This window comes from Pelophylax lessonae, assembly GCF_965119305.1.
Source record: "Pelophylax lessonae genome assembly, chromosome: 7".
Lineage (NCBI taxonomy): Eukaryota > Metazoa > Chordata > Amphibia > Anura > Ranidae > Pelophylax > Pelophylax lessonae.
In genome coordinates this window covers 167,660,852-167,732,940 of record NC_138774.1, presented here as the reverse complement: position 1 = coordinate 167,732,940, position 72,089 = coordinate 167,660,852, and the positions used below count along the sequence as shown (strand labels likewise).

Genomic DNA, 72,089 nt, shown 5'->3' with positions numbered 1-72,089 from the left:
TCAAATTAGGTCTGCCAATCTCAGATCTGCAAGCCCATATTCATCTCAGGTGATGGATGGAAATCATGTAAAGAAAACAAAAGCTTCCATAGCATAATACTGTTGTTAAATGACACCCTGAGAAGTGCACACCACCACCAGAGCAGATAAGGATGAAAGTTATGCACCAGCACCCCTATGTTCCAAATGCTTACCAGAAGATAGGTAAAGGGACACACAAAAGCCACCAATTCAAAGATTCAAAGATCACCCCAACACCACTGCCTCTTACCAAATCGCATATGGGTAAACGCCAAATGTCCCATGGATGACCCTCGGAACCAGCAGTAGGTGGAACGATCAAAACATAAGAAGCATCAAGCGTAGATACAGGGATTGAGATGAGTTTTTAATGCATACTGTTAGACAGGTTAATTCGGTTTGGGTAAGCAAACTGGTTGGTGAATTGAGCTAGGAATTTTTTATGATTTTGTCTCGCATGCTACCAATAGTGACACTGACCCTAGCCAAATGCAAAACTACCAAAAAATAGTCAGAAAAGAAAGGATTTCAGCAAAATGGACTAGCCTGCTGCATCATTTTTTCACTTTGATTGCATTCAGCCCTTTTGTAGGTTGATCATTTTCATTTCCAACAAACGATGTGGCATCCTTTCATTCCTAACACATTACCCAGTCCATATCAGTATAGATATCTAGCATGATATTTATTCCCATTGAGATCCAATGTGTTTTCAAAGTGTTCCTTAACTTTTTTTGAGCAGTGTGTATATATATGTATGTATGTATATATATATATATATATATATATATATATATTGTCGTGGCATACCTATCTCGCATTCAATGTTTACCTTATTGGCCTTTACAGGATGCATTGACTGGCATTTAGAATGGTTATCTTAAACAAAATGTCTTTTGAGTTAATCTCATCTTACTTTGATTTCTTTACATGTGTCACTGAGCTTGCAAAGGCTAAGAATATATCAGATGAACGAAACAGTGGAAATTCCCTATCTCTCAGAATATCAACTCTGTCTGGACAGCTGACCACAAAGCCAATAATATCTTCTAAAAGCCCCTTTGGAACTTTTATTGTGTGTCACCAAGAAATTTCCCTTTATGACAGAGAATCACGATCTAGATTGACATAATGCTTACTATAATTAGTTGTTAACTTTGATTGGACAAAAGATGTTAATAACAACCCATTTCTGAGTATATTTAAACTCCAGCAATGTTGTAATAAAGCAGGTCACTATGATTCAGCCATCTTGAGTCTTGTCTGATCTCATTATATATATAGCTATATATTGTCTGATTTGGTATCACTGACTAACAGGTAACAGGTATTTTGTACCTGAGGAAAAATTCCACAACAATTTGGCGAGCCAGCCAGGAGAGGTGACGTCATCTGCGGACGGAGTGAGACATCTGGACTGCATTGGATACACTGAAAATATCTGGCCAGGTAAGCCCATTGTCTGCTTACAATGTTTTTCAGTCCATCCAATGACGTCCAGGTAACTCTGTTTTATTTTTGACGTAATACCCTCTTAAAGAACCTAAACCCTTAGTCTGTGTATATATTGCTAATAACATTTGTTGTTTGTTGCGAAAGGTGAGGTTGGGTCAACCCTCACCACTGTGGGTGTCTTGGACACGCAGGAACGTGACCCCCAGTTGTGTTCTGGTAAAGCGGTCTCATTTCGGAGTGTCCATTTGAGACGTAGCAAGCATTGAATGTATATGACTGTTTTAGCCTGACATTTCATATACATGTAAAGGTTTCTATCTCTATGTTATAGTATATATGTAAACATATGCATATGGTAATAGGCTGATTTTAAGTTAGAAGTTATCCTGACATTGTGTATCGGCTGTGCAAGGGCCGAAGTCCAGGTCAGGGAACTTGGGAGTTATCCTGACATTGTGTATCGGCTGTTTGAGGCCGAAGTCCAGGTCAGGGAACTTGGGAGTTAGAAGTTAGCCTGACATTGTGTATCGGCTGGCAAGGGCCGAAGTCCAGGTCAGGGTACTTGGGAGTTAACCTGACATTGTGTATCGGCTGGCAAGGGCCGAAGTCCAGGTCAGGGTACTTGGGGGTTAACCTGACATTGTGTATTGGCTGAGCAAGGGCCGAAGTCCAGGTCAGGGTACTTGGGAGTTAACCTGACATTGTGTATCGGCTGGCAAGGGCCGAAGTCCAGGTCAGGGTACTTGGGGGTTAACCTGACATTGTGTATCGGCTGAGCAAGGGCCGAAGTCCAGGTCAGGGTACTTGGGAGTTATAGGTAGTTATTCTATTTCTTGGATAACAGTGAAATGGGAAACTGGGTTTCTGTAGATACCGACCAGGGGTCGATGGGAAAGGTCATTAGGACCATGGCCTTAGAGTGTATGGGTAACAGGGTTACCAGATAAATGGGGCAGACCAGGGAGTTTGCATTCGAAGATTAAATGCTCTGGGAGCATAGTCTTTGGGCTACACAGCCAATTAAAGTGTTCTGTAGTTGGACAGCTAATAATCCTAGTTGTAGGATAAGATAAGATAGGATATGGCAGATTTTTGTAAAGTGTATGAAACAGATTTGGCAAGAACAAACCTAAAATCAGTTGCAGAAATATGGAAGCAGGAGAGTATGAAGTTGAATGAGTATTGATATATTATAAATGAGTTGGTGTGTGTTGAATTGTTTCATGAGAAAACACAGCAAATCTTGTATTCATAAGAAGAATGTAAGGATGATCGTTGCCCTTTAATTCAAAAGCCTGTTGTTTATTTTGAGACAGATTGTATGAAGCTGTGTCTTTAATATAAAAAGAGGAAGTAGCCGAAGAGGTTCCTTCTCCGTGAGCTCGGAGAAAGAGGAAAAAAAAAGATTGTTTCTTTATATGATAAATGAACGGCATATGATATTTTTGGGGTTATTTTGTATTAAATTAAACTAAGATGAAAAATAATAGGTTGCCCTTTAAACCAGGAATCTTTGTTTAGACATTAAGGGTTACCGCAATTAACATGACCATTGAACCCTATTGGCACTGAGCCAAAAGTTTTAAAATAGAATAACTTTTTTATATAATTATGGTTTATTAAGTGGTATTTCAGGGGCACCCTCCGTAACCAAAGGGGAACTTCTGATAAGATTTTTGAAATTCGAGACAAAGTTTTAGAGGATATTTGTTTGAAAGATAAAAGTACATTACTTCCTGTCATTATGGGTGTATAAAAAGTGACCTACTACAAATAGTGTAAAGACAGGACATTAGAGCAAAGAATTGCAACCACCCCCTCTCCCCCAGAAGATGGACAGTAGATAAGGTATTCAGCTAACCTGTGTCCGCATGTCCCCATCAGAAGCGTCCGAAAGGTTTACAGAAGGAATAACAGTAGCAAGGGTGAGAGTGGTTTCCTGCCTGGCTTCAAAGGAAAAGGGGAAGTCATTTAAAAAAAAAAAATTTTGTGTTGAGTTAAAATTTCAGTGTTCAGTTTCAGATGAAGTGCCCATTAATCCAGTATGTAGCATATGTCTCTTGCCAGCTTGACCCAGTGATAAAAGGATCCTCAAGCTGTGTGCGGGCCACAGCCTGCAAAAGAGCTTCTGGATAAAACAGGTGCAATGTTTTTAAGCCAGTTTACTTCCAGTACAGGAGCAGGCATTAGAGGGGGAGGGGAAAAAATGTTTGTTAAATATCCCCCATGACTGTTTTTGAGCTGATGATGGCAGAATCTGAATTGTTGAGCCCTGCCAAAAAGGCTCCTCTCTGGAGCCCTGATGAGACCCTTTATGTAGATGTATCATGTTTATAAACAGAGGAGGGTAAGCCTGTAACTGGGTATGCAGTAGTAACAGCAATAAATAAACAAAAGGAATGCAAAGGCATTAAATCTAAAGTTCTAAGCACAAGCAGCTGATGGTTTTGGCAAAGGCCTGTGAATTTTAAAGAGTTAACATTCACATTGACATGATTTTGGTCATATTTTTGAAAGCTTGTAGCTTTTTGACCTCAGCTGATAAGCCAAGAAAAAGCATGTAGATATAATAGAGACTGTTCTTAGTCTTCCAGTGTTTCACCAAGGTGGCCATTTATTAAAAAACCAAGGCACATGCAAGAGAGGACACAGAAGAAGCTGCAGGAAATGCAAGGGCCGACAGAGCAGCGAAGAAGGCTGCACTGGAACAGGTCCCTATCCGGGTACTGACACTCGTAGGAAAGCAACCAACTCCTGTAAGTATGGCAATCTTGATATCATTGCAGAAAAAGCCCCCTCACAGGAGCGTGAGAAGTGGCGGAAGAAAGGTGCAACACAGGATGTAACTGGTTGCTGGAGGATGGAGGAGCATTTCTGTCTGATCTCAGGCCCTATACCCGAGGGTGGCAGCCGCAGCTCACGGATCGTGTCATATCTCAAAGACTCTAATGACCACCTTGGTAATACAACACTGGTTAGCACCAGGTTTTCCTGGAGTAGCTGCAAAATATACTGCTTCTTGTCTTACCTGTGCTAGGTACAATGTTGGTAGAGCTGTAAGCACCCCATAAAAGCACCGCCTAAGTCAGACTGTCCTTTCCAAGGAGTTCAAATAGATTACATTGATTTCCCACAGTCTGGTCCCTATGCACATGTTTTAGTTTGTATAGACATTTTTCAGGATGGCCTGAGGCCTGGCCAGTCTCTAGGGGTAAAGTACAAACCACAGGAAAAAGGCCTTTGCCCCAGGTAATGTGCAGGTATAGAATCCCAAAACCTATGGAAAGTGACAGGGGTACTCACTTTAAAGGAAGGGTTCTACAAGAGATCCTATCCGCACTAAATATTGAGAAAGCCTTTCACACTCCATATCACTCACAGAGTAGCGGAAAGGTACAAAAGGTTGTATGAAAAAAAAAAAAAAACACAAGTTGAGTAAAATAATAGCAGAAACAAGTAGATTGTTTTATGTTTTTTCCTTTGTCAGGAACACTCCCAAGAGAGGTGTGGGTACCTGAAACAGGTCTCTATTTATCACAGCAATTGCAAGCTGCACACTCAGATCTCACTAGATGTGTTGCAGCGCTTTAAAAGCAATTGACAAAAATGCATAATAGTGTGTTTTCATTCCTACCAGATCCAAATGAGGATACTAAGTCATAAAGTAAGGCTACTAAGAGTGCAATTGGTTACACCAACATCCCTCAAGGTAGAAGGGATACATAGATTCACGCCAGTCATTGAAAAAAGGTGGTACAATGATTTTCTTTTAATTTTTAATATGTATGGGAATGTTGGGTATAAAAGAGACAGACAACCTAAGGCCCAATGTACTGTTAAGTTTAAATACCAGGTAGCCAGGAAGTCAGGGTACTCAGGGTGCTAGATATGTCCACAATTACACCCAGAGTCCCAGACTATACCTGTGCTAGTAAACCCACTTGCATTAGAGGATCTAAATCAGACAGAGTTTTCAAAATCCTATAGAAACATTACCAGTGCACAAAAGGACATGTTAATTCCCCCAAAAGTCGCAGGTTTCAAGAATCCTACAGTGTGTATAGAATACTATGGAAATAAAACTGATGTGGGGAGGGTGGACTGTTCACAAGCACTGATAAACATATCCTGCCTACAGCTGACTGTGAACAGCCCATGACATGAAACTTGCATGCATTACAGAAATGAAACTGTTAAACATAAAATATGAGCCATATTGAATGACAATATGGACATTTCTCACCTAGGGGAAGCCCTCAGGTTTCTGTTGTTCAGACAGAAACTGGGGTATTATGCAGAAAAGTTATTAATACCCATTTTCACCCCAGGGTGGTCACATTCAGGGTTGGGAATCTATTGTTTCTGTGGCAATAAGGCCCATAGTTGACTTTCTCAGTGTGTCACAGGAACAGGTACTATAGCCTCTTTATTTCCAATAGTGTCCGCCCATCTTAATGAACACAGTCTTTTGGAGGTTTTGCTTTATCTCCTAAAATAATGAAAGTGGTGTATTCATATTGATGTTTATGATAATTATGTGTTTGGTTGATAAGGTTACCAAGGCCAAGGAGACAACCTATTTCAACTCTATACGGAAATAAGAAGGGATTGATGATGCTGAGTATGCTGTAATGAGAAATCTGTCACCTCAAACCCCCATGTATGAAGTAATCTCCGCCTCAGAACCTTACCAAGACTCGGACACCCCCCACTGAGGTTTGCCCTCTGGGCCAGTGTTCCAAGCGTAAGGGGCTGCTCCCTTGGAGGGATCTGATAAGCGGAATAGGAAGTTAGTTAGCCTGATCAATCAATTCTCAAGAGGGGGGAGATGTCGTGGCATACCTATCTCGCATTCAATGTTTACCTTATTGGCCTTTACAGGATGCATTGACTGGCATTTAGAATGGTTATCTTGTCAAAATGTCTTTTGAGTTAATCTCATCTTACTTTGATTTCTTTACATGTGTCACTGAGCTTGCAAAGGCTAAGAATATATCAGATGAACGAAACAGTGGAAATTCCCCATCTCTCAGAATATCAACTCTGTCTGGACAGCTGACCACAAAGCCAATAATATCTTCTAAAAGCCCCTTTGGAACTTTTATTGTGTGTCACCAAGAAATTTCCCTTTATGACAGAGAATCACGATCTAGATTGACATAATGCTTACTATAATTAGTTGTTAACTTTGATTGGACAAAAGATGTTAATAACAACCCATTTCTGAGTATATTTAAACTCCAGCAATGTTGTAATAAAGCAGGTCACTATGATTCAGCCATCTTGAGTCTTGTCTGATCTCATTATATATATAGCTATATATTGTCTGATTTGGTATCACTGACTAACAGGTAACAGGTATTTTGTACCTGAGGAAAAATTCCACAACAATATATATATACACACACACACACAGTATCTCGCAAAAGTGAGTTCACCCCTCACATTTTTGTAAATATTTTATTATAACTTTTATATCTTTTCCTGTGACCACACTGAAGGAATGACACTTTGCTACAATGTAGTGAGCGTACAGCTTGTATAGCAGTGTAAATTTGATGTCCCTGTAACTCAACACACAGCCTTTAATGTTTAAACTGCTGGCAACAAAAGTGAGTACAGCCCTAAGTGAAAATGTTCAAATTGGGCCCAATTAGCCATTTACCCTCCCTGGTGTCATGTGACTCATTAATGTTAGAAGGTCTCAGGTGTGAATGGGGAGCAGGTGTGTTAAATTTGTTGTTATCTCTCTCACTTTCCTATATTGGTCACTGGAAGTTCAACGTGGCACCTCATGGAAAAGATCCTCTCTGAGGATCTGAAAAAAGAATTGTTACTCTACATAAAGATGGCCTAGGCTATAAGAAGATTGCCAAGACCCTGAAACTGAGCTGCAGCATGGTGGCCAAGACCATACAGCGGGTTTAACAGGACAGGTTCCACCAAAGAAGTTGAGTGCACGTGCTCAGCGTCATATCCAGAGGTTGTCTTTGGGAAACAGATGTATGAGTGCTGCCAGCATTGCTGCAGAGGTTACCCAAAACAAAAAAAAGTAGAACTCCTTCTAAATCAGACTTCCTCTTTTACTTTTTGGAGGCATTTAAAGAGAATGTAAAAGGTAAAATCACATACATTTTAAATGCATCCAATTAATAGGACCTCATTTACAAAAGAACATTGTTTGATTCAAATCTGTGAGTAAAGGTAAGGCCTCCTTCTCTTCTTCATAACAGGGGTAGGTGTTTTGTAGTTCATGGGATAACAGGGAACAATGCTAACTGATAACAGTCCAGAAAGCTCATAGTCATGTAATGGCCCACACTGGAAGGATTTAGCAGGAGTGGTAACAAACTCCTGATAAATGCTTCCAGTATGGGCCATTACATGATCCATTCCCTCCCTTCCCTGGCAAGCTGGTGATGGGGGGGTTGCCAAGTTCCACTCACCTTTGTGTTCGCAGAACTGGATCGACTGGGCTGAGGGCTCCCTCCCGCTGTCTTGCTGTCCTGGCTGGCTGTCTGACCTGGTAGTGCTGTCCTGTCCAATCGGTCCATCCGGCCCGTCCTTAGCGCTGTCCTGTGTTGCACCGTAGCAGTCTAGCTAGCAGCAGTCAGAGATGATGAGAGAGACTGAGACAAAGACGTCTGGGCTCTGGGGTGAGGCTCAGGTCAGGTGGTGGGAAGCAGAGAGAGTGACGCTCGGCCCAAGCACCGACCCTACGACGTCTGACGTCCTCATTGGTCCAGGCTGGACCAATCACAGGACGGCAATCGTAAGTCAGATTGTTCGGGGCGCATCGCTCTAAAAGGCCACCAATTACCATACAAGAAAAGAGGCACATGATGCCAAAACCCTCACCCCTCCCATAGCCAGCAATGTGTCCGGCGCCCCGCTGGCAAATAAAAGGTACACTATTTTTTTTACTTATGATGATTTTACCAGTGACTAAGCTTGGGGGGGTGGTGCCCCTGCGCCCCCTACTGACCATCCACCACTGGTGGCCACACAAAATATTGACACTTTGGGCCCAATTTGGACATTTCCACTTAGGGGGTGTACTCACTTTTGTTGCTAGTGGTTTAGACATTAATGGCTGTGTTATTTTTGAGGGAACGGCAAATTCACACTGTTATACAAGCTGTACACTCACCACTTTACATTGTAGCAAAGTGTCATTTCTTCAGTGTTGTCACATGAAAAGACATAATAAAATATTTACAAAAATGTAAGGGGTGTACTCACTTTTGTGAGATACTGTGTATATGTATGTGTATATATATATATATATATATATATTAGCAGTACCGTTCCCTGTCATGGTGTTTATGCCGCCCTTAGTTACAATGAGAAGGCTGAGGTTCTTGTGTCACAGATGTAAAGTACAGCCCGGAGCAAAATAAGAAATAAATAGGCGCAGGGCGAGCATGACTGGATGACTGGGCCATCAGGGGAATAAGGCAGAGCAGGGGTTAAAAATAAGTAAGCTCCGTTAGGGTTATCCCCTATTGGCCCCTGTTAGTTGCTGTAGGAGGGGCCGTATAGGGGGGAGTTCTGCTGGACCTGCAGTTCCCGGGAATCCAGAGAAGCGTGGGTGGAGGATCGTTCCAGCCCGCCCCTACATTGGAATTGCTTATACTGCGATTGTTTTCAGATTTGACGGTTGGGGTCTTTGGAGGTGTTTTGGTAAAACCTGCTGTGCTTAGCAGTTTAGGGACCCATCTAAGGTATGGAGTCACCTGGGGAATGCCAGTTAATAGATGGGTTAACTGGTAGTTTAAATTGGGAGGTATCTGCTGTGTGGTGAGGTCCCCCCCGAGCCGGTGTGGTGCGGCTGGGGACCGTTAAGAATTACGCAGATACAAAATGGTATTTGATATTTGGGGCCTCCAAAGATCGGCAACCTTATGTTTCTCTTTGATTACTGTATATTATTTTGGTTCCTGTTCTAAGGAATGTGTTATATATTTTGTTACTGGTTAATAAATGGCCGTTTTGGCCAATTTTGCTCCAACAACGGTGTCTGTGTATTTTCTGCAGGAAGTGGAGGTAAAGGGGTTGGCTTTGGCATGACGTTTATGTTGGGGGAGATAATTACATATGGGGTGCCTTAGTCATGTACATATCAAGTTCTTACACCGAAACTTACATCAACACTGTAGAACTAAATAAAGAGGACAAATATGAAGGACAAATCATCAGATATATAGTATATTACATTTAAAATAAATATGACTTGAAACTCATACCTAGACAGAAATAAATCTACATACCACTTTTGCCTGCTTGTAAGCTAAGAGAGGGGTTTGTATCTTGAAGATTCTTAGTCAGATGGCTTACTTTACACACACAAAAAAAAAATTTAAATTTTGGAATGACAGCACTGTTAATCTCCTTTCAGTTGCAAGAAAAAACAGGAAGTGAGATGTAATAATGCATGATAGGAGAAATAAATGAACAAGTAAGCACACGTGCCATCTAGAGGAGATTAACATTATAGACACAGAAACTTCGTCCATGCAATTACAATGTTTGTTGCAAAGGATGTTCAACTAGACAGGTTGAGGTGCTCCAGAATGATTATTTAATGTGGAGAAATCTGTTTTGTCAGTTTCCTCTGTGGTTGGGAAATTCCATTTGGGGGCCTGGAGACTGGAGACTTCATATCGATCTAGGTGGGATGAAATGTCCAATCCTGGGGCCAGAATTTAGGATTAGCCAGGGCACTGATTGTGCAGATGGGTTCTGCGCTTTTTATAAGAGTCAGGATCAGGGTTTTGGGCTTCATCCTCCCGAGGAGTCCTGGTGTGCAAGGGAGAATGCACAGGAAAGTCTGAAAGAGCAGATGGGGGGGGGGGGGGGGTGGGGGGGGGGCAAGCCTGTGGGCTGGAGCAGCAGAAAAGCTGTAAAAGAGAGTACCAGCAGAGGTAGAGAGTGTGCACCAAACAGGGACACCATTTACAGGGTCAAGAGGACCAAGGTCAAATCCTGAGCAGCAGTACTGACTAGAGAGCAAGGTGGCTTGGTATTTTTCGTTACATTGTTGATATGGAAAGCTGAAACCCCTGCGAGGGAATCCTGGATGGACTGTTTATTTTCGTTTTAATAAAAGTTGGCCAACAAGCCTTTAAATGGCAGAACTCGCGTATCTCTTCACTTAAGCTAAATAACCCCCAAACATATATATATATATATATATATATATATATATATATATATTTATTACACACAGTATATGTGTATTTTTTTTATACTGTGTATATATACTGTGTCTATTCCAGTCTGATCTGTGGATTTAAGGTTTGCCAGCCCACTTTTAATGAACAAAATTAAAGTTCAATAGAAAACAATTGCCCACTCAGGGTACTTTTACCAGCAAAAAACAGGGAACATAAAAAATGCCGAACCACTTGCTCTCTCTTTAGTAGTGCCGCTGCTTAGGCGCCCCAACCTTGACCTTTCGTTTCTGGTCCCCCAGACCACTTTACACAGTACCTCTGTGTTTCTAGTTGCAGCCATTTCTCAGCTCTCCTGGCTTATCCAGATGTTTCAGTTGCAGCACTCTACTGCCTGGTCACACTCCATGGCCACTCGGTAAGGGTTCTCCTGACTCCTCAGGCTCTCCCACTCCTCTGAGACTTCCAGATTTCCTTGTTCCCTGAACTCATCTAACTCTCTTAGTCTCCCAGACTTGCTAAACTGTTTAGACTCCCTCAGCCCTTTGGATATGGAATTGCTCCTTTCCAGCATGGAGTACTGACTCTTGAGGTCATAAGGTATAGCGGGGGTAGACTGGAAAGGTGAGGAGTGAGGAGGAGCAGAATTTCATCCCTTTTGTGTGGCTTTCAGGTGCTCCTGCCAACAGGCTGAGTGGTGGGAGGTTAAATGCCTTGTCAAGCATGTGGTACCAAAATGGCTGTTTTTTTTGCCACGCTTGATGTGCTTGAGGCCAAGTTTGCAAATTGCAACGGCTGTGGACCATGTTGCAATATGCTGTGGCTGGATGGCACGGGCAACATCATTAAACAGAGGAAATGTTGCCCTGCCTGAGGATGGGCCGCGTCCACCTTGGCCTTTGGACACATACGCTTCTGGCCCCCTCACAGTGCCATGGGAAGGTCCGCCTCTCCTTGTTGGCCTCACAGACGTGATAGGGGGTGCTTATTTACAAAATGTAAAATAAAGATGTGGATATGTGTACGTGGATGCACTTTAATCAATGAAAAGTTGTGTTTGGTGCGCTTTAATTTGAATACTCTCTACACAGACACACTCCACTCACACACTACAATATGCTGCAGTAAAACTGCATTGAAACGCACTCAAATATACTGCGGTAAATGTACAGTAATGCACTCAAATATACTGCCTTAAAAGTGCGCTAATGCACTCAAATATACTGCGTTAAATGTGCAGTAACGCACTGATATATACTGCGTGGAACCTGCAGTAACGCACTGATACATACTGCCTAAAATGTGCAGTAGCGCGCGGATATATACTGTGTTAAACGCGCAGTACTGCACAGATATATTCTGCGTTAAACGTACAGTAACGCACTAATATATACTGTGTTAAATGTCCAGTATTGCACAGATATATACTGCGTTAAATGTGCAGTAATGCACTGATATATACTGCGTTAAAGGTGCAGTAACACACTAATATATACTGAGTTAAACGTGCAGTACAGCACGAATACATACTGCTTTAAACGTACAGTAAAGCACTGATATAGACTGCGTTAAACATGCAGTAATGCACTGATATATACTGCGTTAAACGTGCAGTTATGTACAAATATATACTGCGTTCAACATGCAGTAACGCATGGATATATACTGCATTAAACATACAGTAACGCACTGATATATACTTATGATCTGTGCTAAATGTGCACAGATATATACTGCGTTAAACGTGCAGTAACGCACGGATATATACTGCATTAAACGTGCAGTAATGCACTGATATATACTGCGTTAAACGTGCAGTTATGCACAAATATATACTGCTTTCAACATGCAGTAAGGTACGGACATATACTGCAATAAACATACAGTAACGCACTGATATATACTTATGTATTGTGTTAAATGTGCACAGATATATACTGCATTAAACGTGCAGTAATGCACTGATATATACTGCCTTAAACGTGCAGTAACGCATGGATATATACTGCGTTAAACGTGCAGTAACACACGGATATGTACTGCGTTAAACGTGCAGTAATGCACTGAAACCTGCCCTGACAAATTAAACTGACACTAAAGTAAAAATTAATGGTCACACTACACTCACTAAACTGACACTAAAGGAAAAAATGAATGGTCACACTAAACTCACAAAAACTGACACTAAAGTAACAATGAATGATCACACTAAACTCACAAAAACTGACACTAAAGTAAAAATTAATGGTCACACTTCACCAGAGGCGTAACTAGAATCTTCAGGGCCCCGGTGCAAAAAACCATGAAGGGCCCCCGGACCCCTGGCCGGGGGCCCTTCCCTTCAAGCCTGGGGCTCGTCCCACTGATCCTGGGGCCCTTTACTCTCGTTGAGGGGCCCTTTTTCACAGTCTGCAGTGGGCCTCCTTCCTGCCATCTTGGGGCCTCCCCACGGTGGTGGAATGCCAGGGCCTGGTTGCAAGTGTGACCTTTGCGATCCTGGAAGTTCACCCACTGGTGTCAGTAGTTTTTATTTTTTGGTATTTTAATTTATTCATTTTATATTATTTTATTTTTTACATTGTCACTGACTATGACACATCCCCTGCAGCAGCCAACAGGAGAGGGGAGGGAGCACAGTGGGGGGAGCACACAGGGGCCCAGAGACAGCTGAATACAAGTGAACTGGATAGGAGGACTGGCGGGGGCAGCATACAGAGGAACCAATCTCTTCCATTTTCCTCCTGCAACTACAGGAGGAAAAAGGAGGACAGTGATTTCTCTACATGCTGCCCCCCCTCCTATCCAGGTGTACAGGGGAGCCACACGGGCCCCCTGGAGCATGGGGCCCGGTTGCAATCGCAACCCCTGCAACCCCTGTAGTTACGCCCCTGGACTACACTCACACTGAACTATCACTAGATTTACAATAAACTGATATTCTACACTGATAATAGAAGCAAAATAGCACACTATAGCACACTAACTCGCTAGCAGCACTAAACAGAGCCCTGTTCTATCTCTTTCAATGCCATTATCACACTGCAGATGGGTATAATATTTTTATAGTGTGGAACGGGACTAATGAGCCATGATTGGATAGCATCATCATTACTTTCTCTAAACATGGCTCTTACAGTGCTCTGTGCCTTGATTGGGCAACAATTTCATTGCTTCATCCAATCAGGACTTCCAATGCACTGTGTGGCGACGCAGTGCATTGTGGTAATTCGGAGGGCCGAACAAACGGTTGAACGCTGCGATAATTCAGGTGTTCGTCGAACGGACAAACAGCCAGTGTTCAGCTTGACTTCATGCTCGGGCCAAACTGTTAGCCCAACCCTACTTACAGTATCCTCGTTGATTTCTACTATTTTTAGAAATTTTTAGAATGGAGTGGAGTGAATGTACCTTTTTTACTGCTAGATTTACTTCAGTAAAACCAGTCCAACATTAATAAACAAAGAAGTCCCCGATCACCGTGATCTTGTAGAATCAAATATAAAGTGACAAATTCTTATACATAAAAAGTGCTCCCCTACGTGCTCAGATGAAATTTTGAGGCACTTGCTGTAAGAAAAAAATTTAGAATGCAGTAAATGCAGCTCTTTTACTGCCAGTTGTATTTAAATGCAGCATCAGAGCAGTTTGTGTATGTTTGGGTATCTCATGCACAGCTGTGTTAATTACAGCTTTGCCCTTTATACATGACCACTGTGCAAGGATAAAAGTACGGGTATATGATCCCTGTGCACATCCACCAATACAGAAAACACAGCATGCATTTTCCCTGTATTTTCTGGATAAGATGTGTCCAAATAAGAGATTTAATACAACAATATAATATTATAAAGGTTGTATCACTAGGATCCTGTAGATGGTAGCAAAAACCAACGAAACCAATGTCGTTTGCACAACAGCAAATATTTTCCTGAGGCATTATGTTTAAGGTGATTGTAGCCACATTAGTGCACTTGCAACAAATGTTAATGCCAGTGCAAATAAAAACTAATATAACTTAATTGTTTTTCCTGATGCATTAGAGATTTTTGAGATGCAGTTTAGTTCTCCATACTTCGCTTGTAAGCAGGTGTTGACAGAGATGTATAGTAACGAAGTAGAACTACTTAAGTACTGTACTTAAGTACCGAAATGCGGTATCTGTACTTTCCTAGAGTAGAATTTTTTTCTCCTACTTCTACTTTTACTTCACTACATTTTTTCGATGATTTCGATACTTCTACTCAAGTATTTTTTTTTTGTGCTGCATAGTTACTCGTTACTTTTAAAAAAATTACGACTGCCAGAACAGTAGATGGCAGGTTGCATAAAGCTCAAAAAAATGTGTATAATGTCATTTGTAAATCAGCGCATAGGAAAATAAAGGCTGTGTATAATAAAAGCTGCTATACCAAATCTTTCCAATAAAAAGAAAATATGAAACAAACAAATAAATGGTGCTACAGCGCTTAAAGTGCATCAAGAAACTACTAACAAACACAGGTTAATCATTTGAATAAATCATTTGAAATAATAAAAACAATATGATGTTCAAACTTTTGACTTATTTCTTTAATAACTACATAACACAGTACTTGTACTTCTACTTTCAGTACTTGAGTAGAATTTTTTTTTCAAAACTACTGGTACTTTTTACTTTTAGTACTTAAGTAGCAAATTTTTTGAAAAAACTACTTGCAATACTTAAGTAAAAAAAATGTTGAATACTTTAGTACTTCTACTTAAGTAACTTTTTCTGCGAGCACTTCCACTTCTACTCAAGTAATTTTTTGATCGAGCACTTGTACTTTTACTCAAGTAGAAATTTCGAGTACTTTATACAAGTCTGGGTGTTGACAGGGTACCTGTGAATATTTCAGCCCTGTCTGCACTGCATTGTTATTTATGCAGTTACGATCTGCCCAGGATGTGAAGAGGTTAACTGTGTCTAAACTTTTTCCCAGGCTTTTTAAGTTTTGCCCCCTGCTGCAAGCCTCATAAATACCAGGGGAGGGCTTCAAGCTCTTTCTTTCTCTCTCTCACATGGGATTTCAGAAGGAGGACTACTACAACATGTAGTCCTGCTGGAGCACGTGCCCCTCCCCTCCTTCTGGGTCACCCTGCCGGGATTCTCCCTGGACTGGGAACCTGCCATTACTGGACTTTTGCTTCTTTGGAAGGTATGAATCTGGGCAGCCTGCATTAGTTAGTTAGGGCTGGACTCTGTTTCATGTTCTGTTGAACTGTGCTGCTGAATGTTCTGTAAAGTTTCATTAACGGTTTCAAGCCTGGTCTGAAGTTATTCAAGGGGGTGCATGGTGGTACATGGCATATCAGAAAACAAGGGCCTGTATAACACCCATGGGGTATATAAGTAAGGCCACTACAAAGGGTTAACTCAGCAAAAAAGTCTGAGCAGCAGAGTAGTTGCCATGGGTAACCATGAACTGGTGGGGATGCACAGCAGCTGGGTAATAAGTGTGGTACCTGGTGAAGGTGACAGGTTCTCCGGTAGCAAGAGGGTCAGTGAACTGGCTCCCTCCTAAGTGGTCTGTTTCCCAAAAGCAACTGGGACTGAACCCATGGTACAGAGATGCCACAAAACCTAGTCGCATGGTACGGTCAATAAGTGTGCTACCTAGAGAAGGTGGCAGATTCTCCGGTGGCAAGGGTTTCAGCAAACTGGTTCCCTCCCTAGCGGTCTGTTTCCCAAAAGCTACTGGGATTGAACCCATGGAACAGAGAAGCCACAAACCTAGCCCCATGGTACAGAAGAGTGAAGGAGTAAAAGCATGGATGAGGTCAATGTTAGGTGCTTGGCGGGAGACCCGTGATGGGGCAGAGGTACGCTGGATTGGTGGAGAATGCATGGGCTCAGCAGTGTCCACCCTGTACATTTAACTACTGCACACAGTGTGCGGCTCATCTCTAAACTGGGGTACCACCATAATGTAGACTTTTCACATGAACGCGCAGGGGCGTAACTACAGGGGTTGCAGGGGTTGCAATCGCAACCGGGCCCCATGCTCCAGGGGGCCCGTGTGGCTCCCCTGTATACCTGGATAGGAGGGGCGGCGGGGGCAGCATGTAGAGAAATCACTGTCCTCCTTTTTCCTCTTGTAGCTGCAGGAGGAAAATGGAGGAGATTGGTTCCTCTGTATGCTGCCCCCGCCACTCCTCCTATCCAGTTCACTTGTGTTCTGCTGTCTCTGGGCCCCTGTGTGCTCCCCTGCCCCCCCCCACTGTGCTCCCTCCCCTCTCCTGATGGCTGTGTCATAATAGAGAACCAGGAAGGGGTCGGTAAATATGTAATTTACCAGCTCCTTCCTTTTCTGAATGGACAGAGTCATAGTCAGTGACATTGTAAAAAAATAAAATAAAATTATAAAAAAATAATACAATTAAAATACCAAAAAATAAAAACTACTGACACCAGTGGGTGAACTTCCAGGATCGCAAAGGTCACACTTGCGACCGGGCCCTGGCATTCCACCACCGTAGGGAGGCCCCAAGATGGCAGGAAGGGGGCCCACTGCAGAACTTGTGAAAGGGTCCCACTGCGGGACCATAATAAAGGGCCCTCGCAACGAGAGTAAAGGGCCCCAGGATCAGTGGGAAGAGTCCCAGGCTTGAAGGAAAGGGCCCCGGCCAGGGGTCCCGGGGGGGCCCTTCATGGTTTCTTGCACCGGGGCCCTGAAGGTTCTAGTTACGCCTCTGTGAACGCGGCATTGCCTGGTCCTGGGCATTGCTGAGAGACCACACACAACAGAAAAGGTACCCCCACGTGTAGGGAGAGTAGGTCCTGCTCACAAACATATGGCTTTTGTAGCTATCTGTAAGGGCTTTAAAGCATTATTGAATCGGGGTTGATTTACTTAAGGTGGAAACTGTGTGCTTACTTTAATTATCTAATCATGTGCTCTGGAAATTTTTGTTTATTTAATATTCCCCTGAACCTGATGTGATATTTGATGCAAACGCAAGATTGTGAATTAAGTGACAACTAACTGAACTTTAGTAAATTAATGCCATCTAGTATATTTATGGAACTTTATGCCCTCTGTGATTCGTTTACTGTGTGTTTTTCATTTTCCTATTCTCTTTTTGTGATTGGTACAGCTGAACACCAGGCAGACATACAAGCTGCAAATGAATTTAACTACAGTATCTCACAAAAGTGAGTACTCCCCTCACATTTTTGTAAATATTTCACATCTTTTCATTTGACAACACTTAAGAAATTACACTTTGCTATAATGTAGAGTATACAGCTTAAGACACAGTGTAAATTTGCTGTAAATTTGCTGTCCCCTCAAAATAACTCAACACACATGTCTAAATGGCTGGCAACAAAAGTTAATACACCCCTAATTGAAAATGTCTAAATTGGGCCCCATTAGCCATTTTCCCTCCCCGGTTTCATGTGACTCGTTAGTGTTACAAGGTCTCAGATGTGAATGGGGAGCAGGTGTGGTAAATTTGGTGTTATCGCTCTCACTCTGTCATACTGGTCACTGGAAGTTCAACATGGCACCTCATGGAAATGAACTCTTTGAGTTTTTGAAAAAAAATAATTGTTTCTCTACATAAAGATGGCCCGGGCTATAAGAACATTGCCAAGACCCTGAAACTGAGCTGTAACACAGTGGCCAAGACCATACAGCAGATTAACAGGACAGGTTTCACTCAGAACAGGCCTCGCCATAGACGACTAAAGAAGTTGATTGCATGTGCTCAGCATCATATCCAGAGGTTGTCTTTGGGAAATGGACGTATGAGTGCTACCTGCAGAGGTTGAAGGGGTGGGGTCAGCTTTTCACTGCTCAGACCAAATGCCGTACACTGCATCAAATTGGTCTGCATGGCTGTCGTCCTAGAAGAAAACCTCTTCTAAAGATGATGCACATGAAAGCCCGCAAACAGTTTGCTGAAGACAAGCAGACTAAGGACATGGATTACTGGAACCAAGTCCTGTGGTCTGATGAGACCAAGATAAACTTATTTGGTTTAGATGGTGTCAAGCGTGTGTGGCGACAACTAGGTGAGCAGTACAAAGACAAGTGTGTCTTGCCTACAGTCAAGCATGGTGGTGGGAGTGTCATGGTCTGGGGCTGCATGAGTGCTGCCAGCACTGGGGTGCTACAGTTCATTGAAGGAACCATGAATGCCAACATGTACTGTGACAGACTGAAGCAGAGCATGATCCCCTCCCTTTGGAGAGTGGGCCGCAGGGCAGTATTCCAACTTGATAACGACCCCAAACACACCTCCAAGACAACCACTGCCTTGCTAAAGAAGCTGAGGGTAAAGGTAATGGACTGACCAAGCATGTTTCCAGACCTAAACCCTATTGAGCATCTGTGGGGCATCCTTAAACGAGGGGGGGGGGGGGAGTTAAAGGTCTTTAACATCCACCAGCTCCGTGATGTCATAATAAAGGAATAGAAGAGGACTCCAGTGTCAACCTGCTTAACTGCAGACAGGAAACAGGAGCTTTTAATATACAAGAAAAGACATAGAGCTTACCGTAGAGCTGCTAAACACTTATAAACACTGCCATCTACTGGTTGAAGAATATATCTCTACTGAATATTAATATTGATGTAGTTGTCACATAAAATACAAATGAACATAATATTCCAACACCCCCATTCAACAACTATTTCTTATATTAGTCCCATTTCGGATCTCAGCTTTATAAATCTGTGTCTTGTAAGTGTTTTTGTCAAAGCATCTGCAATCTTCATCAGCAGCTCTGATCCACTTTTGTTTCTCATGAGTTGGAAGTCTTTCATCTCATCCTTTGAATCTGGCTCAGGATTTAATGCTATGTGAGCAACATAGGACAGGCGTTTGGCTGGTATGCCTTTATTGCTTCTGGTGGATTTCCTGATTTAAGCCACTTGTGGCCTAGTTTCCTCTTTTACAGCATTTGGATTGTCTGCATTAGTTTCTGTGTCACTTTGTTGCTTTTCTTCATTTGACACTGATGTGGAATTTGATGTGTTTGTGTTAGTTAATGAAATTTTGAACACACTGAAGTTTCATCGATAATTACACTTCTACTGATGGTTATATTGTTTGTGTCTTGGTGTAAAATTCTGTATCCCTTTTGAGATTCACTGTACTCCACAAGTATACCTTCTTTTAAGTAAGCATCCCATTTTGTATGATTTCCTGTAAAATGTGCACATAGGCTTTGCTTTACAAAATGTATAGATGGTTTGAATTCGGGGGCCCTTCAATTTCACAGTTCATATGGAGTTTTTTCCATGATTTTCCAAGTAGTCAATTTTGGAGATAGAATGCAATCATAATTGCCTCCCTAAATATGTGGTTGGCACATCTGCATCAAACAGCATGGTTCTTCCACTCTCACATAGAGTACATTTCATTCCTCAGAGTTCAGGGGTCAGAATTAAATAATGTACAGAAATCAGGGGTCAAGATTAACCGGTTTCCGACTGCGCACAGTATATTTACTGCGGCAGTCAGCCCCGGCCAGGCAGAGTGACGTAGATCTACGTCACTCGCCTGTCACTGCTTTTAGAGCCAATAGCGGGCGGGCGCGCGCCCGCCTCGGCTCGTTCAGGGAGGAGTGCGGGCGTGTGACCGGCGGACCCAATGTCCGCCGGTCACTCGCCGATCGTCGGTACAGCGGGAGAAAGGCAGAGCGGCTTATGTAAACAAGCCGCCTGTCATTCTCCCCTGTGTAAAAATGAAGATCAGACGGTTCTACTATGTAGAACCGTTGATCTTTGTTTTTACACCAATAGCCATGTCCCTATACAGTTAGAAGCACGCCCCTAGGACACACTTAACCCCTCCCTGTCCAATACAGTTAACCCCTTCCCTGCCAGTGTCATTTTTGCAGTAACAGTGCATATATATAGCACTGATTACTGCAGTAATGTCACTGGTACCCCCAAAAGTGTCAAAAATGTCAGTCAAGGGTCCGATCTGTCCGCCGCAATGTCACAGTACCGCAAAAAAAATCGCAGATCGCCGCCATTACCACCAAAAATGACAAAAATCTTTCCCTTTGTTAGTAAACGCGATAACTTTTGCGCAAACCAATCAAAATACGCTTTTTGCAATTTTTTTTACCAAACATATGTAACATAAAACAATTTGGCCGAAAATGTTAAAAAATTTTGATTTTTACATTTTTTTTGGGGGGAATTTCATATAAAAAAAGTGAAAAATATTGTTATTTTTGCAAAAATTACTCTCTTTTTTTGTTTATAGCGCATGATCAAAAAATCGCACAGGTGATCAAATACCACCAAAAGAAAGCTCTGTTTGTTTAGGTACAGTGTCGCACGACCGCGCAATTGTCTGTTAAAGTCACGCAGTAAAAAAAATCGCAAAAAACCCCCTGGTCAGGAAGGGGGTAAAATCTTCCGGGGCTTAAGTGGTTAAGTAATGTACAGAGTTTAGGGGTCAGGATTAAGTAATGTACAGAGTTCAGGGATCAGAATTAAGTAATGTTCAGAGTTCAAGGGTCAGGATTAGGTAATGTACAGAGTTCAGGGATTAGGATTAAGTAATGTACAGAGTTCAGGGGTCAGGATCTAGAAATGTACAGAGTTCAGGGGGTCAGGATTAAGTACAGAGTTCAGGGGTCAGGATTAAGTAATGTACAGAGTTCAGGATTAAGTAATGTACATAGTTCATGGGTCAGGATTAAATAATGTATAGAGTTCAGGGATCAGGATTAAGTAATGTACAGAGTGCAGAGGTCAGGATTAAGTAATGTACATAGCTCAGAGGTCAGAATTAGGTAATGTACATAGTTCAGGGTTCAGGTTTAAGTAATACACAAAGCTCAGGAGTCAGGAATAAATAACACACAGAGCTTGTCCCAGGGGACAAATCCAGGAATGCTAGTTTCACACAACAGGAAGAGTCTATGGTAAACAGAGATGAATGGCAACCTTACTAGAGATCGACCGATTATCGGCAACACCGGTATATCGGGGGCCAATATGCACTTTCCCCGATATATCAGAATCGAGCTGTTGATTTGCCAATATTTTTGTGACGTCATTGCGTATGTTGCGCCACGCGCCTCTGCGCACTGGACAGCTCTTAGGCCTCCTCCCTCTGCCTCCTTATTCCTTACAGTGTCTTTTACTTGCCGCTGCCACACTGGAGTCTGCATGTGGCACGGGCGGGCGGTCGGGAGAGTCGGGAGTTCTTCTACATCTAGTGAGTGCAGTGACCAACAGTCTGACACACGTTCTGTATTCTGTTCTGTGATTGATTACAGTGACCAACAAAAAACACTCTCTCTGACACATGTTCTGTATCTGTTCTGTTCTGTAACACAGCCGCCGCGGCCACCCACCCACCACCCACAGCTGCCCGGTGCCAGCCAGCCACCCACCCACCACACGGTGCCTGCCAGCCAGACAGCCACCCACAACAGGGTGCCAGCCACCACAGGGTGTCAGGCAGCCAGCCAGCCATCACAGGGTGCCAGCCAGCCACCACAGGGTGCCAGCCAGCCAAACCACCCACCCACCCACCACACGGTGCCTGCCCGCCAGCCAGACAGCCACCCACAACAGGGTGCCAGGCAGCCACTACAGGGTGCCAGGCAGCCAGCCACCACAGGGTGCCAGCCAGCCACCCACCACAGGGTAGAGTTCCAGCCACCACAGGGTGCCAGCCAGCCAAAACAGGGTGCCAGGCAGCCAGCCAGCCACCACAGGGTGCCAGCCAGTCACCTACCACAGGGTGCCAGCCAGCCACCCACCCACCCACCACACGGTGCCTGCCAGCCAGCCAGACAGCCACCCACAACAGGGTGCCAGCCACCACAGGGTGCCAGCCAGCCAGCCAGCCACCACAGGGTGCCAGCCAGCCACCCACCACAGGGTGCCAGCCAGCCACCCACCCACCACACAGTGCCTGCCAGCCAGCCAGCCAGACAGCCACCCACAACAGGGTGCCAGCCAGCCACCACAGGGTGCCAGTCAGCCATTTTGTGTAAGCCTAAAATAGTGTCTGACTCTTTCTTGTTTCAATGGAGATGGATGGCGATAGAAAAATTAAAAGTGTGGTCTGGGAGTATTTCTCTTCTCCATCGCCAGGAAAATCAGTAGCACTGTGCAACACATGCAAAAACAATGTGAGCATGGGATCAATAACTGCAAAAACCAAAAATACGTCTAATCTTTGGGCCCATCTAAGAGTTCATCATCTTGAATTGTATGATGCAGCACAGAAACAACAAAATGAATCACAAGGTGAATTATCCCTATCCCAGGCAACAATAACAGATATGTTTCAGAAAAAAAACAGGTGGCAAAAATCAGATGGACAGAGTAATCACAGAGATGATGGTAACTGATAACCAGCCATTTACGATAGTGTCTGACTCTGGATTTAAGTGGTTAATGTTCATAGTTGAGCCAAGGTACACACTGAAGAGTGACAAGTTTTATCGAACTGAAATGCTGCAAAAGATTCACCAAAAGGTCATTGGCAACTCACTCTCATTCACGACGGACTGCTGGTCAGGACAAACAGAATCACTAATGAGTCTTACATGCCACTACATTGACAGCGGATGGACAAGAAGGCATTTGGTGTTGAATACAAAAGTGATGCAAGGATCCCACACTGGGGAGTACATTAAAGAAAAGTTTCTAGGCATGTTAGAAGAATGGGGAATCAGCAAAGACAGAGCGATGCTTGTGCTGCGAGACAGTGGAGCGAACATGGTTAAAGGTATGAGACTTGCTGAAGTGTCAGACCTCAGTTGCATGGCACACACCCTCCAACTGGTGGTAAATGATGGTCTGTCACGCCAGAAAGCTTTGCTGGACATTATTGCCATGCTGAAGAAGTACGCAGGCCATTTCCACCATTCTGTTCTTGCCAAGCAGCGACTGAAGTGCATTCAGGAAGACCTTGGCCTACCCAAAAACAACCTGATACAGGCTGTTCAAACACGATGGAACTCAATGCTACGCATGTTACAGAGGATGCTGGAGCAGAAGCGAGCTCTCACCATATATTCTGGGGAATTATCACGTACCTGGATATGAGCCTGACACTGTGAGGAAGGCCTCCCTTGCGCCTCCGACTCGGGACCCCTGATAGTGCAAACAGGGGACACCGGAGTGTAGAGTAGCACGAGCGCCTGGAGACTTGCTTGAAGCGGACGATGGCTACTGGTGAAGTTTGCCAGAGAAGTCCGATGAGCCGGGTCTTGTGCAGGCAGCAGGTGCTGGAAGCAGGGTTTCCTGGATAACAGGAAGAGCTTCCCAGGCAGGATGGACGGATCTGGGAATGACAGAAGCGTAGTAAGACAAGCCGGGTCAGGAGCCAATTGGTAACGTATAAGCCAGTAGGAGCAGACAGGAAGAGTGGTCACGGGACAAGCCAAGGTCGGTGCAGGTGGAGATCAGAGAATCGTCAGGACAAGCCGGGTCTGGAACTAGGAACAAGTGCAGGTAAACAGGTAACAGGTATCCAAGGCTGAAGACAAAGCAGCACTGAACCTGTGTGCTGATCCAGCTTAAATAGTGCTCTTCCTTGATGAGAAGGGTGGAGCCAGGATTAGGCTGTGGATTTAACTCATCCTCTGCCAGAACCTTCCTGACATGGCCCCCCCCCAATGGGCAGCCTCCGGATGCCCAACTGGGCCATTCTTGCCGGGTGGGCCCGGTTGAAAGCCTGTATGAGTCTTTTGGCATGGATGTTTTCTTCAGGTTCCCAGGAATTGTCTTCAGGACCATACCCCTTCCATTTAATCAGGTACTGTACCTGATTCCTCCTTTTCCTGCAACCCACAATTGCTTCGACCTCAAATTCCTCTTCACTGTCCACAATTACTGGCTCGGGGGGACCTGTATTTCGCTGCGGAAAAGGATCAGGGATGGCAGGTTTTAGCAGGGTAACATGGAAAACCGGGTGGATTTTAAAGGAAGCTGGTAGTTCCAATTCATAAGAGACGTCATTGATTCTTCTTTTAATAGGAAAGGGACCCAAAAATTTAGGTCCAAGTTTTCTTGAGGGACAGGTAAGCTTCAAATTGGTTGTGGCCAACCATACCTGATCACCAGGTTCCAATATCAGCTCTCCCCTTCTTTTCCTGTCAAAGAATTTTTTATTATTTTCCTGAGCCTTGGCCATGGTTTCCTGAAGTAACTCAGTGTTGGATGCAAAAAAGTTTATTGTGTCCTGGACAGCAGGGACAGGACATTCAGGTACTGTGGTGATCAGAAAAGAAGGATGGTAACCATAATTGGCAAAGAATGGAGTCTGCTTGGTAGCCGAATGTTCAGAGTTGTTGTATGCGAACTCCGCTAGTGGCAATAGCGTCACCCAATCATCCTGGGAAAAGGACGAAAAACAGCGTAGATACTGTTCCAGTGTCTGATTGGTCCTTTCCGTTTGACCGTTGGTCTGTGGGTGATATGCTGAAGAAAAGGACAGTTCAATATCCAATTTCTCACAAAGGGATTTCCAAAATCTGGAGGTGAACTGGACTCCGCGGTCGGATACTATGTTGGCAGGAACTCCATGCAGTCTCACAATCTCTTTGATGAACAACTTGGCTGTATCCATGGCCGAGGGAGTGCCCTTCATGGGTAAGAAATGCGCCATCTTGGATAGCCGGTCTACCACCACGAAGATGGTAGTGTAGCCTTCAGATGGCGGGAGTTCAACGATAAAGTCCATTGAAATCATTTTCCATGCTCTGTCAGGGACTGGTAAGGGTTTGAGCAAGCCCCAAGATTTAGACCTGGGGGTCTTGTTTCGGATACATGTAACACAGGTTTCAATGTACCTTTTACAATCCTTCTGCAGATCAGGCCACCAAAAGGTGCGTTGAAGTAGCTCAGAGGACTTATGGACTCCAAAATGTCCTGCAAGGGAATGGTCATGGCAGAGACCCAAGACAGGGACCCGCAATCTCTCAGGTACAAATATTTTGTTATTATGCCATAACAGTCCGACCCTAACCTGTAAGGAAACTCCGGGAAGTGGGGAAAAATCCTTAGAGGCCTGTTTGAGCTGTAGCAGTAAGTCGTCTTGCAGTAACAGGAAGTTTCCTGATGACAGAATTGTATCTGGGACTGCAGATCTCTCAGCATCAGAAAACATACGGGATAATGCATCCGGTTTTGTGTTCTTTGATCCTGGCCTGTAAGTGACATGAAAGGAAAATCTGGAGAAAAAGAGAGCCCACCTGGCCTGGCGGGGTTTTAAGCGTCTAGCTGCTTGCAAGTATTCTAGATTCTTGTGGTCTGTGTACACTAGAATAGGATGGGCTGCCCCTTCTAAGAGATATCTCCACTCTTCCAAGGCAGCCTTAATTGCCAAGAGCTCTCGATCACCGACGTCATAATTTCTCTCTGCCAAAGATAACTTGCGTGAGAAGAAGGCAACGGGGTGTAACAGAGCTTTGGCTCCTGACCGCTGCGACAATACTGCTCCTACAGCCGACTCAGATGCGTCTACTTCTAGGACGTAAGGCAGACCAGGATCTGGGTGTCGAAGGACTGGTGCAGAGGTGAAGAAATCCTTTAGGGTTTCAAATGCGATCTGCGCCTCAGGAGTCCACAGGAAACGGATACCTTGTCTGGTTAACTGAGTGATGGGGGAGATGATTGCGGAGAAATTCTTGATAAACTTCCGATAAAAGTTTGAGAACCCTACGAACCGTTGCACCCCTTTTTTATCAGTGGGAACCGGCCAGTGTAAAATAGCAGAAACCTTTTGAGGATCCATTTTAATACCTTCTGTGGAAAGAATCAGACCAAGGAATTGGATACTCTGTCGACTGAACTCACACTTCTCAGGTTTTGCGTATAAGCCATGCTGTCTGAGACGGGCAAGGACATTTCTTACGTGTTCGTGATGGTCTTCTATGGTGGAGGAAAATATCAAAATATCATCAAGATAAACAATAACAAACAAGTCCAGAAAATCTCGGAAAATGTCATTAACAAAGTGCTGGAAGGTGGCTGGGGCGTTGCAAAGCCCAAAGGGCATCACTAGGTACTCATAATGCCCGAAACGGGTGCGAAATGCTGTTTTCCACTCGTCACCTTCCCTGATTCGCACTAGATTATATGCCCCCCGTAAGTCCAATTTAGTAAAAATGGTGGCACAGCGGAGTCTCTGGAATAGTTCCGGCACTAATGGTAACGGGTAACGATTCTTAATCGTAATTTTATTTAGATCACGATAGTCCACACAGGGGCGGAGCGAGTGGTCTTTTTTTTCTACAAAGAAAATCCCAGCTCCTGCCGGGGATGTGGAAGGGCGGATAAACCCCTTTCTCAGGCTATCATCAAGGTATTCCTTTAGTGCGGAAAGTTCAAGTTCAGTGAGTGGGAAAATCCGTCCGAAGGGTATTTCGGCTCCGGGAAGAAGCTCGATAGGGCAATCGTATGGTCTGTGAGGGGGAAGAGTCTCTGCTCCCTTCTTGCTGAAGACGTCTAAGAAATCGTGGTAGATTGCAGGCACAGAAGAACACGATTCGGTGTCAGAATCCATACACAGTAATGGAGACAGGGGGTCTTGTGATTGGAAGAGGCAGAGTTGTTGACAGTAAGAGGACTGGAATTTAATCTCTCCCGTTTTCCAATTAATGCAGGGATTGTGTGCCTGCAGCCAAGGCATGCCCAGAATGATGGGGAACAGTGGTGAGGTGATAACATCTAGGCGTAGTAACTCTTTGTGGTTACCCGATATGGTAGCATGCAAGGGAAGAGTCTCTTGTGTGACAGGTCCAGATCTGATACGAGATCCGTCAGCCAAATGTATAGTCAGTCCCTGTGATCTGGGCCTTAGCGGAACCTTTAGCTGAGTCGCAAATTTCAGGTCAATAAAACAGCTACAGGCTCCTGAATCAATAATGGCGGGTGCCTGGATAGCCCCTTCTGGAAGCTGTAACGAAATAAGCACAGTCAGGTGAGATGAATTGTGGAGGCTCAACCCTTGGTTGGTAGAAGAAAGGGTTAGACACTTACGGCTTTTAGCTGGACAAGACCTCACATAGTGTCCATCTTCTCCACAGTACAGGCACAAGTTATTCAGACGCCGGCGTTGACGTTCTTCTGGGGTAAGGGAAGGACGGATTATGCCAAGCTGCATTGGTTCAGAAGAGTCAGTGGTGGGAGGAGCGGATGCTGGGAATGTCGGACCAGAAGGTCTGAAGACTTGAGGCATCATCCATACAGGTCGGGATTGACCAGATGATCTTTCTGCACGACGCTCCCTTAGGCGTCTATCGATCTGGATCGCCAGGTGTATCAGGGCTTCCAGAGTATCTGGCACCCCTACACGGGCCAATTCGTCTTTCAGAGAGTCAGATAGTCCCATACGAAATTGGTGGCGGAGGGCAGCATCATTCCAGTTAGTATCAGCACTCCACCTTCTAAAGTCAGTTACATAGTCCTCTGCTGCTCTGCGGCCTTGCTGAAGGGTGTAGAGTGCGGCCTCAGCCGTAGTGGTTTTCTGCGGGTCCTCATATAACTGGGCCATAGCTCCAAAGAACAAGTTTAAACTGGATAAGCAGGGATCCTTTTGTTCAAGTAAACGGTGGGCCCAGGACTGGGGTTCGCCTTGTAGAAGGGAAATGACGAAGCCTACTTTAGTGGCCTCGAGTGAAAAAGTCCGGGGTTGTAATGCAAAATAAAGTTCGCAGGCATTATGGAAGGACCTGAACTTGCTGCGATCTCCAGAGAACTTTTCCGGGGTAGGTACACGAGGTTCTGGAGGCAAAACCATGACTGTAGGTGTAGCAGGAGATCCCCCCTGGGCGTTTGGAGAGGAGGCTGGCGGGGTAAGTGACTGGACCCGTTCTTCAAGTGGGTTATAGCCTTCTTGTAAGTCTTTGACTGATTGGGTCAGTGCCGCCAGGTGATGACATAACTCGTCCATAGGGGAGGTTCCTCGGTCAGGCTCAGACATCTGGCTGCTTTGTACTATCACGTACCTGGATATGAGCCTGACACTGTGAGGAAGGCCTCCCTTGCGCCTCCGACTCGGGACCCCTGATAGTGCAAACAGGGGACACCGGAGTGTAGAGTAGCACGAGCGCCTGGAGACTTGCTTGAAGCGGACGATGGCTACTGGTGAAGTTTGCCAGAGAAGTCCGATGAGCCGGGTCTTGTGCAGGCAGCAGGTGCTGGAAGCAGGGTTTCCTGGATAACAGGAAGAGCTTCCCAGGCAGGATGGACGGATCTGGGAATGACAGAAGCGTAGTAAGACAAGCCGGGTCAGGAGCCAATTGGTAACGTATAAGCCAGTAGGAGCAGACAGGAAGAGTGGTCACGGGACAAGCCAAGGTCGGTGCAGGTGGAGATCAGAGAATCGTCAGGACAAGCCGGGTCTGGAACTAGGAACAAGTGCAGGTAAACAGGTAACAGGTATCCAAGGCTGAAGACAAAGCAGCACTGAACCTGTGTGCTGATCCAGCTTAAATAGTGCTCTTCCTTGATGAGAAGGGTGGAGCCAGGATTAGGCTGTGGATTTAACTCATCCTCTGCCAGAACCTTCCTGACAGGAATATGGACTTGGAGGATATTCTTGCCCTACTGCAGATCAGTGGGACATAGTAGCCAACATTATAGAGACGCTCATATCCATTGAGTAAGTGACACTGGAGGTGAGTCATTACGACTCATCTGTTTCCTCTGTGATCCCATGTGTGAGAGTCCTGAAGATGCTTCTTCAACAGAATGAAGGACCCAACACACGTGGCATCAAAGCATGTAGGCAGGCATGAGGGACAGCCTCACCAAAAGGTTTGAGAAGCATGAGGAGAATAAAACTGTTGTGCTTACATGTCTTCTGGATCCTCGATACAAGAACCATCCTTTCTCTTCTGATGATGTATTGGCAAAAGCAAAGCAATGGCTGACAGAAGTTATTCAACAGCAGTTGCAGGAGGTTCCTCTTGACGAAAAGAAAAGTCAAGGACAAGAAAAGAAGGATGCTGATGTGGAAGAGCAGGATGCAGGAGAAAAATGTCCCAAAAGACAACGGACAGAAGAGAAAATTCATCGTGGTCAAATAGATGCAATGTTCAGCGTTTTATTGGGGCCTCATGCAGAGGATTCATCAGAAGCGGCAATAATGAGCCTGGATGATGAACTTCATCTCTATTTGAAGGAACCAGTAGTTGACAGAAGAAGTGATCCTCTTCAGTGGTGGAAAAGAAAATGAGGCACGCTACAAAAGACTTTCTTCTCATGCTAGAAGATACCTTTCTCCTCCTCCTTCCTTAGTGAAGTGGCAGCAATTTATGAAAAGAAAAGAAGCCGTTTAACTGGTGAACATGCTGAAATGTTATGCTTTCTGCACTATAATATTGTTCTACTTAACTGGGAGTATTGATTTGAAAGTGTAGCTAGCTAGTCTATAGTAGTGTCTGTCCACCAGTCCACTGAGTCTGTCCAATCCACTGTCTAGCTTGTGTCTATCTATTTTTTCTAACAGTTTTGCACTGACTGCGCTGCGCTGCAGTCAGTGCAAAAGTGATAGATAGAAAAAAAAATAGACATAGACAGTGGATTGGAGTCAGTGCCAGTGGACTACTGCTGCAGTAGAACGCCACTCACTGCTGCAATAATTTTAAATCACTACTGCAGTAGTGCAGTAGTGATTTAAAATTATTCCAGTGAGTGAGTGCCCTACTGCAGCAGTAGTACACACAGTCCAATCCACTGTGTATCTGTTGCCTTGCTTTTCTTCTAGCAGTATTGCACTGACTGCAGTAGTTGCGTGCCATCCTGCAGTGCAGATAGCCCTCCACTGACTCCAGTCCAATCCACTGTGACGTGTAGCTGTTGCCTACTTGCCTTTCTTTTCTTCTAGTAGTATTGCACTGACCGCAGTAGTTGCAGTGAGTGCCATACTGCAGTGAGTCCTCCACTGACTCCAATCCAATCCACTGTGACATGTGTAGCTGTTGCCTTGCTTTTCTTCTAGCACTATTGCACTGAACGCAGTAGTTGCAGTGAGTGCCATACTGCAGTGCAGATAGTCCTCCACTGACTCCAGTCCAATCCACTGTGACATGTGTAGCTGTTGCCTACTTGCCTTGCTTTTCTTCTAACAGTATTGCACTGACTGCAGTAGTTGAAGTGGAGTACCATACTGCACACAGAGGTAGTCCTCCACTGACTCAGAGTCCAGTCCAGTCCAATCCACTGTGACATGTGTAGCTGTTGCCTTACTCTTTGTTATAGCAGTTGTGCAGTGTGTATGTGTATTTTATTGTGTAGCTGTTGCCTTGCTCTTTTTATAGCAGTTGTGCAGTGTGTATGTGTATTTTATTGTGTAGCTGTTGTTGTTGCCTAGTTTTTTTCCTAGCAGTTTTGCGCTGACTGCACTGCAGTAGTGAATTACATTTTTTATATTGCAGTGTGTGAGTCCACTACTGCAGCACTTTATTATACATTAATGCACAATCAGATGATGTGAAATGCTAATGTCCAACTCCTTGCAATTGAAGTTTTCCTATCAGTTTTTATGCAGTTAAGGTGTGAAGAACGAGCACTTAATGTTAAAAATGTTAATAAATAAAGATTAACATGTTTGTTAAGAGATTTGTGTTGAAATTTGTGTTTTTTTGGGAAAATTTTACATGTGTGAAAATATCGGCCAATAACGGCAGATACCGATATGCGATCGGCAAAATATCGATATCAGCAACGGAAAAAACGATATCAGTCGATCACTAAACCTTACCATACAGATATATATAGAAAAGGACACATAGAGGTTGATTTACTAAAGGCAAATATACTGTGCACTGCAAGTGCAGTTGCTCTAGATCTAGGGGGAAGCTCTGACATGAGGGGAAGATCTGCTGATTTCTGTGATCCAATCCCAATTTGCAAGCAAAAAATGCAGTTTGTTTTTATTCTCATTGCATGTGATTGGGTATTCTTTTCAAAGTAAAGCTTTACCGCATTTACTAAGTTTGGAGCAAGTGCACAGCATAGTTGCCTTTTAGTAAATCAACCCCATAGTGCTACAATAACTACACTGCTAAAACACTTGCACTGTACTACAATAAAGTGTTTGTTACCCCAACACTTCATATTCCTGATATGTTCCTGCAGTACCATGTACTTGTTCTCTTTGTATTGCTTCATTTATGTGAAATCCCTGTGTTCCTGCTAGTCCCTTTGCTTTCGTAATAAAAACTGACACTAAGCAGGAGAATAAACCGTGGTCAGTTCTCTAGCTAGAAACTCAGTGTACTCTCCTCCAATGATCAGACTTGTCCTGACAGGCCTCTGCTGCACAGCCATTCACTGGCAAGCCCAGTGTGCTGCTGCTTCTCCTCCCTCCAGCTCTTATGCAGCTGAGAACAGAGGGAATGTGATCACTTATAAAAAAAAGGGGGAAAAGCATTTATAATGTTTTCTTTTTTATATCAATACAAAAATGTTTTGCCTTTCATTTCCACAGTGCTTTAAACTGAATGGTTTATTTTACATGGTGTTCCTGATCATTTTCAGGCTGGGTTTTGCTGGGTAATTTGTTCCTACCCCCCTACACTTACTTTTCTATGCTGTACATTCCCTTCCTATTTTGTGTATTTTTTTTCTCTCATATTTTATTATGGGTCTTACTGAGAGGAATAAGCACATTACAGAGAGGCTAAATGGAGTACGCATATAAAATCTGAGTTTTACAAGGGCTGGAATGGCAGTGATCCCTAGCAATTTCATGTAACATGCCCCAGTCTTTTTCTCCTCACCATTTCTTTCCTGTAGCATGTTCACAATTTCTGATTGTCTCTGGTAGCATGTACACAGTTTCTGACCATTTTCTGTGCAGTATGTGATCTTTGACAGTCTTCTGTAGTAATACTTATGCTTAAATATTCAGCATAAGTATTGGACCACACAGCTAGTTTGTTTGGCCTTTTTTATAATGCCAGGGGCTGCATTTGATGCTTTACATCTAGTAGGCTAACCACTGCTGGTGTAACACAAGGGGTGTTACAAACAAAGGTTGAGAGTGAATCTAGTTTATATGTTGGTGATAAGATCTTTTGTGCATGTATATTTTTTATAAATTATAGCCTCTATCATTTCCATGTTCTTCTTTCATCTGAAGTTCTTGGTTGCTCCTGCCAGTCACCTTTCTTCCTTGTTGTATACTGACCACACAAAGCACAGAAAATGATCTGTGTTAGCATGGTCAGTTTTCATCCTTTCGCTGACCATTCAGAGGAACAGGAAACTGTGCAGACACACTGCATGCCTGTATTGTTTGGTAGTTTGTTCAGACTGCACACCCCTGACCAATCACACTCTACCTCTGGCAAACACCCCCGATCCAATCACACTCTACCTCTGGCAAACACCCCCGACCAATCACACTCTACCTCTGGCAAACACCCCTGACCAATCACACTCTGCCTCTGGCACACACACCCTCCCAATCACAGCCTGCTTCTTGCAAACACTCCCTGCTCAGTCACAGCCTGTTTTTTGTCTTAGGCTGAACAGATTATGGAATAGAGGCACAGAGTGGGGGGGATTTCGTAGAACTGGAGAGTGCAAAATCCAGAGCGGCTGTGTATTGTAGCCAATCAGGTTCTAACTTCAGCTTGTTCAATTAAAGCATTTGTTACCCCAACATTTCATATTCCTAATATGTGCCTGTTGTACCATGTACTTGTATGAAAAAGTATCCTGTTCTCTTTGTATTACTTCCTTTGTGTGAAATTACCAGTGTTCCTGTCAGTCCCTCTGCTTTCCTATTAAAAACTGACCACACTAAGCAGGAGAACATATTGTTATCAGTTCTCTAGCTGTGCTGGGAACATAACATACAGTTACAGCTGTATGAGGAACAATGCCCTCTGGTGGTGAAGTTATTAAATTACTATCAAAGTAATTATGACTCTACGTTATGGCTGTATGAGGAACAATGGTCCCTCTAGAGGTCAAACCAGATAGTAATTTAATAACTTCACCACCAGAGGGCATTGTTCCTCATACAGCTATAACGTAGAGTCATGTTTACTTTGATAGTAATTTTATAACTTCACCACCAGAGGGCATTGTCCCCGAAACACATAAATTGGTCCTTCTCTTTCCCTTTTACATCCGACTTTGAAAAAGGAGCGCGCGCTGGTTTCCCACCACAGTGCGCATGCTCGGAAACGCGTCAGTCATTACGCCGGAAGATCCTGTGGACAAGCATCACGGCCACCATCTCACTGCGGTTTCACCCTGCTGTCCAAGCCTCCATCTCACTGCTGTGACACCCTCCACTTCCTGCTGGACAGGAAGAGGAAGAGAGGAGATGATTACAGACCCACAGTGATGACTCCAAGCCCCAGCCTCCACACGGACACCGGAAGGACCCATCTTGTCTGCTTATACTTACCTTGATGTAAGTTTTTATTACTTGTTTGCCATATTAAATCGCAGTCCTAACTCAGAGGCGCCTGTTTTCTCTTTTGTTTGCTGGGAACTCAGCCTGCTCTCCTTCAATGATCAGACTTGTCCTGACACACCCCCTCCGTGTACAGCCTTTCACTGGGGAGCTCAGTGTCCTGCTTCTTCTCCCCCAGCTCTTATGTAACCCAGCCCCCCCACTATCAGGAAGAAGGGATGCAGGGTCACATGACAAAACTTTTTAACCCTGTGTCTAGAGCATTGAATGTTCTACTACTTTACGTGATTGTGAGAAAAATTTATATAATCAATGTGCGTTTTATTTTATTTTTTATTATTAGTGTTTTATTTAATTTGACAAAAAAAAAAGTAGAATATCTGTGGTACAGATGAGTATAATTATTGTTAATGGTTGTGATCATATTGACAATGTAGAGTAATGCTCTGTACACACAATCCGAAAATCAGACAACAGATCGTCCAAGTTGCTAGTTGAGGGTAGAAACTGAATAGGTTACTAAAGTTACAAAAATTCTCGTAGGACAGAATAAAATTTCAGAAGTGACGTATTGTGTTGTAATATATTTGCATTGTATTTTCGGACGACAATTGTACCGATTAAACAAAAATTGTACGATCTTGTATCATACGAGGAACATTTCTGGATAATATCAGATGAACTGTGGTGATCAGCTATCAAAAGCTGTGTACTAATCATTATCGTACCATCGCTTCCAAAGCGGTATTTTTCAGACGATTTTTGGACTGTGTGTACAAGTGGTGTGGTGAAAGTCACAGATATTTTAACATTGACTGTGATCTGTAGACTTTCATTAAGTACAGAGACTATAGATTTAATGCTCGTGAAATTTTCAATATTTTTACTGCCGGGAAAAGGAAACACATTTCATAATATATTTGATATGTATGTTAATATTGGTCCTTGCATTTTGCTGTGTAGGTATACTAACAAGAAGAAGAACACAAGTAGTGTATACTAAAGGATCTAAACTATACAGTATATGTTTTAAATATTTTATTTCTACATCATCGTAGCTTATATAGCAATTTACATCATACTACATTTGCTTAATTTACAGCTTAGATTATATCGATTCCAACTTTGACTCCTTAGAACTGTTTGTAACATCCTGGTTGTCTTCAGTTGTGGCCACCAAATCATTGCTTTGTGTGCTTGACCGGGAATCGCCCCGCACACTCATCAGCTTCTTGAACTGCATCCGTAGCTCTTTGTTCATACAAAAGAGAATGATGGGATTGGTGAAAATTGGCAAATCAAACAAAAATTCTGTTGCAGTTTCCAAACAAATGTTCTTATCTGCAATTAAGGGCAAAGTTCCTCCTGGAAAAGCAAACAGAGGACAACAAACAAAAAGATTTTAGTGACTTTAGTTCAGTAAGTTTTTTTCCCTAAGAAAATGGTTGTTTATCTGCTCTATTGATCCTAGTCAAGCAACCCCTTCACATTTATTTTCTTCACGGGGATTCTCCAAATCTCTAGAACATTGCATCCATGTGTGGTTCACCATCTTCACAGTGAAATTTTCAAACACAAAGCACAAGAACGTTTTCATACCAATGGAAATTGTGAGGTGTCCTTTATCACCAATTGTTTGCCAGTTTTTAAGAAATAACTTTTTAAGAACAAGGTTGTGCCAGCTAGTTTTTAAGAAATAACTTTTTAACAGGGTCTAGCCAGCTAGTTTTTAAGAAATAACATTTTAAGAACAAGGTTGTGCCAGCTAGTTTTTAAGAAATAACATTTTAAGAACAAGGTTGTGCCAGCTAGTTTTTAAGAAATAACATTTTAAGAACAAGGTTGTGCCAGCTAGTTTTTAAGAAATAACATTTTAAGAACAAGGTCTAGCCAGCTAGTTTTTAAGAAATAACTTTTTAAGAACAAGGTTGCGGCAGCTAGTTTTTAAGAAATAACATTTTAAGAACAAGGTTGTGCCAGCTAGTTTTTAAGAAATAATATTTTAAGAACAAGGTTATGCCAGCTAGTTTTTAAGAAATAACTTTTTAACAGGGTCTAGCCAGCTAGTTTTTAAGAAATAACTTTTTAACAGGGTCTAGCCAGCTAGTTTTTAAGAAATAACATTTTAAGAACAAGGTTGTGCCAGCTAGTTTTTAAGAAATAACATTTTAAGAACAAGGTTGTGCCAGCTAGTTTTTAAGAAATAACTTTTTAAGAACAAGGTCTAGCCAGCTAGTTTTTAAGAAATAACTTTTTAAGAACAAGGTTGTGGCAGCTAGTTTTTAAGAAATAACTTTTTAAGAACAAGGTTGTGCCAGCTAGTTTATAAGAAATAACATTTTAAGAACAAGGTTGTGCCAGCTAGTTTTTAAGAAATAACATTTTAAGAACAAGGTTGTGCCAGCTAGTTTTTAAGAAATAACTTTTTAAGAACAAGGTTGTGCCAGCTAGTTTTTAAGAAATAACATTTTAAGAACAAGGTTGTGCCAGCTAGTTTTTAAGAAATAACTTTTTAAGAACAAGGTTGTGCCAGCTAGTTTTTAAGAAATAACATTTTAAGAACAAGGTTGTGCCAGCTAGTTTTTAAGAAATAACATTTCAAGAACCTGGTCTAGCCTCTCAGTTGTTTTTTTTTTTTTTTCATATTAGTATCTTTTAGATTGTAAGCGCTAACGAGCAGCTTCTTGGGATTCTTTCTGTATTTAATTGTATTGTAACTGTAGTGTTTGCCCTAACATTGTAAAGCGCTGCACAAACCGTTGGTGCTATATAAAGCCTGTATAATAATAATAATATACTAAGTAATACATAAATGTAACACTAGGTATTTAATACATCCCAATTATATCACAGGCAATGTTCTGAGACTTCGTTCTCCAAAAAGCCAGTGCCATTTTTGTTTTGATTTTATCCAGGGTCAGCATTTACTCGACCTAGATGCTGGCAAGAGAGGACATAGTGATGTCATCACAACTATGTCATAACACAGCCAAGAACATCATGATCAATGCACAGTCATCAGGGTTTAAATGCAACTTTTAGCTTTTTGCCAGAGCTGCTTTAAATAGCAATTCTAGAAAAACTTTTAATTAAATAGTGGGAAGCTAAGCAAGGGATAGACCATAGGATAAAGGTTGAATTCTAGACAGATATAAAAAAAAACCATTGAATCCAAGTATGTATGAACCACTTGCCTACTGGGCACTTTTACTCCCTTCCTGCCCAGGCCAGATTTTAGCTTTCAGCGCTTTTAACCACTTTAAGACTGGAAGGATTTGTCCCCTTCCTGACCAGGCCCTATTTTACGATTCGGCACTGTGTTTTTTTAACGGACAATTGAGCGGTCGTGCGATGCTGTACCCAAATTAAATTGACGTCCTTTTTTTCCCACAAATAGAGCTTTCTTTTGGTGGTATTTGATCACCTGTGCAATTTTTTTTTTTGCGCTATAAACAAAAAAAGAACGACAATTTTGAAAAAAAAAAAAAAAAAACTATATTTATCACATTCTACTATATGACATTCTCAAAAAAAAAAAAATCAAAATTTTTTAACATTTTAGGCCAATTTGTTTTCTGCTACATATTTTTGGTAAAAAAAAAATCACAGTAAGCGTATTTTGATTGGTTTGCGCAAAAGTTAACGCGTCTACTAACTACGGGAGAGATTTATGTCATTTTTATTGTTTTTTTATTTGTTTTTATTACTAGTAATGGTGGCAACCAGCAATTTTTTTGCGGGACAGATCGGACCCGTGACTGACATTTGACACTCTTGGGGGAACCAGTGACACTACTACAGTAATCAGTGCTAAAAATATGCACTGTTACTGTAATAATGACACTGGCAGGGAAGGGGTTAACATTATGGGTGATCAAGGGGTTAAATGTGAGCCTAGGGGAGTGATTCTAACTGGGGGGGGGGGGGGGGCGTGGCTTGTGAAATGGCCATTGAGACATGTGATCCTATATAGAAGGATCACATGGGCTCTATGAATATTCCAGGGAGAAGATTGGTCAGTTGTGTTTACAACAGCTGACCGTTCTTCTCTCTCAGTGGGGAATGATTGCGGGTGTTAGGCGGCAATTGGAGCCACCTGCCCGCTGCATCGGCTTCCCCGCTGACAAGCGGGGGGTAGGAGCGCGCTGCCGGCGGAGCGCGCTTGCCCCCTAGCCTCCCGAGAGCAAGCACCATACATGTACGGCGATTTGCCTGGGAGCGGCTGCCTGCCGCAGTGTAACTGTGGCGGGCGGTCGTAAAGCGGTTAAGCTTTGAATGACAATTGCGCAGTCAAGCAACACTGTACCCAAACAAAATTTTATCATTTTTTCCCCACACAAATAGAGCTTTGTTTTGCTTTTTATTTTTTTTACTAAACAAACGAAAAAAGACCGAAAATTATTTTTTTTATATATATATATATACACATACATACATACATACTTACATACTTACATACACACACACACATATTTATATATATATATATATTATATTTTTTTTTTTCATAGTTTGTTGCAAAAAAATTGCAAACAGGTAATTTTTCTCCTTTACTGATGTGCACTGAGGAGGCTCCACTGATGGGATCTGATTCGACGGCACTGGTGAGGAGGCACTGATGGGTACTTATAGGTGGCACTGATAGGCAGCACTGATGGGCACTGGTATTTACTTATTATTATGTTATTTTAGTGGAACCTGGGGGGATTTTCGTGTCTAGTGCAAAGCTATTAAACTTTAATATGTCAAGTTTTTTAACATTGGTATGATTCTGACACTTAAGGCCCGTACACACGTAGCGATTGTCGGCCGTAAATATTCGGTCGCCGTCCGATCGGCTGATTGTCGGCTTGTTAGTATGATGCTTCCGACAACCGACAGCGAATTTTCGGCCGAACAGAATCTGGCGTTCGCCAGTCAGTACAGAATTCGGCCGACAAACAGCAGATAAGCAAGATTGGGCATGCTCAGAGAAGAAAAAACACACGGAAAGTTAACCATCACATGACATCACTTCTGCAGTCGGCTGTTGTTGGCCGACAAAATTTGTGTGCAGTCTTTAGCACTTTTCAGCCGACAGGACAGCACCGGACAAAAGACGGCCGATCGTTCGGCCGACAATACCTACGTGTGTACGGGGCTTTACACAGTGTGTGTCTTCCTTTCCCTTGCTGTGATAGTCCTATATGTGTGCTCTATGAATGCCCCAGCACTTTGGTATATTTGCCTTTAAATTTAGATTTGGAATGGTCTGCCTTCATAGTTTAGCGATAATACCTAAGAAATGTTAGGTGAGAGGGTTTTTTTTTCCCTTTTTCTTCTTCTTTTCTATAAATAACATGGATAGAGTGTTGTGCTGATAGATATTTTGTGTAGACACACATTTTATATTTTGAACATTTGTTTTAGTGAACACTTAAATGTATACATATTGTTTACTGTTTGAAAGAATCTGCTAATGTGTTTCTCATATGTTATGAGATGGTTTGAATATATACACTGTAATGATTTTATAATAATAAGATGTTTATGAGTATTAACTAGAGATGGGGCTTGCAAATAACAAAATAATTTGAGATGTGTCAATGAACCTACTTTAAATGCTAATTTTGATTACCATTGATTGCTCTGGCAGCCCAGATGTCTGTTCACTTGGAGTGCACCTGATCTAGCTCAGAGTAGTTCTGTATACCATTTTGGTTTTTATATCTATATGTGTCTTGAGTTTGATCATGCACATTGTAGCTATGACTAAGCACTGATATTAGTGCGAAACGCATTAGCTGTTTTTGTTCCTGTACCTCTGCATGCTGCATGAAATGTATCTGTCATGGTCTTACCTTCTGCTGTTTCTCCTTCGTTTGACATGTGCTGGCGGCCATCTTGGTTTCTGGGTTTCTTGTAGCCTCCCACCCTGCGGCTCCTCCTTTCCACTGGGAGGAGCTGGATGCCTAGCTCATATATATAGGAGGTCTGTGGCTTCAGTTCCCTGCTTGGTCCTCCTGTGTTCACATGCTTCTAAGACTGCTGCTGTTTCTGGTTCCTGTTCCTGGCTTCGTCTGACTACCCTGCTGGTTCCTGATCCTGGCTTCGTCTGACTACCCTGTTGGTTCCTGACCCCTGGCTTCGCAAGACTCTGCATCAGTTTCGCCATCCGTTTGGACTTTTGCTTTACAGCTTGTTTTTCAATAAAGCTTTCTTATTTTCACTTATCTGTTGTTGTACGTCTGGTTCATGGTTCCGTGACATTAGGACCAAGCCATGAATTCTGACGGTACAGGGCCATCCTCGCTACCCACGCTGGTTGCCAGACTTGATCAGCAGGATCACCTGTTGGGTCAGTTCGCCGTGGCGTTGCAAACCCTGCTTGAACGCACGGCTCATTTCGCTCCCGTTGCCGATGGGTCGGTTGTCGCTCCTGGGCCCGCTCCTACTGCCGCTCCGGTTGTTGCGCCAGAGTCTACCCCGACACCTGTTGTTGCGCCTGCGGTGTTTCGGGGTATGTCCGGTTCTGCCCCCCTTCCACAGCGCTTTGGGGGAGAGCCAACTCAGTGCCGAGGTTTCCTTAACCAGGTGGGCATTTATTTCGAGTTGCTGCCACATGCCTTTCCTACTGAGAGATCAAAGGTGGGCTTCTTAATCTCGCTGCTCTCGGACAAGGCCTTGGCCTGGGCCAGCCCTTTATGGGAGAACAACAATCCGGTGGTTGCCGAGTTTTCCGGTTTTGTTGCTTCTCTTCGGAAGGTATTCGATGTGCCGGCTCGTGCTGCCTCTGCTGCGAAGCTCCTTATGTCCATCAGACAGGGTTCACGATCCGTAGCTGAATACGCCATTGAGTTTCGTACCCTGGCAGCAGAGGTGGGCTGGAATAATGAGGCTCTGGTCGCTGCTTTCTCTCATGGTCTCTCGGATGCCTTGAAGGATGAGGTTGCAGCTAAGGACCTACCAGTGGAGCTCGAGTCTCTTATTTCTTTCCTGATTTTGATTGACACCAGACTCAGGGAGAGACCTTCCTTTAAGGAGAGTCTGCGGAGGCCTCCTAACAGATTGGCGCCTACCTTTGTTGTCCCACCCGTGCCTCCCTCTCCTCCCACGCCTCCTGGGGATGACTTGTCTGGGGGTGAACCCATGCAGCTGGGGTTTGCTCGCCTGTCCGAGGGGGAGAGGGTACTCCGGAGACGCGAGGGCCGATGCATGTACTGTGGTCTCGGTGGGCATTTTCGGTTGGCATGTCCGAACCGTCCGGGAAACGCTCGCACCTGAGATCCTGTCGGGGGCAGATCTTGGGTGGAGTCTCCTCGTCCCCGGTTTCCCGTGTTGACAAACCACTGATCACTGTTGTCCTCTCCTGGGTCGGGGGCTAGGTGACGACCCAGGCGTTGGTGGACTCTGGTGCTGGTGGTTTGTTCACTGATAGTGTGTTCGCTGCCGCCAATTCCATTCCTCTGCAGGCTCGAGGTTCTCCACTGGCTCTTGAGGCGATAGACGGCAGACCCCTTCTGCCGCCACACGTGACTCATGAGACCCTTCCAGTGGGGTTAGCCATTGGTGCAGTCCACAGAGAGTCGGTCTGCTTCCAGGTTATTTCGTCTCCACACTACTCGGTGGTCTTGGGGTACCCCTGGCTCCAGAAGCATAATCCGATTTTCGATTGGAGATCGGCCGAGATCCTCACGTGGTCACCGCAGTGTGGGGCTAGTTGCATCCATGGGCCTGTCAAGTTGCTGTGTACTTCCTCGGACTCTCTGTTGCCCCCTGAATACGAGGAGTACCGGGATGTATTCGATAAGGTGCGCGCGGTTGCCCTACCTCCGCACTGCCCATACGATTGTGCCATCGAGTTACAATCTGGTGCCGTTCCTCCTCGTGGCAAAGTCTATCCACTGTCGGTAGCGGAGAATGAGGCCATGGAGGAGTACGTGAAGGAGGCGCTTTCACGCGGACACATTCGCAAATCCTCGTCCCCGGCAGGGGCTGGATTTTTCTTTGTGAAAAATAAGGGCGGTGAGTTGAGGCCTTGCATCGATTACAGGGGTCTCAATCGCATCACGATCAAGAACGCTTACCCGATACCCTTGATTTCCGAGCTGTTCGATCGCCTTAAAGGGGCCACGGTCTTTACCAAACTCGACCTGAGGGCAGCATATAACCTCGTAAGGATCAAGGCGGGCAATGAGTGGAAGACCGCGTTTAACACCAGGACCGGTCATTATGAATCCTTGGTTATGCCCTTTGGGCTGTGCAATGCGCCCGCAGTCTTTCAGGAATTCATCAACGATGTTTTCCGTGACCTGTTGCAGCAGTGTGTGGTGGTCTATTTGGATGACATCTTGGTATATTCTGAGTCCATGGAGACCCACATTCTGGATGTCAAACGAGTGTTGCAACGGTTACGAGAGAACAAGTTGTTCGGTAAGCTTGAGAAATGCGAATTTCACCGATCCCAGGTAACCTTCTTAGGTTACATCATTTCCGCTGAGGGGTTCTCCATGGATCCTGAGAAGGTTTCGGCTGTCTTACAGTGGCCCCAGCCCAGTGGTCTTCGCTCCCTGCAGCGCTTTTTGGGCTTCGCCAATTATTATCGGAAGTTCATCAGGGACTTTTCCGTGCTAGCCAAGCCTCTCACGGATCTGACCAGGAAGGGCAGTAATTCCCAGGTCTGGCCGCCCGAGGCCATCCAAGCTTTTGAGGCTCTAAAGTCCGCCTTTGTGTCAGCTCCGATTCTGTCGCATCCCAACCCTGGGTTGCCCTTTGTCCTCGAGGTGGACGCGTCTGAGACGGGAGTAGGCGCCCTTCTGTCTCAGCGTAGAACACCAGAGGGTCCTCTGCTTCCTTGTGGGTTTTACTCCCGGAAACTGTCTTCCGCGGAGTGCAACTACCAGATTGGTGACAGGGAGTTATTGGCCATCGTGCAGGCTCTTAAAGAATGGAGGCACTTGCTCGAGGGTTCGGTGGTTCCGGTCCTCATTCTGACGGACCACAAGAATCTGACCTACCTCTCTGAGGCCAAGAGATTGACACCACGTCAGGCCAGATGGGCTCTGTTCTTGTCACGTTTTAATTACGTGGTCTCCTACCTACCCGGTTCCAAGAACATCAGGGCGGATGCCTTATCACGGCAGTACTCCGACCTGTCCAGGGAGGAGTCTATTCCGACTTCGGTCATACCTCCGAATCAGATCCTGGCCACCATTCGCACCAGCCTGACCTCTCCCCTGGGTGAGCAGATTTTGGCGGCTCAATCTGGTGCTCCCTCTGGGAGACCCAACGGCAGATGTTTTGTGCCTGAGGAGTTGCGCACTCGGTTGTTGCGAACCTACCATAACTCCAAGACCGCGGGGCATCCTGGAAAGAATCAGCTGTCCTGGGCTGTTTCACGTCTGTTCTGGTGGCCTTCCCTACGTTCCGACATCGCCGCATATGTAGCGGCATGCTCCGTTTGTGCCCAGAGTAAGTCTCCTCGGCACCTTCCGTTGGGCCTTCTGCAACCCTTAGCCACCGGGGAGCGCCCATGGTCACACCTGGGGATGGATTTCATTGTGGACCTCCCTGCATCCCGAGGTCATACGGTCATTCTCATGATTGTGGATCGGTTTTCCAAAATGTGCCACTGTGTTCCTCTCAAGAAGTTACCCTCTGCACAGGAGTTGGCCACGATTTTTGCCAGGGAGGTCTTCCGGTTGCACGGTTTGCCCAAGGAGATTGTGTCGGATCGGGGAAGTCAGTTTGTGTCCAGGTTCTGGCGCGCCTTTTGCTCCCAGTTGGGGATTCATCTCTCCTTCTCCTCGGCCTACCACCCTCAGTCCAATGGGGCCGCAGAGCGATCCAATCAGGCCTTGGAGCAATTCCTTCGTTGCTATGTCTCCGATCACCAAGACAATTGGGTTGACCTCCTGCCTTGGGCTGAGTTTGCCAGGAACACGGCGGTGAACTCTTCCTCTGGGACGTCTCCCTTCATGGCCAACTATGGGTTCCAACCTGCCGTGTTACCGGAGGTATTCTCTCCCCAGGATATTCCGGCTGTGGAGGATCACCTTTCCGTCCTACGTGCTTCTTGGGTACAGATCCAGAGGTCCCTTGAGGTCTCTGCGCAGCGCCAGAGACTCCAGGCTGATCGCAGACGAGCACCTGCTCCTTCCTACCAGGCCGGAGACCGTGTATGGTTGTCCACCCGCAACCTCAACCTTCGAGTGCCCACTCCCAAGCTGGCGCCTCGCTTTGTTGGTCCCTTCCGAGTGCTTCGCAGGGTAAACCCGGTAGCCTATGCCCTTGCGCTTCCTCCTGGCATGCGGATCTCCAACGTGTTTCATGTCTCCCTGTTGAAGCCACTGGTGTGTAATCGTTTCACTTCCTCGGTTCCTCGGCCTCGTCCGGTCCGAGTGGGCAATCGTGAGGAGTATGAGGTGAGCAATATCCTGGACTCACGCCTGGTCCGCGGTCGGGTGCAGTTTTTGGTTCATTGGCGGGGTTATGGTCCAGAGGAGCGTTCCTGGGTTCCCTCCGCAGATGTCCATGCTCCTGCCTTGCTCCGAGCCTTCCACGCACGCTTCCCTCAGAAACCGTTCTTTGCTCCGCGGAGGAGGGGCCCTTGAGGGGGAGGTACTGTCATGGTCTTACCTTCTGCTGTTTCTCCTTCGTTTGACATGTGCTGGCGGCCATCTTGGTTTCTGGGTTTCTTGTAGCCTCCCACCCTGCGGCTCCTCCTTTCCACTGGGAGGAGCTGGATGCCTAGCTCATATATATAGGAGGTCTGTGGCTTCAGTTCCCTGCTTGGTCCTCCTGTGTTCACATGCTTCTAAGACTGCTGCTGTTTCTGGTTCCTGTTCCTGGCTTCGTCTGACTACCCTGCTGGTTCCTGATCCTGGCTTCGTCTGACTACCCTGTTGGTTCCTGATCCTGGCTTCGTCTGACTACCCTGTTGGTTCCTGACCCCTGGCTTCGCAAGACTCTGCATCAGTTTCGCCATCCGTTTGGACTTTTGCTTTACAGCTTGTTTTTCAATAAAGCTTTCTTATTTTCACTTATCTGTTGTTGTACGTCTGGTTCATGGTTCCGTGACAGTATCCCCTTCAATAAACGTGAATTGCACTGATGGGTACTGCATCAATAATTAGAACACTAATAATCAATGCCCTGATTATCAGTGCCAATGTCCCTTTAATACAAGCTGGGTATCAGCTTTCTTACTTTCTCCTTATGCTGACAGCGTGAGGAGAAAAAAAGCTGATAACTGGCTTCTGTTTACAACGGTGATCAGCTGTCATTGGACACAGCTGATCATGTGGTAAAGAGCCGCTGTGATTGGCCCTTTACCCTGATCTGTGGACAGCTGAGTCAATTGGACTCAGTGATCACAGAGTGCGCCTCTCACGTGGCACAGGGGGTGCACAAGAAGCGCGATCATGGGAGGATATCAATAGATGCCCTCCGGACAATAGAAGCCTGAGCTGTAGCTGTCATTCGAATTTTCAATTTGTAAATTGAATACCCAAATCTGCACTTCTATACATCAGTTCTCCCACTCAGAGGGGGGAAGGCAGCACGAAGAGCCATTTAGAACTGGTATAATATGTGGGTTGCTTCTTTTCCAATGCTCAATCAAATGTTTGGGGCAGTTTGGTGACCAAGTTTTAATGTTGAGAAAAATGAGGTCACAGACCTGGCTATGCTGTCTTGTTAGGCTCCATGCACACAGGACATTCAAAAAAGTATTTCTGGATGTCGGATTTCTGCCAGGAAACTGCTGATTTAAAAACGCACTTTTAACAGCGTTTTTTATTTGCGTTTATGCATGTTTTTGAGCGTTTTTCAGCTTCAGCATTTTTGTAAAATGACACCAACTTACATTCAGCTCTGCAATGTAAAAAAGGGCTGAATGCTGATAAAAGCGCATTTATGTGTGTTTTGCAGCATTTTTTTGTGGTCAGAAGAACTGCTTTTGACTCAGATTTTAGGGTTTTTAGACAACAGCTCAAAAACTCCCCTGCTGATAAACTTCAAAAAATGTCTATGTGTGCATGGACACATAGAGGGGAGTTTAAGGGCTGTTAATAAAATGTGAGTTTATCAGCTGCGGTGTGTATGAGGCCTAAAGCCCCGTACACACGTAGCGATTGTCGGCCGCAAATATTCGGCCGCCGACCGATCGGCCGATTGTAGGCTTGTTAGTATGATGCTGCCGACAGCGCATTTTCGGCCGAACAGAATCTGTCGTGCAGGCATTAAAATTTTTGTTGGCCAACACCAGAACGGCCGATTGTTCGCCAGTCAGTACAGAATTCGGCCGACAATCAGCAGATGAGCAAGACTGGGCATGCTCAGAAAAGAAAAAACACACGGAAAGTTAACCATCACATGACATCACTTCTGCAGTCGGCTGTTGTTGGCTGACAAAATTCGTGTGCAGTCTTTTGCAGTTTTCAACCAACAGGACAGCCCTGGACAAAAGACGGCCGATCGTTCGGCCGACAATCGGTACGTGTGTACGGGGCTTTAGTGTTGCCTGGATCACAAGACTTGTCAAGTTTAATTACAAATCCTTTAGCAGTAACACAATTATATAGTTAAAATGTTTGTCTGGAGTTTTACTTTAAACATATTTATGACGTACCAAGCAATTGGAAAACAGCTGACATTTTCATGTTCAATTTTATAAAGCCCACGTACAATTTTATAACAACACTGTTGTGCTTTCCCTAAAAATATAGCAAAACAGACAAATGGTTTTCTGATTATGCGTTGTGTCCTTGTTTACTCTCTCGACATTGTTCTTTTCAGGAGCTAGGGAGTTAGGTAATTCTGTAGGGCACACCTATGGGAGAATAAATCACTTTATACATTATTGGTTTACCATCTGAATTCCCATTTGGGGACTATATTAACCAAATGTTACTGTATTCTATTAATGTTGAAGTTGTATTCTGTCTACAGATCAGTATGACGCTGTACTGTGTGACAATGTTCTATGTTGCATAATATCAGGAAACGTGAAAAGGCTTAGATATACAGTGCAGAGAAACTCCAAATCTGATTTTCTTGAAGGAATTGTGTGTGTGTGTAAATATATATATATATATACACATATATATACACACACACACACACACACATTATATTGTCAAACTTATTGGGCAGTGGCGGCTGGTGAATAAAAATAAAATGAATAAAAGTGAAAAAAATTTGTACCCGACTTCACAAATGTGCTTTTGGAAGAATGGTCAAACATTCCCATTGACACACATTCTAAACCTTGTGGACAGCCTTCCCAGAAGATAGTTGCAAAGGGTGGGCCAACTCAATATTAAACCCTAGGGACTAATGCCTCGTACACACGCGTCGAAAATTGGCAGGGAATTTTCGTCCAACGACCGATCTGCCGATTTTCAGCTTGTTAGTATGATGCTTCCGACAACCGACTCCGACTTTTCGGCCAAAAAAAAAATCTGGTGTGCAGGCTATAAAATTTTTGTCTGCCGTCAAAACACGGCCGTTTTTCGTCAGTACAGATTTCGACAGGGAAAAATCTAATGAGCAAGTCTGGGCATGCTCAGTGAAAAAATGAACACAAAGAAAGCTAACCAACACATGACATCACTTCTAAAGTAGATTTTTGTTGGGCGAGAAAATTCGTGTGCAGTCTAGGCACATTCCAACCAACAAAACACAACTCTGGACAAAAGACGGACGATCGGTCAGCCGTTAATCGTTGCGTGTGTACGGGGATTCAGACTGGGATGCCATGAACTACTTTGAAGTTGCGCATATATGAATGGTTATCAATGGAAAAAATGGGGGACGACTCGCCATGCAACTTTGATGTCGAAAGTTGCATGACAAGTCGCAGAAGTGTGAATGGAGCCTTACTGAAATTTCCTCTTTTCTAATTAAACACATCTTGATGTGATTAATAGTTGAATTGTAGTGTTTAAAGTGCCTGTAGAAAAGGCTTGTGGTTAGTGCTGATACTCATAGCAATTCACTTTTTTGGGGCGGTTGAGATTATTTGTGTTAAAATATCTCTTACTTTACCACTTGCTGACCACCCTTTACCCCTTTTCTGCTACATGGCGGAGGCTGTGCACAGGATCACACACACATATATATATGTGATCCTGCACTTCCACCTGCAGGGTGCTGGGCATTCGATGTCCCGGTGTCCCCCGGCACCCGTCGATTGTCGGCAAACAACATAGGGGATTTGCCTAGGTAAAAAAGGCAGACCGCATGTCCTGATGGGGGGAGGGGGGAGGGGTGATGGATTCTGTGTTACTGCAAAGCAAGAACTAGAATCTATTACTTTCCCTCGTAAAAGCAGCAAATACAGTATGCATAAACACTGGCTAGGTGCACAAATAACCCTCTGATCACTCCTTCCCAGCCAGTGTCATTAGTACAGTGACAGTGCATATTTTTTTAGCACTGATTACTGTATTAGTGTCACTGGTTCCTGCAAAGTGTCAGTCAAGTTTCCGATTTCCCCTCGCAATTTTGAAATCCTGCTAGAAGTTGCTGATCACTGCCATTGCTAGTTTAAAAAAAAAAAAAAATCCATAAATATATCTCATAGTTTGTAGACACTATATTGTTTGCATAAACCAATCAATATACACTTATTGTAATTTTATTTTACCAAAAACATGTAGCAGAATACATATTGGCCAACATTTATGAAGAAATTCGATTTTTTTTATAATAGAAAATAAAACATTTTTTTTTTTTTGTTTTCAAAATTGTTTTTTTTTTTGTTTTATAGCGCAAAAAATAAAAAATGCAGTGGTGATCAAATACCACCAAAAGAAAGCTCTAACTGTGGGAAAAAAATTACATGAATTTTATTTGGTTACAGTGTCACACGACTTCACAATTGTTCAAGTAACACAGCGCCAGATCACAAAAAAATTGCCTGGTCACGAAGGGGGGAGGGGCGGGCGCGGGGATAAATCTTCCAAAGGTCAAGTGATTACATTTGTAAAAACATTTGCCAAATGTTGGAAATTATATAGGTCACAGATTCTAGATTTGTTAGAAAATATTAAATTTAGCTACAAATGTTCACAAAATGGATATTCTCTTTTCAGTTATCATGCTTACAGGAGGTTTCTATAGACTGTGTAATCTTTTTGTATATTGCATGGAGGTTCATTACTCTTATTTATTGGTCTTCTGGTACATAATGTTGCTAGGGAATTTTAGGTTTGAATAATGCTCATCTTTATATTATTACTTAGCTTGGTGTACCCTTTTTTGTTTTGGGCATTTTAAGCGATTATTTTCACAAAACTTTAAGGGCGAACTCATAACTGCAACTCAGAGCGGTAGGAGTGATTCAGCACATTGTCCACTCTACGTTGCTGGCTGTGCTAGGGATTCATCTCACTGCTTCCTTTTTTATAGTTTTGTATGAGCTTTATTTGAAGTGTACAAAGTGTAGACTGCATTCAGTGCAATGTCCGGCAGCGCACTGCACTGCCTGACAATGCAGTGCTTTTCGGGCATGCGATAAAATGCAGCGCTAGGCTGCATTGAAGCGTGAATGAGACATATAGGAAACAATTGTTTCCTGTCCCTGCGGGGACAGACATTTTACTATGCTGTAAAACTTCTGTAATCGCACATAGTGGGAATTTGCAACAGGTGATAGTCCTCTGAGTCCACTTAGGAGCTCCTAAAACTGGTATCACAATCTGATTATACTAGCACTTGTAGATCTCCAAACAACTATGTAGTGCAGTGGTCTGTATGGCTAGGCAGGTCCTAATTCCACGTTTTGGTAACTCTATATTGTACAGAGATTATAAAATTGGACTTTAATTCCTCATACACACGCAACGATTATCGGCCGACCGATCGGCCGTCTTTTGTCCAGTGTTGTTGTGTTGGTTGAAATGTTCTCTAGACTTTACACGAATTTTCTCGGCCAACAAAAACCAACTTCAGAAGTGATGTCATGTGCTAGTTTACTTTCCGTGTGTTTTTTCTTCTCTGAGCATGCCCAGCCTTGCTCATCAGATTTTTGTCTGCCGAAATCTGTACTGACTGACGGAAAATCGGCCGTTCTGTTGACGGCCAACAAAAATTTTATAGCCTGCACACCAGATTTTGTTCGGCCGAAAAGTCGGAGTCGGTTGTCGAAAGCATCATACTAACAAGCCGAAAATCGGCCGATCGGACGTTGGCTGAAAATTCCCAGCCAATAATCGATGCGTGTGTACGAGGCATTAGCTGTATGGTCAGCTTTACTGCATTACTGTTTGTTTGAACTTTTCCACAAGTGTTAAGAGGCAAGGAATAGTAAAATACAAATTGTAAGTGTTGGACTTTAGCTTTACCCCCTCCTGCTTGCTGCATTTTTTGTGCATGTCAGGTCAAAAAAAAAACAAAAAAAAAAAAAACGCACCTCCCAATTAAAATTAATGGAAACCACATCAAAAATGCAATGCACCTTTGAGAAGGTCTTTGTAATTTAAAAGAGGGGGGGGGGGGGGAGTTAAAATGCAGCACAAACACAACAAAAATGCACCATGCATTGTGGGAAAGTTAACACAATGCACCAAAGACGCTGTAAAAAAGGTGACAATAGCACATATGTGTTTTTCATGAGATTTTGCTGCAAACCAATGTGAACGTGCCCTTAAAGTACATGTAGGCCCAATCACTAAAATGTCATAATCCTTAATACGCTAATTTCATTTCAATACCAATTTGATTTTTTTCATTAGAAAATGCCTGGTGATCCTGCCTTGTCCAGATACCTCTTGTAGTGTGACAACATTCAGTCCCTATTTCCCAACTGCACTTCTGCTTATCACCCTGTCACACAGGCTTCTGATAGAGATGACAAATGGAAACATGGGGGGTTGATTTAATAAAACTGGAGAGTACAAAATCTGGTGTAGCTCTGCATAGAAACCAATCAGCTTCCAGGTATTTCGTCAAAGCTTAATTGAACAATTGAAGTTAGAAGCCGATTGACTACTTTGCACAGCTGCACCAGATTTTGAACTCATCCAATTTTATCAAATCAACCATCATTGGAAAGCTTGCATGTAGACAGAACGTGGCTGCTGAAAGGATGCTGGAGATTGTGAAGTATTTTTATGCAACAAAGTATTAAATAGGGTGAACACAAGTATTTTATTTAAAAAAGGCAATGGCTTACGAAACACAGTGCTTAAGCACACTGACAGTCATTCAGTTGGGGTGTACATCTACTTTAAATGTGCAATCTCTGGGTCTGTCATTCTGAGGCTTCAATACCTAAACAAGCATGTTGCATTTCTGCTCTGCATTTTTTAATTGGTTTCATGTTACTGAACCACTACGTAGTTGAGCCAAGATCAGGATGACAACTCCTGAGTATGCATAGTTAAAAAACAAGTAGGTGATGTCATCTACTATATTTCTGCTGTAATAGATTCCATTTAAGTCTTTTACACCAATATCTATATTCAAGAATATTGCTAAAAAACATACAATTGTACTTTTCTCTGTCGCTCATTGACAGACGTAGTCCTCTTTGATTCACATCAATTGGGTTATGCTGCCTCCGCAGGAGTAGGACTAGGCAGAAAGAAAAAACGTTCTGGCTCCACCCTAGGGGCAGTCCCAGAGGGTATATCCTCTTCCTGTCTGTTACAGAGAATCAGTTTTTTTCTGTCTAGTCAGGAGTAAGGACCTAAGTTCCTTGCTGGGATCTCTGGTCCTGGCAAGATTTTTTACAAAATTTTTTCTTTTGGGTAGTTTTTTTGTCTCCAGTTTTCCTGTGAGATCTTCAAGCAAATCACGCCGGATCTGGGCGACGGGCTGGATGTTGAGATCCAGTGGTCACCCCAGCTGGCCTACGAGCGCGCGCAGACCATTGCATCGCGCTTGGTCGGCCGCGACACATTCAAGTAAGTATGCGGGACCGGGCGACGGGCTGGATGTTGAGATCCAGTGGTCACCCCGGTTCAGCCTACGAGCGCGTGCAGACCAGAGCTCCAGCGCTGGGTCGGCCGCGACATAGTCCCATTGGACGGGGACTGACCCTGCGAGTTAAACGTCTCGCTTGGACGCCAAGAACCAGAGAGTCAAGGCGTCCATATTGGTCAACAACCCCCCACTTCGGTGGAGAGGGTATTGTGAAGAGAGGGTGCCTGTCGGTTCGGTATGGTGAGTAAATGTTCCCCCTTCCCCCCTGTGGGGTCTTTGGGATACGGGCCCCTCTGTGTATGGTCGGATCCTTTCTGACATTAAAGTTCCCCCTTGTAGCCTATGAAATGTTCACATATCCCCTGTGATAGTGTGATCTGGTTTGGGAGCTGACACTCCAGCAGGCTTGGTTTGGGAGCTAACACTTTAAACAAACCTCGGTTTGGGAGCTGACACTCTAGCAACCTTGGTTTAGGAGCTGACACTCCAGCAGGCTTGGTTTGGGAGCTGATACTTCAGCAAGTCTTGGGTTCTCTAGCAGGGAAGCCGTGTTCGATTTGCTATAGTAAACACATAGGAGGTATAGCCTACCTTAGTTCGCCATACTCCCGCAGGCCGACAGGCCGCCATCGGCTGTTTTCAAAGCATGCAGGCCGCTGTACTGGAGGAGCCACGCTAGATCGGCAGTCCGCCGCCATTTTGTTGTAGACCGCATGTCTGCATTGTCTACACAAGCCGCCCGCAGGTCACGCAGGCCGCCATTTTTTCGTAGCCTATTGTCTCCTGCATGGGGGCGGCCTTGTTTGATGTGCCCAGCAAACCTCGAGGAGCAGCTGGGAACGCCGGAAGGCGTACACAGGGGGCGGAGCCACTTCCTTTCACCCGGGAAATCTAGTGCAAGACTTCCAGTCTGCACAAGACAACGCTGACAGCAGTTTTAATAAGAAACTTCTTTGCATCTAGTGATGAGCCCTTGGGGTCTCTCTCTCTCTCTGGGGGTCCTAAGCAGGTACGCTGAGGGGCGCGATTGCGCTGGTGAATTAAAAGAGGCGCTTATCACCACGGATGCCAGTCTATCTGGGTGAGGAGAAATTCTCGGCTCAGGGGCTTTGGTCCCTGGAAGAGTCCAGGTTACCGATAAATGTATTGAAACTGAGAGCGATCAGACTTTGTCTGATTCACTGGACCGAGCAGCTCCAGGGCTGCCCGGTTCGGATCCAGTCGGACAATGCCACAGCAGTGGCTTATGTCAATCATCAAAGGGGCACCAGGAGTGTCCTGGCGGCCATAGAAGTGGCCAGCATTCTTCGTTGGGCGGAACAAATGTTCCAGCTCTCTCTGCGGTATTCATTCCGGGGGTGAATTGGCAGGCAGATTATCTCAGCCGTCAGATTCTGGATCAAAGGGTATGATCTCTTTATCCAGGGATATTCCACCAACTGTGCCCCCGTTGGGGCACTCCGAATGGGAGCTGTTGGCATCTCAGCTCAACAGGAAAGTGCGGAGGTTTGTGGTTCGTTCCCACAATCTTCTAGCAGACACCGCAGACATGCTGATCGCCCCGTGGGGGCAGTATCAGCTACTTCCCTCCTCTCAAGTTACTGCCGAAGCTTCTTCGCAGGATAGAGGTGGAGGGAATCCCAGTTATCCTGGTAGATCAGGACTGGCCTAGTCGGCCTGGTACGCCGACCTGGTCAGGCTGGTCACAGACGTTCCTTGGCGACTTCCTCTTACGGAGGATCTGCTGTCGCAGGGACCGATCTTTCATCCTGCTTTACGATCGCTGGCGTTAACGGCCCGGTTATTGAGACCCAGGTGCTGAAGGACAAGGGATTGTCAGCTTCAGTTATTCCTACTCTAGTTAAAGCAAGGAAAGCGACTTCCAGAAAGATGTATCATCGTACATGGAAGTCTTATATTGCGTGGTGTGAATCCCTTGGGTTCCCTCCACGTCTTTATTCGGTAGCCCGAATATTGGCTTTTTCTGCAACAGGGAGTTGAGCAGAAGCTGGCCTTGAGTGTTCAAGGGTCTGTTTTCAGCATTAGCTATCTTCTTTCAGAAGGTTTTGGCTACTCATTCCTTGGTGCGGAATTTCATCCAGGGGGTGCGACACCTGGCTCCGCCAGTGCGCGCGCCGTTACCATCCTGGGATCTTAATTTGGTGCTGTCGGTTCTTCAGACACCTCCCTTTGAAAATATCAGGGAGATTCCCTTGCTTACTTTATCCCAGAAGGTGGCCTTCTTGGTGGCCATTACTTCTGCACGCAGGGTGTCAGAACTGGCTGCATTATCCTGTTGTTCCCCAGATCTGGTGGTTCATAGGGATAAGGTTGTTCTTCATCCGAATCCATCCTTCCTTCCTAAGGTGGTTTCAAAGTTTCATTTGAATGAGGACATTGTATTGTCTTTCCTATGTCCTAAGCCCTATCATCTTCGAGAATTGCGTTGCATTTCTTGGATGTAGTTCGGGGGATCAGGATATATTTGAATACTACGGATTCATTTTGTAAGACGGATTCACTGTTTGTGATCACGGATGGCCCTAAGAAGGGGTTGCCTGTTTCTGCCGCGACCATCTTTAGATGGATCAGACAGACGTTGGTATAGGCTTATTCTATCTAAGGGTCGGGATCCCCCGTTCCCTGTTAAGGCGCATTCTACTCGGGCGCTTAGAGTTTCCTGGACCTTCCGCCTTCAGGCGTCAGTGGTTCAGGTTTTCAAGGCGACTGTTTGGTCGTCGGTTCATACCTTTACAATATTGTATAAGGTTTATGTGATGGCATCGTCAGATGCCTCTTCTGGCCGCAAGGTTCCTGCAGGCCGCTGTTTGAGGAGACTGTTGGTCTACCTCGAGGGTTTGTTGGGTAGGTCTCATCTGTTTGCTCGATGAGTCCCTTGATACTTCTGGTTGGCTCCGGTTGGGCCTTCTAGATTGGATTTTGATTTCTGTCAATCCCACCCCTCATTTGTGGCACTGCTTCTGGATGTCCCAATTGATGTGAATCAAAGAGGACTACGTCTGTCAATGAGCGACAGAGAAAATTGGATTTTTGTAAGATCTTACCGTAAAATCCTTTTCTCTTAGCTCATTGACAGACGTAGTACCCGCCCCTCTATCATTGAGTTGGGTTGGGTTAAATTCTCTGACACTGCTTCGTAACAGAACTGATTCTCTGTAGCAGACAGGAAGAGGATATACCCTCGGGGACTGCCCCTAGGGTGGAGCCAGAACGTTTTTTCTTTCTGCCTAGTCCTACTCCTGCGGAGGCAGCATAACCCAATTGATGTGAATCAAAGAGGACTACATCTGTCAATGAGCTAAGAGAAAAGGATTTTACGGTAAGATCTTACAAAAATCCAATTTTCTTAGGCTGGCCATACACTATACAATTTTCTTGTTCAATTTCCTTTAGATTTACCTTAAACTGTGAAGTGCAAGGGCCAGCCTGGTTCCATACAAATTGAAAGTGTTTAGGTTTGACCTCATATTATATGGTTTTGGTAAATCTAAAGGAAAATTGATTAAGAAAATTGTATAGTGTATAGCCAGCCTTAGTATTGCTGAATAAACTGTTTACCTCCACAAAACAATAAAAAGTGGTGTGTTTTGAGCCAAACGACCACAATCTGTACAATCTCCTTTAGATCTACTAAAAATTATAGTGCAAGTTTCTATCTGATTGGATACAAATTGATTGGTTAAATGAGGTAGGTGCTCATAGGTGTGCCGGGTGTGCCTGAGCACACCCTAATCACCTAGGGCACATTAGCATTATCGCTCTGTTTGCCAGTGAGGAGATGGGAAAGATCTCCCTTGGACCTGCTGTGCCATAAGAGAAGTGCCACACACTTCTATTTCACTTTGCCAGCAGGGAGAGTAATGTACCGGGGCCATATACATGTAGGCAAACACATGCATGTGTATTTAAACTTTGGGGTGCACACCCTAATGCAATAGGCTGCGCACACCTATGTAGGTGCTCATTGTACATAAAATTGTTTGAACAATGATAATGTGTATGGTGACCTCACCCCTCTTGTTTTGTTTTATGTAGAATAGGGAAAGGTTAAAAGCAAACATTGCACTGAAAATGCAAGATCCAGTTATATGGCTTCCCCCACCCCTTGCTTTAGAAAGGCTGCATTATGGAAATTGTAAATAACTTCAGGAGAAACCATTAAAAAAAAAAAAAAAGTCTTACATTTTTTTGTTTCTCCAAGGCTTCTAGTGGGCTCACCTGGACAAGGTAATGTCAGTGGGTCTTCTTTCAGGTTCCCTGTACAGTGCAGTAGCATCCTCTTGCTAGAATTGGAGTATCCATTTCAATTAGTAAAAAAAAGCTGCATATCAAAGGAGATGTACAGCCGTTTGGCTGAACATCTTCTATGGATCACAGGATGCAGTTTGTTCTGCACTCCTGTGACCCGTTTTCAGCAGAGTGGGCTGAAGTCGCTCTCTGCTGACGTCACAGAAATCAGTCCAGGCACCTGGCGGATTCCGACTCCTTGGTCACGACCGACACTCGACTCAGTCTCTCAACGAGCCGCTGAGAAGGCTGCTCCCCGCCCCTTCACAGTCCAGCGCTCCAATGAGTGAGGAGGGGGCAGAGCAGAGAGCTCAGGGAGCTGTCAGAACTGAGCAACCGGCGGTGTTCTATCACTCTGTTCTCAGTGTAGAGGCACTGGGGGACAGATGCAGCATCCACCTAGGTAAGTATTAATGGGGAAAAAAAAACTGAATTCCATACATCTCTTTTAAAAACCGATTGTGCAATCTCTTTTAGGCCTGGTTCACACCTATGCAGTTTGCATATCCCAGGTGCATTTTGCATTTTTCAATACACGTTTTTTGATCTATTGAAGTGCATGGAACCAAAAACCAGAAAAAAATCCCTGGCTCTTTCCATAAAACGAGTAGATGGGAACATGACCCATAGGAAACCATGTTAAATGGACAGTAGTGTGTTTCTGCAAAACTGAAAATGCACTAAAAAATGCATAGGTGTGAACCAGGCTGTAGATTTGACAACAGCTGTTTAGTTGGAGGGCTTGCCTAAATATAAATGAAATGGAATGTAAAGGGAGGCCCTGACACATTCTAATGGGCCATACACACTATACAATCGTCTTTAGATGTTTTCCTTTAGATTTACCAAAACCATATAATATGAGGTCAAACCTAAACACTTTCAATTTGTATGCAATCAGGCAGGCCCCTGCACTACATAGTTGAAGGTAAATCTAACAACAAAAGTTGTATAGTGGGTATCCAGCTTTAAGCCCCGTACACACACGTTGATAATTGGCCGTGAATTTTCGGCCAACGTCCGATCGGCCGATTTTCGGCTTGCTAGTATGATGCTTCCGACAACCGACTCCCGACTTTTCGGCCGAAAAAAATCTGGTGTGCAGGCTATAAAATTTTTGTTGGCCGTCAACACAACGGCCGATTTTTCGTCAGTCAGTACAGATAAGTCAGTCATCGGCAGACAAAAATCTGATGAGCAAGACTGGGCATGCTCAGAGAAGAAAAAACACACGGAAAGTAAACCAGCACATGACATCACTTCTGAAGTAGATTTTTGTTGGCCGAGAAAATTCGTGTGCAGTCTAGGCACATTCCAACCAACAAAACACCACTCTGGACAAAAGTCGGATGATCGGTCGGCCGATAATCGTTGCGTGTGTACGAGGCATTAGTCTTTGTGGCAATTTCAAAGCTGCATATCACTGCAATTTGCACCTCCTATTTAATTGCGGCTTGCAACTTTGTTTAACAGAAGTCTATGCAAGTCACAATGAAACTGGAAAAAAGGAGTGAATGAACCTTTTTCAAAGTGGTTACGACATGAGTAATAGCAATTTGAACAGTTCCATTGCTGGCAAATCTCATGGCAAATCGCACTGGTGTGAACGAGGGCTAAAGGAGATTGTACAGAGGTTATACATTTAGGTAGTAACTAATGCCTCGTTTCCACTGAGTGGTACGGTTCGGTACAGTTCAGTACGGTTTGGAAAGGTACACCTTGATCAGACTTGCGTTTCCACCGCCAACAGTACCTCAACAGTGTAGCTCCACCCTGTTGGTATGTACTAATGTGCTTGGTACCCCAATGAAAGAGTCCCAAAAAAGTGGTATGGTACGGTTCCGAATAAGGGTACCATTCACATCTTTTGACAATGGAAATGGCAAAATTGCGTACCGTACCGCTCAGTGGAAACGAGGCATAATATGGCCAGGTTAACATGGTTAAAAAACATAGGTTAACAACTCCGTGCTTCTAGAAAACTCACCAGGTAAATGTGCGATGAACGTTATCAAACAGATAGATGAAAACATTTTTGCCAGTTTTTTGTTGGTCGCTTGACTCCTCTGCATTATCTGGGCACTCTTGAAAATCGTGAGAAGTATATGAAGGTAAAAATATGCTGTCAGCGGAAGACCAAGCAGGATTTTACAAAGCATTCTGATCTTCATGGTTTGGTCATTGATGATGGTGAAGCATGTTTCATATGTAAGATCATAATGAGAGTCCTTCCAGCCAAGGAGATGTTCTATCAGCTCTTCAGTCATCAGCACAAAACATGGAAAGAAAAGCTGGAAAATAGTGAACAATTTGCGCTCGTTTATTTTACATCCAAACACAATGGCTATGTAGATGGAAAAGGAAATACAGAAGACATAATAAAAAGAAATAGTACTTGCTGTCTGCTTTACATAGACCATTAGCTCACAGGTTGGTGAACTAAAGCGCCATTTGTGGTGAATCCTCCAGTCAATCATTAGAGGCCAGGAAAGAAGGTTCACAATATTGAAAGCCGTGCTGCCCACAACATAGGCTACAATGCTGTTCTTAATGCACTTCTTCTTACTATGTATGCACAAAAAGACAGCTATCAGAATGAGAAAGTTTATCATCAGTCCTGGTATTATTAAAATGCTTCTCACAAAAGCACAGAATTGGAAATACACTCTCACATTGCAGTTATCAGTATCGTTATAAAACATGTTGTGATGTAAGTGGGAGTTTTCATTTAGTGTTAAGCTGCTTACAGAATATTCATATATTTAATTCCAAAAATAATAGATATGATCTTCATTCATCCTTAGGAAAAATATCCAATTTTCTAGTATATAAAATTAATTTGCTCTTCAAAAAAAATGTTTCCTTAGAAAGAAAAGATGTTTCCTTAAAATGTAAAAATAAAATGATTCCTTAGAAAGAAAAAAATGTTTCCTTAGTGAGGATAGAAAAAAAGATTCCTTAGAAAGAATTGGAAAAAAATAATCCAGGACATTCCGTTTTCAAAGAATTGCCTTGCATATCACTGTGAATAAGGGACTTTTGCACTTTTATACTGTGCTATGACAAGATCACGTGAACTTGAGAGATTCATTATAAGTAAGAATCAGTATAATCCTGACATACCACCTGTCATTAGAATCATTATCTGGATATTTCTTTTGTAATAATTACCTTGAAGACACTCTTGGAAATAATCTCATGTCATAAGACTAGAACTGGTTACAAACGACTTTTGTCAAAAAAAAGAAAATATTTTATACTGACAAATCAGAAAAGATCTGGACAGATACATATATGGTGGTATTTGGCTTAACACGATAATTAACTTAAACAGCCATTTAAAAAGTCAAGGTTATCTTCACTTTTTCTATGTAGTCTATATTTTTAGGTAGCTGCTGTGTTGACAGGAAGAATTGCGTTGCTCTTTATATAAACCATTAACATGTTTTATTTAAAAAAAAAAACAGAAATGTAAGCTTAAACATTTAGCAGTGCGGGGATAGGAGAACATGGTTGGGTTACAGTTGTCAACTTGGCAGGGGAAGACTCTCCAGTGGATATACTTCACTATTTAGAATGCTAGGCATTATATAGTAACTTGCCCCCCATTCAGACCTACAATTATAGCATCTGGCAGAGATCAGTCTTCCAGCACCAACTTCCTTTGCGAGTCTTAAGGCCCGTACACACGATAAGAAAATCAGAAGGGAAATTTCGTCCGACGACCGATCTGCCGATTTTCGGATTGTTAGTATGGTGCTTTCGACAGCCGACACCGACTTTCCGGCCGAAGAAAATCCTTATGTGCAGGCTATAAAATTTTTCTGTTTCAAGTATTTTATTAAATAATGCAAGTGAGTAACAACGTTTGACATACAGAAAAATGCAAGTTAAGGTAAACAAAGCATGACCAAAAACTGTAATTACAGCAAATCGTGAGGGTTAGTAGACAAGAGGTGGTAAATGGGTTGTCACGAGAGAGTAGTGATTGAGGCTATAAAATTTTTATCGTCCGTCAACACAACGTCAGATTTTCATCTCATTAGTACAGTTTTCGACGGAAAAAAAAGACTAGGCATGCTCAGAGACGAAAGAACACACACAAAACAATTCAACACATGACATCACTTCCGAAGTAGAATTCTGTCGTACGGGAAAATTCGTATGAAAATAACCTCTTCACTTTCCACATCAGACTAGCATGCCACAAAAAACGGACGACAGATCGTTCGATAATCTGATCGTGTGTACGGGGCTTTAGATCCCATGTGGCTGAAGGCCAAGAGCCACAAAGGAAGGCCATGGTGTAAGATGTAAAAAGGTGTGTCACAATAAGCAATATGCTTTTGTAAGACCTGCCTTTCGCCATGCTCAGCAAGCAATGTGGACTAGGGATGCCACCTTATCTCTTTAAACCCAAACACATATTAATTACACAGGTTCTGAGGCTAATTGAATGCACATAAGGCTCTACGTGAGTTTAATTACCTGCTTAATCAGCCACAAAACCTGTGTAATTAATGTGTTTGATTTTAACCACTTCCCGACCGCCGCCCGACTATATACGGCAGCGGTCAGCCCCTCCCAGGCAAAGTGACGTACCGATACGTCACTAGCCTGGGAGCGAATAGGGGGCGAGCGCGCACCGCTGGAGGCGCGCTACCGCCCCCGCTCGTACCCGACGAAGCCGGCGCGTTCACTCGCAATCATCGGGCAGAGAGGGAGAAAGGCAGGCGGCTAGTGTAAACAGATCGCAGATCGCCGCCATTACGCGTTAAAAAAAAAAATGACAAAAATCTTTCCCTTAGTTAGTAAACGCAATAACTTTTGCGCAAACCAATCAAAATACGCTTATTGTGATTTTTTTTTACCAAACATAGGTAGCAGAAAACAAATTGGCCAAAAATGTAAAAAAATTTGATTTTTACATTTTTTTGGGGGGGGAATTTCATATAAAAAAATTTGAAAAATATTGTTATTTTTGCAAAATTGTCGCTCTTTTTTTGTTTATAGCACATGATCAAAAAATCGCACAGGTGATCAAATACCACCAAAAGAAAGCTCTGTTTGTGGGAAAAAAAGAACGTCAAATTCGTTTGGGTACAGCATCGCACGACCGCGCAATTGTCCGTTAAAGTCACGCAGTGCCGAATCACAAAATACCCCCTGGTCAGGAAGGGGGTAAAATCTTCCGGGGCTTAAGTGGTTAATGGGCTACCCTATGTGGACCATGGCACACTTTGCAGATTGTACCTCTGTAGCAATGACAAGCTAAGAGGCTACAGTACATCAAATGCTGATCTGTGTAAGCCATTTGTCTAGACATCCAAGAACTGCAAAGGGATTTACATGACTTTGTTATGTCTGGGCCAGGAGCTCAGTCCAGTAAGCAGATGCTGGATGGTGATAACCCATATAAAAAAAGCACTGACAAGCAGCGGTGGGTCATTGTTGAGATCTCTGTTAGAAGTTAGAACTACCTTTACATTTTTACACTTACACATAACCAATTATGCATGCAGTTAATATGAAACAATGTATCTGATGCTAAGTTCACTTTAAAAAAAGAAAAAATGTAAAACAAATAATAAAATCAAACAACGCAAGCAAAATTATGTAAAATGAAATGTATATATAGACCCAATATTTGACACCTTTATAAATAAACCTCACATTTACTTATTTGCAAACTCAGTGAATCCTAGACTTTTCAGTCTATTTACATAATCTTCCTGTGGATTTTCACCCATGCTTGTAATTGCACATTGTGGGCAGTGCCCCCCGCTGCTCAGCATTTCCATGACTGCTACTTTTGCTATATATTTTGATCTTGTAATATTATGAATTATTTTGAGCATATGTGGAAAATTGAAGTCATGCATGATGAGAGGTTCTATTATGGTAAATTCAAGCTGCTGAATAACCTTTGGCCTATTGCATATTCTCAGTAGATTGTGACAGGCATCATCTTCTCAGAAATAACCTCTGGCATCCAACTGAGCATCGTTGTTTAGTAATTTGTATTGAAGGAGCTAAATTAAATTCTTTTGAAACTAAAAGCTGGTAAACTTCCATTTATGTTAGTGTGCACATGCTAGAACCTTTCTAACCCTAGGTTCACCTCTATGCAGTTGTGGTTGATGCGGTTTTCAGGTGCATTTTGCGGCGCCTTTTGTGTTTTTGAACATACGTTTTTTTCATGCGTGTTTCATGTTTTTTGCATTTCTTTAACTCTTTAACAAACTGTGTATAGCTGCTTGCTAAAGAGCTGATGGGGAAGCCGACCGCCACATCCTTAACTGATGAGTCATCATCTGTCTGGGTGCTTCCCTGCTGACAGCTAAATGTAAAAACAATAATTGCCAGCAATAAAAAAAAAAAAAAAAATCTGCAAAAAGCAGTTTGGGTTCTCCCTCAGTCCATACCAGGCCTTTCGGGTCTGGTATGGATTTTGAGGAGAACCCCACGCCAAAAAAGAAAAACTGCGTGGGGCCCCCCAAAATCCATACCAGACTTTTATTGGAGCATGAAGCCCTGCACGTCAGGAAACGGAGGGGACAAACAAGTGCGCCCCTCCTTAACCATACCAGGACACATGCCCTCAACATGGGGGGTTGCTTTGGGGCAAGAGGGGCTCTGCTCCCCCCAAAACACCTTGTTCCCATGATGGGGACAGGGGCCTCTTCTCCACAACCCTGGCCGGTGGTTGTAGGGGGTCTGTGGGTGGGGGGCTTATCAGAATCTGGAACTCCCTTTTAACAAGGGGGCCCCTAGATCCCGGCTCCTCCCCTATGTGAATGACCATGGGATACTAAAAAAGTGTAAAAAGTGAGGAAAGACACATCACAAGCTTTTAACACATCCTCCATTCGGGGGACATTGTTTTTTATTTTTTAATAAAGGACTTCTCAACAGCTTGTGGTCTGTCTTTGGCCCTCCATGTTGAGGGCATGTGGCCTGGTATGGTTCAGAAGAGGAGGGGCTCTCGCTGGGGGGGGGGCGTTCGCTCGTATCGTAACAACCGATGACTTAACCCGCTGATGACTCATCGTTCGGGACGAGGTGGCCGGCTTCCTGGCCCGCTCCTTAACAACTAGCTATACACATCTTAGAGGAAAAAAACCCACACAAAATGCAATGCAAGTGCGGGTCCATTGAAGTCTATTACAAACGCAATCTGCTGCTGGAAAAAAAGTCCCTTATGCTCCGTACACACGTGCAGATTATCTGAAGACTTTTGTCTGCAGACTTACCAAAACCATATAATATGAGGTCAAACCTAAACACTTTCAATTTGTATGCAATCCGGCAGGCCCTTGCACTACATAGAAAAGGTAAGTCTGCAGACAAAAGTCTTCAGATAATCTGCACGTGTGTACGGGGCATTACCCTTTCCAAAAATGCATCGGCAGAAAAAATGCATAGATGTAAATGTGTAACATTAGAAACCATGTTAAATGAACTGTAATGCGTTTCTGCAGACTGAAAAGGTGTGAACCTAGGATAACAAAACAAATTCCATGCAGATTTATGTCCATTTGTATACTATGTGTGTGATAGGGCTGTACAACTGGTAAATACATGTTAATATACTGTGGGGTTGATTTACTAAAAGTTTTATTTATTCTCTACCTGTATGTTCCATACTAAAGGTGTTCTTAAGCATATGATGGCCTCCTGATCTGGATTTTGACCAGTTTGGGTAAAAATTCTATATCAGTGGGGAAGTTTACAACAGCCCTATGCAGACACTAATTGGATATGTACTATTTACATTGGTCTGTGCTCACTTCAAATAACCTATAAGGTTCAAAGCTAAAATTCTCTGTTGTGTGTGCTAGGGGAAGATTATAATCTCATTAGGATAGTGTTCCAAACCATTAAACTAATTGTCTGTAGATGGACTTCTCCTTGTCTTTCACAATGCAAGAATGGGTCAACACTTCTAATGATACTCTAGACTTAAAAGAGAAGTTTGGGGTTTAAAAAAACCCAAACCTTTGTATACACCTCTGACAGTCAGTGCTGTCGGCGATGCTGCAGTTGTCCCACATCACTTGATTGCTAAACGCTCAGTTCTCTGTCTTCTCAGAGTGGGGAGCAGTGACTGTAAGTCACTGCTCTCCACTCTGCCCCTCCAATTCTGACTGGTGCACCAGGCTGAAGAGGGGCAGGCTCCTGTTTTTCAAAGCTCAAGCTCACTGCTCCAGCTTCCTGGCATCTATGCCCTTCCGCTGCCCTCACAGTCCCTGTCTCCACTACCCAAGGTGCTTGAAAAGGAATTGTGCAGAAGCCATACTTGTCATCTCGAGATCCATGGTCTGGTATGTGACACAGCTATTATCTGCTATAAGCTGACTCTGGATCACAGAAGTGAAAAAAATAGGTGCATTCCTGTGACCCACAAGAGAAGAATGCCCCAAAAAATTTTGGCCATACTTATCTTAAACTGCTTCCGGACCGACCGCTGCAGTTTTACTGCGGCAGGCAGCCCCTCCTGCGTGAATCTAGGTAGCTCTACGTCGGTCACACGCCTGCAGCTAGGGGGCGAGCGCGCACCGCCACCGGCACACCCCTGCCCCCACTCGTCAGCGGGGACTTCCGATTGCCGCCTGCCACCCGCGATCGTTGTAAACACAGCTGACCGTTCTTCTCTCTGGAATGATAACAGAGTGCCTGTGATCCTTCTATATAGGATCACAGGTCTCTGTGATCATTTCAAAAGCCCAACCCCCATACAGTTAGAATCACTCCCCTAGGCTCACATTTAACCCTTTGATCACCCACAGTGTTAACCCCTTCCCTGCCAGTGTCATTACAGTAACAATGCATATTTTTAGCACTGATTACCGTAGTAATGTCACTGGTCCCCTCAAAAGTGTCAAAAATGTCAGTTAGGGGTACGATCTGTCCACTGCAATTTTTCAGTCCCGCAAAAAATCGTAGATCTCCATCATTACTAGTAAAAAAAACAATAAAAATGACATAAATCTTTCTACCTTAGTAGACACGATAACTTTTGCGCAAACCAAAATATGCTTATTGTGATGTGTTTTTTTTTTTTTACCAAAAATATGTAGCAGAAAACAAATTGGCCTAAAATGTTAAAAAATTTTGATTTGTAAATTTTTTTTTTGGGTAATGTTATATGGCAAAAAGTGAAAATTATTGTTTTTTCTTCAGAATTGTCACACTTTTTTTTGTTTATAGCGCAAAAAATAAAAATTGCACAGGTGATTAAATACCACCAAAAGAAAGCTCTATTTGTGGGTAAAAAAAGACGTCCATTTTATATGGGTACAACGTTGCATGACCGCGCAATTGTCCGTTAAAGTAATCCAGTGCCGAATTGCAAAAAATGGCCTGGTCCTTAAGGGGGCAAATCCTTCCGGTCCAGAAGTGGTTAAGAAACTCAAATCATTTTACAAAATCATCTCCAATTTGTTTTGTTTTTTTGTTTTTTTAAGTATTACAGTTTATAATTTGGAATGATATGTTTTCATGGAGCATGGGTATTTGTTTATTATGCAGTGAGGCTTTTTTTCCTGTGTAGTAATGTTGCACAGTAATTGGGATGTGCTAAAGCCTCGTACACACGTGTCGAAATTCGGCAGGGAATTTTCGTCCGACGACCGATCCGACGATTTTCGGCTTGTTAGTATGATGCTTCCGACAACCGACTTTTCGGCCAAAAAAAAATCTGGTTTGCAGGCTATAAAATTTTTGTCCTCCGTCAAAACACGGCTGATTTTCGTGCAGTCAGTACAGATTTCGACAGGGAAAAATCTTATGAGCAAGACTGGGCATGCTCGGAGAAGAAAGAACACAAAGAAAGCAAACCAACACATGACATCACTTCTGAAGTAGAATTTTGTCGGTCGACAAAAGTCCAGTGCAGTCTAGGCACATTCCAACCAACAAAACACCACTCTGGACAAAAGACGGACGACCGGTCGGCGGAAAATCGTTGCGTGTGTAGTAGGCTTAAGGCTAACTGAAAACAATACAACTTTCTGCTATCTTTGATACAGTCGACCACCAGCTCCTCTCCTTAGTCTGTCTCCTACCGTATCTGTCTTAAAATTGTAAGCTCCATGAACAGGGCCCTCCCAATCCATCTGTATTGAACTACCTTGGAACTGTACTGTCTCCCTTGTATATTGTTTAGTCCTGTACAAACTGTTGGTTCTATGCAAATCCTGAATAATAATAATAGCCTCTGTGTGGTTTATCTTACAACTGACTTTATTGTATGATGTGTTGTCAGCCAGACAGCCACTAGGTCTCGGAGAACTGACAAATCTGTATATGAAATACCATCAGAAAATATGGGGCAGTGTGTATATATGATGGGAAGTCACATACATTTTTTTTTGGTTACAATAATAATTTCAATATTTTCCTAATTGAAAGTATATTTTTCCTTTTAACCACTTCTGGACCGGAAGGATTTGCCCCCTTAATGAGCAGGCCATATTTTGCGATTCGGCACTGCGTTATTTTAACGGACAATTGTGCGGCCGTGCGATGCTGTACCTAAATAAAATTGATGTCCTTTTTTTCCCCACAAATAGAGCTTTATTTTGGTGGTATTTGATGACCTGTGAGATTTTTATTTTTTTGCTCTATAAACAAAAAAAGAGCAACAATTCTGAAAAAAAAAATATATATATTTTTTTCACATTCTGCTATATAACATCCCTCCCCCAAAAAAATTTAAAAATCAACATTTTTTTTTTAACATTTTAGGCCAATTTGTTTTCTGCTACATATTTTTGGTATAAAAAAAAAAAAAAAAAAGCAATAAGCGTATTTTGATTGGTTTGCGCAAAAGTTATCGTATCCACTAACTACGAGAAAGACTTGTCATTTTTATAGTTTTTTTTTTTTTACTAGTAATTGCGGCAATCTGCGATTTTCTGCGTGCCTGTGACATTGTGATGGACAGATCGGACCCCTGACTGACATTTTTGACACTTTTGGGGGGACCAGTGAAACTACTACAGTAATCAGTGCTAAAAATATGCACTGTCACTGTAATAATTACACTGACAGGGAAGGGGTTAACACTGCGGGTGATCAAGGGGTTAAATGTGTACCTAGGGGCGTGTTTCTAACTGTGGGGGGCGTGGCTTGTGAAATGACCACAGAGACCTGTGTTCCTATACAGAAGGATCACAGGAGCTCTGTGATCATTCCAAGGAGAAGAACGGTCAGCTGTGTTTACAACAGCTGACCGTTCTCCCTCAGCGATGAATGATCGCGGGTGTCAGGCGGCAATAGGAGCCGTCTGCCCCATACATCGGAGTCCCCGCTGACGAGCGGGGGTAGGAGCGTGCCGCCGGATGAGCGCGCTCGCCCTCTAGCTGCAGGCACGAGACCAACGTATACCTACGTCGGTTTGCGCAGGAGCGGCTGCCTGCCGCAGTATAACTGTGGCGGGCGGACGGCAGCCGGTTAAAGTAAATTTTCGAAGAGAAAAATAGAAGCTGCCTTTGCTGACTTCATTCCAAAAAATCAACTAGCTTAGCTGCAATGCTGACCCCAAGGCTTCTGCTTTTTCTTAATCGCTGACCTAGAATACGTATGCAGGCCAGGGAAGTTAGAGTCCGTACCTGCATATTTTACTGGATGCATGATTAAAGTTTTGAGAAAAGAGTGTCCTTTAGAGTGACAACTAGCACATACAAAACAAATCTCAGCAATGGTAGCCTCCATGTTTCTCTCAGCAAATATTTACTTCAAGGCACTAAACTATTAGAGCCGGTTCACACTATTCCGACTTGGGACGCAACTTGTGTGCCCTCATGTCGCTCCAAGTCTCTTGTCATTACAAATTCAATGTAAATAAATGAGAGCCGTCTTAATATGCACTACTGAAGTCGCTCCGACTTCAGAAAAGGTTCCTGTACTACTTCAAGGCGACCTCTATCCGACTTGTGCACATAGACTTCAATGGGAGTTGCCTCTAAGCCGAATCCTTATCTATTTTCAAGTGATCAGACTTTCCAGGAAGAAGAAAAAGATTAGCCAGGCATTCCCCACAGACAAAGTCGTCTATCATTTGAGTCTCTTACAAGTCTCTTGCAAGTCTCTGCTAAAAAGTCGCTCCTTCATGGGGCAACTTTCTGGTTGTGGTAGTGTAAACCGGCTCTTAAGAAGGGGAGTCATTGGAGTAGAAATGTAGCAGAAAAACCTCCAATCAGCAGTGAGTTTCTAGATTTTGTTTAAAGCCTAACTCCAGCCAAAATGTTTTATTTAGTTTTGGATAAAGAAGCAATGTTTTGAGGTCTCTGGTTGCCCATGCCTTCTTAGAGTACTCTCAGTATCTTACAAAATCTAAATGCATATCCTTATTTGATCTGGTGGTATCACAGACCCTAGTGCTCTTTTCTTGCTCTGTTGGACATATTCTAAATGCTGCATTGTAATCTAATATCAAACACCACCTTTTTTTTTATGGTGCTGTGTGTGAGTAGCTCTGAATGTCTTTGCCTTTTTTAGTAATAGAGCTCCAGACATGGGACTAGAGCAGGGATCTCCATGCTTTTCAAACAAAGGGCCAGTTAACTGCCCTTCAAACTTTAGGGGGGCTGAACTGTGGCTAATGGGAGTAGCAAATGCTCTGGCATTGGTGGGAGCGAACCATGTCATGGGCTTGGTGGTCAGTGGGAATAAGGTAAAATTGCATCATTGGTGTCAGTGGGAGGAATAGTGCCCCATAATTGGTGTCAGTGGGAGAATTAGTTCTCCATCTCTGGTGTCAGGAAGAGGAATAGTACCCCATTGTTGGTGTCAGTGGGAGCAATAGTGACCCGACTTTGGTGTCAGTGGAAGGAATAGTACCCCAAGGCTCGGATAAAAGCAAGCAAAGGGTCACAGTTTGAAGACCGCTGAACTAATAAAACAACATTTATGCTGAAAAAAGAAGGTCCCTTTTAAATGTCACTGGATGGGCAAAATCTAATTTCTGTATTTTATTTTTTATGGTTTAAATATACCTCAATAACTGCAGACCATTTTGGAATTGTCTTTCAACCTTAATATTAAACATTTTTTTTCTGCTGCTGTGACAGGTATAAAGAATGTTATAATTAGACAGGAAGGTTCACTGAGATACACTAATGCTCCATGTTATGACTAGCTATTAAGTGTGTCGCCCTTTTCACATAGGAAATAATTGGGAAGGTTTTTACTTAACTAGGTCAATTTTTGAATAAAAACTCCACAAGGGAAGTGAGAATAAAGAAGCTTTGATTAGCAGAAGACTTGCTGCTCATTTTGTCACAATGGCTAATTAATGTGAAGTCAATGCAAATTCAAATGCTTGTTATTGCTGCCACTGTAATTGTAATAATCACGAGGTTAAAATCCAATTTAATGCTTAAAATGTATGTCAGCTAAAGTAGGCGACACTACTGCTGTAATATTTGACATGATGCACATTTGTCTTAAAATTTGACTTGCTAAAAAAGGAAGCCTTCGCCATTGGAACACAACTTTTATCATTAAATAAACTTTCTATAATGGAATGATTAAAGAACATATGTATAAAGTGATTATCCAAATTCCTCTATTCACAAAGAAATACCACAGGCCAGGGGTGGACTGATCATTCGGGCTCTCGAACACTGCCCGAGGGCCCAGGATCATTAGGGGGCCCCATGAGAGGCTCCACACCTCATACAGGGGCAGTATATTTAGGTCCATTTAAATAATGTGTCTGCCTGACACATTTTCTAGAAAGGAATGTGGCTCCGAGCGGGGGCTGGCGGGAAGGTGAGGGGAGTCAGTGATATTAGATTATATAAGATAAGACACTGACAGCTAATATAGTGGTCAGGGAATCCTGTTAAAATGATCTGGGAACCTTACAGGCATCTGAAAGCTATAGAACATTAAACAGGTGTATTTGTTTCTTGGGGGTCTCCTGGTGTAGTATGGGGGGATAGGGGAGCCCCCCTCTCTTTCTCACCCCCTTCTCTCTCCTCTCTCTCTCCCACCCCCTCTCTCACCTCTCTCTCACCCCCCCTCTCTCTCAGCCCCTTCCCCCCTCTCTCTCAACCCCCTCTCTCTCCTTCTCTCCCCCCCTCTCTCTCTCTCCTTCTATATCTCTCTCCTCCTTCTCTCTCTCCCCCATCTCTCCCCTCTCTGTCACCCTTTTCTCTTTTAACCACTCTATTTCTCTCCCGCATCTCTCTCACCCCTCTCTCTCTCATTCCCTTCTCTCTCTCCCTCTCTCACCCCCTCCCTCTCTCTCTCTCTCCTCCTTCTCTCTCCTCCCCCCTCTCTCACCCCTTTTTCTCTTTCAACCCCTCTCTCTCACCCCTTTCTCTTCCACCCCCCTCTCTCCCTCACCCCCTTACTCCCCTCTCTTTCTCACCCCCCTAACCCCCATCTCTCACGCCCCCTCACTTTCCCTCACCCATCTCCCCTCTACACAAGGCAATTAATCTCTCAGTCATCCGGCATCTTTACAGCAGGCGCTACTTAACAGCGCCCGAAAACCACACCCAATGCTTGCCACGGCAGCCATCATTAAACCTGGAAGTGCCCAGTGGCTTCTACAGAAAGAAGCCAGGAACTTCCATGCAGGCTATGCTGCGGTAGATATTTAAAAGCTCCCTCTGTGCAGTTGAGCTGCAATTTGTAGGTGGGTATTGGATTGAGTGGGGCTTGAGTGGGGACACAGGGGGCCCATGATCTCTGATTGCCCGGGGGTTGTCAGTCCACCCCTGCCACGGGCAGAGAAGTATCATAGAAAAGTCAGAAGGATAGTAGTTGTTAGTCATTTCAACAGGACTTTTTGTGTAATATTGAAGACATTTGGGCATGCATCCAAGTAGCTTCCTTAGAAGAGGCGTAACTAGAAATTTCAGGGCCCCGGTGCTAGAAATTATGAAGGGCCCCCCTGACCTCTGGCCCTGTGGCCCTTCCCTTTGAGCCCGGGGTCCTTTGCTCCCACTATGGAGCCCTTTATTACAGTTCCACAGCGGGATCCTTTCACATATTCTGCCGCAGGTCCCCTTCTTGGGTAGGGTTGCCACATTTTCCTTAACATGAACACTTTTGCGACTCACAGCAAATTTGTGTTGTAGTATACACTATACATATATTTTGTGATTAAAAAACATTTCTAATCATATGGATTAAATCACTGCCCACTTACTTTAGAGTCCACAAATTCCCCTTTACATGTGAACGCGCAGAGTTCCCCTTTACATGTGAACGCACAGAGTTCCCCGTTACATGTGAACGCGCAGAGTTCCCTGTTACATGTGAACGTGCAGAGTTCCCCGTTACATGTGAACGCGCAGAGTTCCCCGTTACTTCTGACCCTGCAGAGTTCCCCATTACATCTGAACCTGCAGAGTTCCCCGTTACATCTGAACCTGCAGAGTTCCCCGTTACATCTGAACCTGCAGAGTTCCCCGTTACATCTGAACTCGCAGAGTTCCCTTACACTGTTATGGGGGACTCTGCAGACTCTGATGAAAGGGAAGACTCTGGGGACTGATTAAAGGAGGAACACTGAGGAATCTGATGTAAGTGGAAACACTGCAGACTGTGTAAATGGTAACTCTAATATAAGGGTGTCTCTGGTACCCCATTCCCCTTTATTAAGGGTTCCCAGAGCCGCCCCTACATCACAGTTTGCAGAGCCCCCCTTACATCATAGTCTGGGGTGCCCCCCTTACATCAGGGTCTCCAGCCCCCCCTTACATCAGAGTCTGCAGGGCCCCCCTTGCATCAGGGTCTCCAGCCCCCCCTTACATCAGAGTCTGCAGGGCCCCCCCTTACATTAGAGTTCACATTGGCTGTAAGGGG

General features: G+C 43.9%; 1 protein-coding gene across 1 annotated transcript; it reads right to left on the bottom strand.

The window, feature by feature from the left end:
* Positions 1–35,151: 35,151 nt before the first annotated feature.
* Positions 35,152–58,963, bottom strand: LOC309560987 (uncharacterized protein; the record flags this gene model as incomplete). The annotated part of the gene is made up of 2 exons (XM_082264690.1): positions 35,152–35,408; positions 58,249–58,963. The coding sequence occupies 2 exons, from the start codon at positions 58,961–58,963 to the stop codon at positions 35,152–35,154; spliced, it is 972 nt and encodes a 323-aa protein (XP_082120816.1).
* Between the last annotated feature and the right edge of the window lie 13,126 nt (positions 58,964–72,089).